At 45.9% G+C, this 52,199-nt stretch overlaps 1 protein-coding gene and 1 long non-coding RNA gene across 3 annotated transcripts; one reads left to right on the top strand and one right to left on the bottom strand.

The window, feature by feature from the left end:
- The first annotated feature begins 5,382 nt into the window (after window positions 1–5,382).
- LOC118881690 lies at window positions 5,383–9,127 on the top strand. Its single transcript, XR_005016574.1, has 3 exons — window positions 5,383–5,582; window positions 8,503–8,569; window positions 9,023–9,127. It is a non-coding gene; the product is annotated as an uncharacterized LOC118881690 (long non-coding RNA).
- A 13,031-nt stretch (window positions 9,128–22,158) lies between these two features.
- On the bottom strand, window positions 22,159–44,530 carry FKBP1A (FKBP prolyl isomerase 1A). Of its 2 annotated transcripts, XM_036826358.1 has the most exons (5): window positions 44,334–44,530; window positions 44,207–44,254; window positions 28,898–29,010; window positions 25,188–25,352; window positions 22,159–23,265 (listed from the first exon to the last, which is right to left on the bottom strand). In XM_036826358.1, the coding sequence occupies exons 1-4, from the start codon at window positions 44,368–44,370 to the stop codon at window positions 25,224–25,226; spliced, it is 327 nt and encodes a 108-aa protein (XP_036682253.1). In that variant the 5' UTR covers window positions 44,371–44,530; the 3' UTR covers window positions 22,159–23,265; window positions 25,188–25,223. The 2 variants fall into 2 exon arrangements, with proteins under 2 accessions (XP_036682253.1, XP_036682254.1); XM_036826359.1 differs by lacking the exons at window positions 44,207–44,254; window positions 44,334–44,530 and adding an exon at window positions 38,549–38,654.
- Window positions 44,531–52,199: the final 7,669 nt, after the last annotated feature.

Here is a 52,199-nt window from a genome sequence, read left to right on the forward strand (position 1 = left end):
GAAAGCTGGTTGCTACAGCCAAGCTTCTTGGCCAGAGGCACAGCAGGAGCATCTAAATATACACAGGCAACTTGGGGTAGGGAAAGTGTCAGCATCTGGGCCTGAGGAGGGGAGTCAGCTGGGGTTTCAACAGAAACCGGCTGTGGGTTACTTAAGCAGGAAGGGAACTTATTAAAGGTTACTGGGGAGCCCATAACCTCTGAGAGACTCAGAGAGCCCAGCCTGGAGGCCTTATGGCCAGATCACCCCTCTGCCCCCCACCATGAGGCACTGACATGGCAGCCTGTCCCGCTGACACCCAGACCTTGGCCAGTCCCTGCAGAACCTCTGTCCCTGGTGACTCCAGACACTGGATGTAGGCACTGCCAAAGTGGGTCTGTGTGCCCCTGCCTCCTTGGCCATGGATTCCCTCAAAGCTCTGTGCTGGGGGGGTGTGACTGGGGGAGTCTGGGTCCTGTGCTCAGCCCTTATACAAAGCGTGCTGGTAATTTGAGGCTGCTCTGTTGGAAGTGTCATTAGGTGGGGCATTCACCAGACATGGGAAGGTGGCTTGAAAACAGGGCATCCAGTAAGAATGCAGATGTCCACTGAGACCAGGAACGGGTGGTCAAAGACCCACCAGTTGCTGAGGGCTGCCATGCACCAGGCACTGTGCCAAGTGGTTCACATCTGTTAGCTTCAATCTTTAGCTACAGAAATAATGCCCAGTTTACAGATGAGAAAGCTCAGGTCCAGGATCATAAGATGCGTGAGTGACAGGTCACGCTATCGAGCCTGGGTCCATCAGACACCTGAGCCAGGGCTGGGGACCACCAGGACATATGTCATTGCTTTCTGCTTCCTGTGACTGGGACCAGCCCCCCACCCCTCCAGACTGCACACCTGCCTTTCACCCGCCTCCTGCATGCCTCCTAGCTCAGCAGGCTGACCCCTCAGCATCCCTGTGAGGGAGGCAGGGTGAGCACTATTATCCCATTTTATAGATGGGGTACCTAAGTTGGGAGGAGGGATTTGTCTAGCTCAGGAAGCATTCATTGTAGGTCTGGGGTCTCCCCACACTGGCCTTCTCTCACTAACTCTCTGCCCCATTTCCTGGGGAGGCCCAGCTGCTCTTCTGAAGGCAGCTTGGAGAGCCAGCTGGGAACACTCCTCCCCACTACCTTTGCCTGGCGGAGAGCCAGCTTCTGGGGGAGGCTGTGGGGTGGGCATGCAGGGGCCCTGGTGCAACTTGTGCAGGAGAAGGAAGGCAAAGAGAGCCCTAGAATGTACGTTCAAAGCCCTGCTTCTCCAGTTGTTTGAGTTGCTCTGCCGAAGAACTGCCCTCCTCCAGGGCTGGAGAAATGTCCCCAGTGCCTTCAGCCCACCCAGAGATATCTCTTCCAGCCCCTTCTGCGACTTACTTGATACAGTAGGGCTTTGCTAGCTGGGTACAAAGCCACATGGGAATTGTGGCCCATCTTCCTGGACAGTCAATTTTTATAGAAGATTTTATGATGCCTTCATTAGATATTGAAACATCTTCCCAGTCTTCACAATTTTCACACTCACCGTCTACCACCTGCACCACCCAAGACAGCTGCTGGGGCTGCAGCCTCGACAGCTATGTTTCTAGTAGCAAGAAGGAGGAGGCAGAAGGACCTCCAGCTGAGTCAGCTCCTGTAGGAAGCCCACCAAGAAGTCCAGGTGGACTTCAACTTACTTAGGTGGCAAGAATCTAATCACATGGCCACGCAGTGGCATGCGAGGCTGGGCACATTGCCAGATAATCTTGGGGCTCTGTTACAAAGGATAAGGGAAGCGTGGGTACTGGGTAGGCAACAAGCAATCTCAGTCACTCATGTCAAGATGTGCTAAGATCCAACAAAGGGCCAACTCAGCGTCACCTGGTCCCTGCTGGGCCGAGACACCACAGGTATCCAGCCCAGGCTTTTGGCATCACACATGCTGAGCCAGACCTCTATCAGGCCGTGCACCCCAGGAGGCCATACTCCTCTGCCTCAAACACCCCAGGGCCAGGGGCCCAGCAGCTAAAGACCCTTACAGCCCAGAGCCCACTATAATTATTCAGACCAGTCTAGCCCAAACTGTTCACCCTGCCCTGTCTTGTCTTTCCCATGGAAACCCCAATAAAGGCTGTGGCCTAAGCATTCTCCCCTCCCCCTCCTGACCATCCTGGGTTTTTCCACATGTGGCATGTGTGCCTCCTATCTCTAGGACCTGTGTGTAGAAGGACCTTTGTTTTCCTGAGCCTCTCCTCTGTCTCCTCTGTGACCGCAGCTGATGGACCATCTCATAAAAGAATACGAAACAGGTCTCCAGAGACACAACGTCCTCCACGCCATTTCTCAGCTCCATCTTGGCTTTCCTTTCCAGAGATCTGTACTAGTCAAGGTAGGCGAGGTCGCACTGCAATAATAACAAATAACCCAAGTCTTAGCGGCTCCCAACACGAAGTTATCTCCCAGGCACCTGCACGTCTGTGGAGGGCTGGCCGGGCTCTCCAGCCCCCCCGCCCCCCCCCAGGGCCCGGGCGATGCAGCAGCCACCACCTCGAAGCCCGTCCGAAGCCACAGCGGAGGAAGAGGGTCTCCACCCGGCAACTGAATGCTCCAGCCTGACGTGACACAAGTCACTTCTACTCACACCTCATCGGCCAGGGCTGGACAAATGACCCCACTCGATCACAAGGGGACAGGAAGTGCCATCTACTCACGTGCCTGGAGGGCGCAGCCTGGGAAATAATATGGAGAATGACACCGAGGACCACCGCAGGCCTCTGTCTGGGGTGTCTGCCAGGCAGCTGTGGTCACCTGCGCAGGGGCTGAGGGAGCAGCTATGTCCCGCGGGTGGGGTGGTGCTGCGCTGAGCCCAGCGGGGACCTACCTGGCGTGAGGGGGCTGAAGAGAAGAAAGACATCTGACAACCCAGACAGGCCTTCCAACCCAGCCAGGAGCCGGGTTCCTCTTCTGCAAAATTGGAACAGTATTTCCCAACCGGCAGATTTTAGTGAAGATTAATTAAAATACATGAGTAACATGGGGAAATGTGCCTTTATACTCCCAGCAGCCTTCCATGGAAGGAAATACTTTTCAGTGGAAGACCCTCTGCCCTCTGAGCCCTTTGATGAACTCTTGTGGGAAAATCTGAGAGCAGGAGCTTGTGGGAGGCGGGTTGGAAGGGGCTTATTTTAAAGACTGTGCTTAAAAAGCACAAAATATTCCTAAGATTTCTTTGGGGGTGACCTTGTTTATTTGGGATGGTTTGGGGGGAGTTGATGGAGATTATGGGGGCATCCAAGCCCCCCTATCGAAACTGGGAACAGATCAATTGTTCTGTATAACAGGAAGAGAAGATTTGGGGGTTCCTGTGGCAGTCCACAAGATGAGGGAGCAAAAAGAGGGGAGCAGGAGAGGGAAGGCAGCGTGATGACAGAGGGTGGTGTGTACATAACCGCCAGGGAAGTCCTCTGGGTGCATGAAGGCAAGCAGGAGGCTACTCTCAGAATAGGGTGAGGCTTTGAAGGTGAGATGTGATGTGAGCCCCAGTTCCTTCCCACTCCTCAGGCTTTGAGCAAACTCCCTCTGACGACAGGAGGCTCACTCCTGCACAGCGGCCACTCAACATGCTGCTCTGTGTTGTCCATGTCACATCAAAGCCAACCGGTGGACACGGAGGCCTGCTCCGCTTCCTGGGCAGAGGATGGAGAGAAAGCATATCAAAAACCGGATCCTGGTCCTGCCCAGCACAGAGAGACACGCCAATAAGGCTTGGATGTACACTTCCAGAAGCCTCAAATGGCCAGCCCCAGTGTGGTGGCACAACTCCTCCTCTGAGCGGAGAAATGGGGGACAGGGTGGCAGAAAGACAAGAAAGAAACTTCCCGAGATCTGGAGTTATCCCGTTAATCTAGGTGTGCAGGCCATGTGGCAGACAGGACAAACTGAGTCCTGGAGGGCTCAGCTTTCCCACAGTAACCCAGCCAGCCCGTGGTACAGCCAGGGTTCTACAGCCATTGGAAGATGGAAACTGGAGCACAGAGAGGGGAAGGCCTTGCCCAAGGTCACACAGCAATTCCATAGCAGAGCCAGGATGCAAGGACTCCAGGTCCTATCTCTTCTGGCTGCCAGCCTGGGAAAGCTGCCCAGCCCTTTCACCCACTTTTGGCCTGTGCTGGGGGAGAGGTGGAGCGGGTGGGATGAGGAGAGGCAGCGTGATCTAAGAACTCTACACAGGCCCAGACACTAGGACTGAACGGGTCCCCCTTGCACCCTGGCGAGCCGACCCCAGAGAGACAGAACCTGCGAGGACAGCCGTGCTCAGGTTGGGAAGCCAGGCATGGGGCTCGGCCTTCTGCACATGTGATCTCATTGAACCCTCATACGACCCTGTGAGTTGAGCACCTCCGCTGTTTTCGATTTTTCCAGAGAGGAAACTAGGGTGAGTAGGACCGAAGCCTCGGGGCTCGCAGTCCAGTGCTCCAACCCACGGTGCTCAAGGCGGGAGGGGCCTGGGGGAGCGCCACACGGGGCGGGGCGCGGGGGCGGGCCCCTCAGCCCGGATGCGCCCCCAGCCGGCTGGAGCTGCTCCGCCGGCTTCCCAGAGCAGGGCTGAGCAGGAAGGTGGGAACAATGGGCCGCGGCTGCAGCGGGGCTGCTGGTTTCCGGAGCAGGGGTGGGGCCGGCTGGGGCCTGGCGGCCACAAAGACTGGAAACGAGGTCCCTGCGCAGGAGACTAATGAGATGAACGACTAACATCTTTTGAGCACTCACTGTATGCCAGGACCTGCCTTCAACGCTTTAGAGGAATCTGCACCCTATCCTATTTAGCCCCATTTTACAGATGAAGAAATTGAGGCACAGAGAGTTTAAATAAAATGTCCAAGGTAAGTAAGAGGTGAAAGCGAGATTTGAACCTAGTCAGTATGGCTCCAAATCCCATGCTCTTAACCACCATAAACTCTATACACCCTACCCCACCCAACCCCCACATTTTCTCGTAAATTTCCTTTATTCACTTAAAGCATTAACAGCTTTATATGTCAGAAATATAGTCCTCAGTTATCCTTGTTTAAAGTCCTAACATGCTGGGGAGATGTTGTCCATGCACCCAGCCCCCACCCCGTACCATTTGAGGCGCCCGGATTTCCACCACTGGTGCCCTATCATTGAGTTAGGTCTGGTTCCTCTAACTTAAATTGGTGGCACCCGGGGGTGGGCTCGTGGGTGCTTAAGAACCTCCTAATCTCCGTCAGAAGCACCTCCACCACCTAAAAAGACGCACCATCTAGATAAAATGACGTGTTTATTACGCAAATGAAACTTTAAGACCGGCCTCCTTCCCACCCCAATCACACTGCTGCACCCAAGCTCCTCCCACAGAGAATTTCCGGAGACTGCAGGCTGGTGGGTTCGTTCTTGCCCGGTTCCCAGCTTTGAACACAAGGTGAGGAAACACTGCAGGTTTCTTAGGATACGGTTGGGTGAAGACTGGCCCTTCCCAGAGCCGCGGGAGACACGGGAAGACCCAGCCTGGCCAGCGGTGGTGGCTCCAGAATCTCCAGAAGGCCCGGGTAGCTGGAGCAGGTAGGGGCGCTGGCCTGGGGCTTGCATTTTATACAAGATTAAGGTGTCAAATTGGCACCGCCAACGACTGGGAAGGCACGTGGGAATCTAGGGCACCTCTTACTCAACTCCCAACTGAGACAGACTGGGAACCCCCGGTGCAGCAGAGATGAGGCGGGGGATTGTTAAAGCCACTCCACTACATCTGCTGGGAGAAAGCCCTTTTCCCAAAGAGGCTGATGGGGCTTCTCCTCCAAGAATGATGAACCAGCTGGAGGCCACCCTCCCGAAGCCTTCTTGCCCTCACAAGGTCAGCTGGGAGCACTGGATGGGGAACCAGGATACCTGAGATCTGTGTTCTGGTTTTATCCCTGCCGGGGGCTGCTGTATGGCCTTGGACCAGTCATTCTCCCTCTCTGGGCCTGTAGCTTCCCATCCCTACCACACCAGGGACCTCCAAGGACTCTTCCCACTCTGACAGGTGGTCTGCCAACAGCACTTTCCCTTTCTGGGGCCACCTGAGCTGCCCAGGTGGATGATCTGGTACAAGTCACCTCTCTGAACCTTCCTTTCATCACCAATTATTATCTTCCAAAGATGGCTGTAATTTGGGGGTCACCCAGCATCCACTTTCCCTTCTTATGGCATCAACCCCCAATTTTCTTCAGGGGAAGCCTTCCTCCTCCCACCTCAGCCTCGTGCAGTGGGTGGAGTTGAGTCTACCCCTGACTACAAGGGAACAAGAGTGACCAGGCCAGGCCGTCGCCCGAGTTCCATTCCCTGAGGCTCCGGTGAACTGTCCAGCGGGTAGTCATGCAGCCCTGTTCCAGTCACCAGCAGTCGGGCTTAGGACTTGTCCCAAATGCTGAGAAGAATGGAAGCATCAAACCTGGGAGGGCTGGCGGCTGGAGTTGCCTCTGCTGGGAATGGAGCCTTTGCAGAGCAGGCAGAGCTGGGGACCGGGGCGTCAGGGCTTGGCTCTGTAGCCTGGTCCCTCCAACCCAGCTGTGCCTGAAGCCTACTGCCTACCCTTAGGTTTTCCTTGTCCAAGAGCCAATAAAATACCTTTCTCACTTAAGCCAGTTTGAAGTGGGTTTTCTGGTGCTCACAACCTAAAGAATCATGACCATTTTGGGGTTTACTTGGTTCTATGACACCATCAATTGTTAGATTTTTTTTTTAAAGAAAAATATATCTACAGTATCTAATAACTTCTTGGTGAAGAAAAGAAGCATATTAGGTGTGCCCTTTAAAAATGGACAGTAGTATGTGTTTATTTCTAAAATTGCACATCACAGTCTCTTTGGTGACTTGATCAAAGTTCTTCACATTCTTTGGATGAATTCAGCAATTTTTATTTTGCCTGGCTGATGATAGCCTTCTGAACACTCAGTAACCTTTTATTTCCAGGTGGCATCACTTTAGAAGTCACTTTAAGTGATAATTAGGGATCCAATCTGGTAAAATTCCATCAGGCTTGGATCTCAGCCACCCGAGCAACTGGAAGCAGACAGTGAGGACACCAAACTCCCCCTCTGCCTGCTGGCTGGCATGTTCCTTGGACATCAGTTGTGGGACACATCCTCATTCCAGAACCAGTGAAATGTGTGTGTGGGACCCATGTGTCAGAACTACTGTAGTTACGATCATAACTATGAGACATTTGCTGTGGGACAGGCACTGAGCTGAGCAGAACGAGGTGGGACCTTGGACAAGTGACATCACTCTGTTCCTCAGCTGCCACATCTGTAAATGAGAATAATAGTTTCACAGGGTCGTTGGGAAGATTTAATGAGAAAAATCAATGTAAAACTCTTAGAGCAGTTTTGGCATATCAGAATTGCCCAATAAATATCAGGTATTATTATTTTGTTTCATTCTCACAACTGCTCTTTGAGATCAATATGATCTACTTTAAGGTTTAGGACACTGAGGACAGGGACAAGAAGTGTCAAATCCAAGGTCACTCATCTGAGAAGGAGGTGGTGGATCTGGGAGTCAAAGCCAGGCCTGTCCAGTACCCAGCCTTATGTTTGTAACTCATACCATCTGGACTTTCAGCCAGGAGCGGGGCTCCTAACCCCAGAGGTTTGGGGTCGGGTGGGCCAGGGAGGGCTTGTGGGTCCAGTTCTTAGCCGGGGCAGGGAAAGATCATACTCGGTCACCAGCCAAGCTCACTGCCCAGACCACTGTCTTAGCCCGATTCGTGAATCCTGGGCCTTTGAAAACTCCAGAGAGGAAACACAAAGGCCCAGGGACTTGTCCAAGGCCATATGGCCAGGGAGTGACGTGGGTTCAGGCTGGAACCCCTGTTCTCTGACTCCTCACATGGTCCTCATGCTTCACTGCTCCCCATAGACCCTTCTGGCACCACAGCCTCCAAGAAGAAGCCCTCCCTGACCACCCCAGTCCATGTCCCTGTGCATTTCTCTGGCAGGGTCCCAATACTTGCTGGCATTTCAGACATGGCTGGAGTCAGGCCAAGCTTGGATTTGAATCCTCTTCCTGCCACTTATTAACTGTGTAATCCTGGGTTCTTTCCCCCCTTCTGAACCTTGGTTTCCTCACCTGTAAAATAGGCTACAAAAGCCCATCTCATGGGGTCAATGTGAAGTTTCGGGTGAGGTCAGGGCTGAGCACAGCCTGACTAGGAATTAGCCTTCATGATCAGCTGTTTTCTCACTACCCCCTCCTGTATGCAACATAGTTATTGTCATTAATAATCACAAAATAAAATAACAAGAATAATGTACAGAAAAAAAATTCATTGTGAAAATGTTCTTTTATTAGACTTCACATTTATATAACTGTGGCAGTGAAAAATAATGAATTAAATCAACAAATACAGTATTATAGTACAAAAAAAGGAAAACAGTAATGAATTAATACTTTTAAGTCATATTAATGTCTTTTTCTTTTTTACAAAAAACAACACATTAAGAAATGCTTCCAAAAAAGTGAATCCGAGAAGTTTGGAGTGTGATCTGCACATGGAGCGATGGCGTGAGGTCAGTCGGGCTCCGTTTCTGTCCCTCATGGTCAGAGTGCTGTCACTGCTTATTCACTTGCTGTTCAGGTGCAGGGGTGTGCAGAACACCGGAGGGTGCACCAGCTGTGTCTGGAGTTGAGTTTAACCGTTACAAATTGTTACCAAACTTGAAACGAATGCCTGTAGTTGAATCTGGGTGTGTTGGGAGCCAAGTGTATGATGAAGTTCTCTGCATTAGCTTCCATGGAGAACACAGTGTTTATTACAGGAAAAGTAGTTTTAAAATGTGCTAATAGCCTATTATTAAAACTTAACAGTAACTACAGTGACTATTTAGAACCTAGACTAACAAAAGATTTTTACCAGGAGGAGAAATTTAATCACTGACTTCGGTTAGAATTGCCAGTGCAGAGTGATAATAAAAAGCAGGCGACTTTCAGTGGTTTCATTACTGCTTCTAAACTCTCTACAGATAACACCCCGCTCATTGCCTGCGCTGCGCAGCCTCCCTTTGCCCACCCTTGGCCCTCCACTGTGCTCATTCCCTGGTAAGTGTCATTTTGATGATCAACGCAAGCTTTAACCATTGGGCATCCCCAGAGAGGGGTGAATGAGGGAAGGAGGGAGGGAGCCCAGAACAGGGAGCCATCGCCTCTTGAGTCCCAGGCCTAACTCGTTATAACAAGCTGTGTGTCTTTAAGAAGTCACACCCTCTCTGTGCTTCCAACAGGATGGGTTATCCCTCCCCTGCTTTACTCAGCCTGGGTGATGGAGAGGTCGGGCCTAGGGGCAGAAGCAAGTGACAAATGCATGCCTGCTGCAACCCTGGACACCTCTCTAGGAGTCGAACCCACGCTGGTGCAGCCTTGCTCGCTGTTACCCGTCCTGCTCCAGCTGCCTAGCTATCCGTAGGCCTTTAATGCGCTCTAATGCCCCCCTCACGTGAAGGGGCTGATCTCCAGTGCTCTGGATGCCCCCACCTGCCAGTGAGCCCTGCCACTGGAGTTGCCTCATGGTTGCCACTGTGGCCACCACTTTCCCAGCCTGTACAGAAATGTCCTCCCAGTGTCCAGCTGTTGCAGAGGCCCCACAGGCCCGGACTGGGGCCCCAAATGACCTCCTCTTTCAATCCTGTCACTCGGCCATCTCCTTTCTTGTAGGCTGTGCTGCAGGGGAAGTTGGTTCAGAGGCAGCCTCATTCCCTGCTCCGAATCTCTGCTCCCTTTCCACTTTTAAACTGATGGCCATGGGGACACCAGGCTGCCTGGAAGAGAACACACACTCAAATGCACACCCTAATATCAAAAGGATTTAGCCAAGGGTACAGATCTCATGGAAGCAAGGTGGCCACAGGGGCAAGAGCAGATGCAGCAGGTGGTGGCTGGGCTTCTCCCTTTCCCTGTAGGACCTGGCAGTTGTTGCTACTTTCTCTGAGTGGGTAGGATCCTTCCAGAGCAGAGAAAAAGGCTGAGTGCTTGCTATGCCAGAAGGTCTTTCACATTCACATTCCCTCGAATTCCAGGAGAACCAATATAGTAATATAGGCAGTTCCTCAAAAGGATGGTTACCAAGGTTTGTTACTAAAGTTTGTTTATCCTTTCACCAATGGAAGGACAGTTTGGTTGCTTCCAGTTTTTGGAGATTATGAATAAAGCTGCTATAAACATACACGTGCAGTTTTTTTGTTTAGACATGTTTTCAGTTCAGTTGGGTAATACCTAGGAGCACAATTGCTGGATCGTATGGTAAGAATATGTTAGTTTTGTAAGAAACTGCTAATCGTCTTCCAAAGTGGCTGTACTATTTTGCATTTGCATCAGCAATGAATAAGCGTTCTTTTTGGTCTATATCCTTGTCAGCATTTGGTATTGTCAGTTTTGTGGATTTTAGCCATTCCAAAAGGTATGGAGTGATATCTCATTTTAATTTGCAATCCCGTAATGACATATGATGTTGAGCATTTTTTCACATGCTTATTTTCCACCCGTACATTTTCTTTGGTGAGGTGTCTGTTCAGATCTTTTGCCCAGTTTTGAATTGGGTTGTTTGTTTTCTTACTATTGAGTTTAAAATGTTCTTTGTATATTTTGGATACCAGTCCTTTATCAGATATGTGTTTTGCAAATATCTTCTCCCAATCTGTGACTTCCCTCTTCAATCTCTTAACATTCTAACACAGAGCAGAAGTTTTTACTTTTAATAAAGTCCAGTGTAATCAATTTTTCTTCTATGGATTGTGCTTTTGGTGCTGAATTTAAAATTCATCATCAAACCCAAGGTCACTTGGATTTGCTCTAATTTATCTTCTATAAGTTTTATAGTGTTGCATTTTACATTTAGGTCTAAGATCCATTTTGAATTTACTTCTGTAGTAAATTTAAAGGCTATGTCTAGCTTCACTTTTTTTGCCTATGGATGTCAAATTATTCTAGCACCATTTGTTAAAAAGACAATCCTTTCCCTTATTGAATTGCCTTTGCTCCTTTGTCAACGATCAGTTGACTATATTTGTGTGGGTCTATTTCGGGGCTATTTATCCATTGATCAATCTGTCTATTCCTTCACCAATACCACACTGTCTTGATTACTGTGGCTTTATAATAAGGCTTCAAAGTCAGGTGGTATCAATCCTCTAACTTTTCTTTAGTATTGTGCTGGCCGTTCTGGGTCTTCTGCCTTTTCATATATACTTAGAATCAGTTTGTCAATGTCAACAAAAAAATTTACTGGGGTTTTCATTCAGATTGTGTTGAATCTATAGATTGAACTGGGGAGAACTTACATCTTAAAAATATTGAATCTTTTTATCCATGTACAGGGAATATCTCTCCATTTATTTCTTTCTTTCATCAGAGTTTTATAACTTTCCTCATGTAGACCCTGTACATATTTTGTTAGATTTATGCCTAAGTATTTAATCACTTTTGGTGCTAATGTAAATGGTATTGTGTTTCTAGGTTCAAATTCCAACTGTTCATTGCTGGCATATAGGAAAGCAATCAATTTTTACATATTAATTTTATATTCTGTGACCTTGCTATAATCATTTATTAGTTCTAGTTTTTTTTGGTCAAGTCTTTATGATTTTATAAATAGATAATCATGTCATCTGTGCACAGACAGTTTTATTTCTTTCTTGCCAATCTGTATACCTTTCTTTTACTTACTGCATTAGCTAGGACGTCCAATATGATGCTGAATAGGAGTGGTGAGAGAGGACATCTTTGCATTTCCTAATCTTAGGAGGAAAGCACCCAATTTCTCACCACTAAGTATGATGCTAACTGTAGTATTATTGTAAATGCCCTTTATCAATAAGTTTGAGAACGTTCCCTATTATTCCTAGGTCACTGAGTTTTTATCATTAATGGGTGTTAAATTCTGTCAAGTGCTTTTTCTGCATCTATTGATATGATCGTATGATTTTTCTCCTTCAGCCTATCGATGTGAGGGATTATAATAACTGATTTTTGAATGGTGAACCAGATTTCCATACCTAGAATAAATCTCACTTGGTCATGCTGTATAATTTCCTATACATTGTTGGATTCAATTTGCTGATTTTTTTGAGGATCTTTGCATCTATGTTTATGAGAGATATGGGTCTGTAATATTCCTTTCTTATAAATGTCTTAATCTGCTTTTAGTATTGGGGTAACACTGGCCTCACAGAATGAGTTAGGAAGTATTCCCTCTGCTTCTATAAGTATTTTCTGGAAGAGATTATAGAGAACTGATATCGTTTATTCCTTAAATGTCTGGTAGAATTAGCCAGTGAAACCATCTGTGCCTTGTGCTTTTTGTTTTGCGAGGTTATTAATTATTGATTCAATTTCTTTAATAGATATAGGTCTATTCAGATTATCTGTTTCACTTTTTATGAGTTTTGGTAGTTTTTGTTTTTTAAGGAATTGGTCCATTTCACCTGTTATCAAATTTGTAGGCATTAAGCTATTCATAATATTCCTCTCCTATCCTTTCAATGTCCACACGATCAATAAAAGTGACCCCTCCTTCATTTCTGATATTTGTAATTTGTGTTTTCTTTCTTTTTTTCTTGATTTTTTTTCAAAGAACCAGTTTTGGTTTCATTGATCTCTGTTGATTTCCTGTTTTCAATTTCATTGATTTCTAGTCTAATTTTTTATTATCTCTTTTCTTCTGCCTATATTACTCTTCTTTCATTTATTGAGGTAGAAGCTCAGATAATTGCTTAATCAATAATTAAGCAAAAAGATTAATCAATAGTCTTTTCTAAAGTATGTATTTAATGTTATAAATTTCCCCCTAAGCTCTGCTTTTACTGCATCCCCCAAATTTGATAAGTTGTATTTTCACTTTCGTTTAGCTCAAAATATTTTAAAATTTCTCAAGACTTCTTTGAGCCATGTGCGATTTAGAAGTGTGTTGTTTAATCTCTAAATAGTTTGAGATTTTCTAGTTGTCTTTCTGTTATTGATTTCTAACTAATTCAATTGTGGTCTATAAGCAAACTTTGTATGATTTCTATTCTTTCAAAACTTTAAGGGGTGTTTATGGCCCAGAATGTAGTCTGTCTTGGTGAATGTTCCCTGTGAACTTCACAAGAAGGTGAACTCCGCTGCTGTTAAGTATTTTGTAAACGTCAGTAAGATCTAGTTGATCATTGGTGCTATTCAGTTCAACTATATCCTTACTGATTTTCTGCCTGCTGGATCTGTCAATTACTGATTGAGAGGTGTTGATATCTCCAACTCTAACAGTGGACTCATCTGTTTCTCTTTACAGTCCTATCAGTTTTTGCCTTGCATATTCTTTTTTGCTCTGTTGTTAAGTGCATACAAATTAAGGATTTTTATTGCTTCTTATAGAATGACTCCATCATTATGTAATGCCCCTCTCTATCCCTGATAATTTTCCTTGCTCTGGTCTGCTTTGTCTGAAATTAATATAGCTACTCCAGATTTCCTTTGATGTTGGCATGGTATAGCCTTCTCCATCCCTTTACTTTTTAATCCATGTGTGTCTTTATAAAGTGGGTTTCCTGTAGAAAACATATAATTGGGTCTTGTTTTTTCATCCACGCTGACAATGGATTTGAATTGATCTTTTAGTTAGTGTATTTAAACCATTCACATTTAAAGTAATTATTGCTATTACAGTTTTGTAACTGTTTTGTATTCATCCTGCTTTTTCTTTGTTTTATTTTTATTTTAAAAATTCCCCCCTTTTCCTGACTTTCTCTGGGTTCTAATTTTATGATTCCATTTTCTCTCTTCTCTCAATTACTTCTTTAAAAAAGTTGTTAACGGTTTCCGTAGAGTGTGCAATATATGTTGCAACAAATCTAAGTCCACTTTCTTTTACGTTTTTAATTATTGAGGTACAACTGACATATAACATTATATTACCTGAAAGGTGTATAACATAATGATTTGATATTTATTTATAAGTCCACTTTCAAATAACACTATACCACTTCATGGGTATATAGTACAGGTGCCTTATAACAGTGTATTCCCAATTCCTCCCTCTCATCCCTTATAACATTGCTGCCAATCATTTCACTTTCCATATGCTATAATCACCCAGTTCATTCTTGCTATTATTACATTGCTCAAATAATTATCTCTAAGATTAGGTAGGTATACAAGCAACAAAGATTTTATTTTACCTTCATTTCTTCCTTCTCTGATACTGTTCCTTCCTTATGTAGATCTGAGTTTCCAACCTATATCATTTTCCTTCTCTCTGAAGAACTTCTTTTAACATTTCTTGCAAGGCAGGTCTACTTGGCACAAATTCCTTCACTTTTTTGTTTGTCTGAGAAAGAGTTTGTTTTTCCATTTTTGAATGATAATTTTGCTGGATACAACATTCTAGATTGGTGGTTATTTTCTTTCAGCACTTGGATATCTCACTCCACTCTCTTCTTGCTTGCATGGTTTCTGATGAGAAAGTCCAGTGTAATTTTCATCCTTGTTCCTCTGCAAGTAAGATGTCCCCCCAGCCCTATGGCTTCTTTCAAGATTTTCTCTTGTCTTCGGTTTCCTGCAGTTTGAATATGATATGCTTAGGTGTAGATTTTTTGGTATTTATCCTGCTTGGTATTTTTTGAGCTTCCTGGATTTGTAGTCTGGTGTCTATCATTAATTTTGGAAAATTGTAAGTCACTACTACTTCAGATATGTCTTCTGCTTCTTTCTCTCTTCTCCTTCTCGTTTTCTCATTATGTGTATGTTATACCTTTTGTAAATGTCCCACAATTCATAGATATTCTGTTCTAGATTTTTTTCCACTTTGCATTTTTTCCAGCTTTATTGAGATATAGTTGATGTATAACATTGTATAAGTTTAAGGTATACAATGTGATGATTTGATACACTTATGTATTGCAAAATGATTACCACAGTAGCATTAGTTAATACCGCCATCACTTCACATAACTACCATTTCTTTTTTTGTGGTGAAAACATTCTTAGTAACTTTCAAGTACATAATACAGTATTGTTAACTATAGTCACCATGCAGTACTTTGGATCTCAAAATTTATTCATCTTACAACTGGAAGTTTGTACCCTTTGACCAGTATCTCCCAGTTTCCTCCATCTCCAGCCCCTGGAATCCACCATTCTACTCTCTGTCTCTATGAATTTGGCTTTTAATGCATACGATTTTAGGACTGTTATGTCTTCTCAGTTTGGGGTTGACTCAGCTTCTTAAATCTGAAGGTTTATTATGTTCTTTTGCCAAATTTGGGGATTTTCCAGTTATTATTTGTTTGTATATTTAATGCACTGCACTCTTTCTCCTCTCCTCTGGGACTCCCATGACATAAGTATTGGCGGATTGGGTATAGTCCCACAGGCTCCTAAAGTTCTGTTTGTTTTTCTCATCTATTGTTTCTTTGTTCAGGTTATATAATTTGTATTGGTACATCTTCAAGTTCACTGCTTCTTTCCACTGTCATCTCCATTCTGCCACTGTGTCCATCCAACGAGTTTTTTATTTTTGTATTTTTTAGTTCTAAAATTTCCATTTGGTTTTCCTTTATATCTTGTATTTCTGTGTTTCAAGAGTGTTAATAGTTGCTTGTTGATCCTCTTCCTTTTCCTTTCTCCCCCTCCCCTCTTCCTTTTTTCTTATGATGGCTGCTTTAAAATCCTTGTCAGATGGTCCCGACATCTGTGTCATCTTGATATTGGCATCTGTTGATTGCCTTTTCTCATTCCAGTTCAGACTGGTAATATTTGATTTTATCCTGGACTTTTTGGGTATTATGTTACAAGACTCTGTTCCCTTTTAAAACCTTCCATTTTAGCATGCATTCAACCTGTTTCAGTTCAGAATGCACATCATGGCTCACTTTTGTGGTCTGTGTGTTTGAATGTCAATTTAGTTCCAAATTCAGGGCTATTTTGGTCTGCCTCGCTTGTGTGCTACCCAGAGGCCAATCTGAAACCATGCAGTATTCCACTTCACAGTTCAGTTCTCAAAGATTTCGGTATGTTAATTCTGGTGGGTTTCACGCATAGGACACTTGAGTGTGTGCCCAGGACTTCATACACAAACTGAAAGAATCTCTTTCTGGAGCTCCCCCTTCTCTGTAACCCTCCCCACACACTCTGGCTGTGAGGGGGTGGGTGCTGCCCCTTTGTTACCTTTGCTTAGTGCAGAGCAAGGAGAATGATAGGGCTCCACCTTGCACTGTCCATAGCATGCTGTGGAGTGTGTGTGGGGGGGAGGGGTGTCCCCCTGCCCCCCTCTCCCCTCCCCGCCCCCCCCCACCGATCACATTAGTGCAGGGTAGAGCTGAGACCACCATGCTGTGAAGAGGCCTGGGCGTGTCTACTGGAGGACAAGAGGCCACATGAGAAGACAGATATCTAAAAGTGATAGGTCGAGACACAGCAATGTAATGTAAAATTCTTAGAGTAGCTTAATGTTATTTTTTACTAAATTGCCTTTTTCTTTAGAATTATTTATATATTTAGGGTATGAGATTTTTGTTATATTTGCAAAATTTTTTTCTCCATTATGGCTCTCTTGCTTATGGTATTCTTTATGATACAGAAGTTTTGTTCTTTATTTCATTTTTAGGTGATCACGTCTATCAATAATTTCCCTTATGTCTCTGAGATTCTGTTTCTTGATTAAGCAGGCTCTTTCCAAAGATTTACTTTAATCTTATATTCTTCAACAACAACAACAGTATAAGCAATTGGTGCAACATGGTGGTAACTGTAGAAGAGAGAGCGAGGAGTTTGAACTAGTTGTCTCTATGGATTGGCTGGAGTAAGGGCCAGGCAGGAAAGGAGGGCTCTTTCCCTCACAGTCCAGCCTGAAAGTCACACTGATAAAGTGTGTCCTGAACCGGACCGCTTCCTTATGACCCTTGCTCCTACCAGTCAGGTCAAGGCCTCCTTCATCTCCGGCCGAAGCAACCCCAACAGCCAGCTCCTTGGTGTGTGCTTCCCTCCTTACCCCCGTTTCAATTATCCATGGCTGTGAAATAAACCACTTCGAAACCCGTGTCTTAAATCTCACAGTTCTGTGGTTTCCCTGAGCTGAGTGAGGTGGTTGTTTGTTTATGTGCTGTTGCTGGGGCCTTGGTTGTTCATTTATGTGCTGTTGCTGGGGCCTTGGTTGTTCGTTTATGTGCTGTTGCTGGGGCCTTGGTTGTTCATTTATGTGCTGTTGCTGGGGCCTTGGCTGGTGTGGTTCCCTCAACCTGGCTGGCAGTTGGTGCTGGAAGTTGGCTGGGTCGCCAGCTAGGACTGTGGGCTGCAGGCCTCAATTCTCCTCCATTTGGCCTTTCCGTGTAGCTTCCAAGAGGAAGGAAGTCGAAGCTGGCAGTCCTATTAAGGTCTGGGGTTGGAAGTCCCAGAACATCCCTTCCACTGCCTGCTAATGGTGAAAGCAGTCATGAGGCCAGCCCAGAATCAAGGGGAGTATAGGAATCACTGGGGGCCGTCTGTGGAGACCAGCTACCATGATCTCCTTCAATTTTCCAGTTTCCAGAGACATCTTCTAAAAACAGACATCACTCCCCTGCTGAAATCCACCAGTGCCACCACCATGCTCACTATATAAACCTGTAATGTAACACCCTGCCTTACCTGGCCCTTGCTCAACTCTGCCCCCCACACCTCTGCTCTCCTCAAAAGGTCTTACTGTTTTCCTGGCACCCCTAATTCACCACCTCTCAGAGCCTTTGTACTTGCTGTTCCATTATCCTAGAACAGTTTTCCTCCCAGCCTTCAGTTGGCTACTTCACCGCTCTCCTCACTGCTGTCACACTCTGGATACCTGACATTATTTATTTGTTCATGTTTTGGAACTCCACTAGAATGGAAGGTCCTTGCAGGTGGCACCTTTCTCTTTCCTATCCTGTATTCACTTCTAACACCTAGAACAGCACTGATCACAGGGATGGCGTACCATAAATATACTCTGTGGTTAACTGAATTTATTTCCCTAAATCTTGGGCATCTATTGCTTTGAGAAATATACAAATTAATTCTAAACTAGGAAAAACTACAGTGGCATTTGGCAGACAGATCCAACAATATATCAGACCTACATACTCACTAGCAAATATTTCCACCTTCCTAATAAAAGCTGACAGCTGTTTTCCCGTGTACTCTATAGGGCAGCTGCTGCAAAGCCTGGCTCCTGATGGTCCGTAATCAGTCTGCCCGATGCATGTAGGGAACTCGGGGAACTCATAAGACCCACTCTGGGCAGAAGCCAGGGGAGTGCTGCCCTTGGCATTTTAATTTTAATGCATTTTTGGTGTCAGCTGTCTCTTATTAATTCACTGAATTTAATTAGAGAGCTGAACAAGAATCTCTAAACTCTGCTTTCTCGGTGGTTCCTAAGAACACGGTTCAGTCCAAGGCTGTCAACCAAAGTGAACCCACATTTATCCAGGAAGCAGGTGCATGCTGAGGGCAGAATTCTTACAGACACACATCCCACACGTGTCAAAGACAAATCTAAGTCCAAGATAAAGTTAATAAAGCCTGTTTATTCAGAAACTTGCAGCATGGGAACTCTTTTGCTGTCACCTTTGCTTCAGCAGCGGTTCAAAGGTGTCAGGGAGTATATTTTATTGAATAAAAAGGAAATACTGACGCAGTATCTCATTGGAAAACGTTCCCGTAAGGCAGGATTTGTGGAGCGAGGGACAGACTAACTGGTCAAGTACATTTGGCCATCCTCGGTTAGCTGCAAGGGGCCAGGCAGTTTGGGGACATTTCAAAAGAGGAAGGGGCAGAGGGTGTGTGGCCAGCCCTTTCCTGGAACAAATAGGGGTCAGTAGAATGCTTTTTTGTAGTCAAAACTGTCATCCAGGTTATTGGGGGGCGGGGGAGGTGTGTGGCCACAGGATAATTACAGTTTTAGAGTTGGAAGTTATCTTAAAGTTCACCTGGTCACTCTGACCTACCATGCATGCCCCAGCCCCCACCCCGAATCCATTCAACAAATGGAAACACTCAGAAACAGGGTAGTTCAGTGTCTAAGCTGTAGCAAAGGTCAGAAGCAGAATTAGAGTTCTCCTGAATCTTAGGACTGTGAATATAACCGTCATGCTTCTCAAAAATAAAACAAAAACGAAGAAAAGGAAAATGAAGTCAGTAGATTCTGGATACTGTTCTGGGGCTCAGGGGCTCTGGGCTTTAGGGGAGCCAGCACTGGGGAAGGGGTGATGTGTCTCTGGTCCAGATCAGTCAATTCTCCACAGATTTAATTCTGACCAAGGAACATGAGGGAAAAGTGGGTGGGTGGGTGGGTGGGTGTCTCGAAAAAGAAAGTGCTTGTTTTTTAAGGAGACCATGGAAGGGACAACCCATTTTCTGCCATGCAACGTAGGTGGGATTTGTTTTCGGTGTGTGGGAAAAGGCTTATACAACTTGGCAACATGAACTGAAAGTCATAAAAATCTCTTTTGACCCTACAGTCCTCCTTCTAGTGTTTTATCCTATAGAATCAAGATATTTAGGAAAGAAAAAAACTACATGTTTAAAGATGTATATTGACTTTTTGTTTTAATAAAAGCAAAAGATTGGAAATAACCTAAGTAACCAACAATAGGGTGTCAGGAAACATTGTGAAAGACTTTGAAAGAGCTTCCCTCCCTCCCCAGTTACTGGGTGTTCCATTTACCCATCCACCCTCCACCCCCTTCTGGGTTGTCTCCACCTTTCACTCTCTTTAAGCTACTTTACAATGATGTACATTGAGGGAAACTGATAATGCAGATGATTCTTGTGCAGAGAAATGCAGATTTCATCCAGTGGAATTTAACTGATTGTCTGTGGATACTGGCCAATTTTGCCAGTTTTGTATCTATTAAGCAAATTCATTTCAGCATTCCTACTGGACTTATTATTAAAACGTCTTACTGGTTCTCTCATTAATTAATGAGTTAACTAAAATCTTTAACATGTCCATTTTGTATTTGAGTCATGATTTTACTTCCTAAAAAAATTTGTCCTTTAACAAGGTGGTTAAGGGAAATTCCCTGGCGGTCCAGTGGTTAGGACTTGGCGCTTTCACTGCCGGGGCCCAGGTTCAAACCCTGGTCGGGGAACTAAGATCCTGCAAGCCGTGGACAAAAAAAAAAAAAAAAAAAAAAAAAAAAGCAGTTAAATTTAGTATATTCATTTGATTTTATTTACAGCCCTCTTAAGATAGTTATAAAGACCTTACAGCAACATGAACAAATATTCTTAATCAAAAACATTCAGTGGAGAAAAAACCAGAATGCAAAATTTATACTAGGCTGTGATTAAAACTAAAAATGGCAGATGCCTAGGGCAAGAACTAGAGGGGAAGGAGAAAAAAACTGAAGTCTGATTTGTTAGAGCTGTAGAATCCTGGAGATTTTTTAAAAATCCTGATTTGTTATTATTCTGTTCTCTGTTATACATTAAAAGAAACAAAGACCCTGTATGAGTTTCCTCTTGCTCAAATTGCCACTGTAACAAATCGCCACAAACTTAGTGGCTTAAAATAACACAGATTTATCATCTTACAGTTCTGGAGGTCAGAAGTCCAAAATGGGTCTCACAGGGCTAAAATCCAAGTGTTGGCAGGGTTGGTTCTTTCAGGCCCTAGGGGAGGATTCTCCTCCTCACCTTTTCCAGCTCCTAGAGACTGCCAGCATTCCTTGGCTTGTGGCCCCTTCCTCCATCTTCAAAGGCAGCAGCATGGCATCTTCAGATGTCTTTCCATCCTCACATCTCTGACTCATTTAAGGACCCTTGTGATTACACTAGACCCACCAACATAATCCATGACAGTCTCCCCACATCAAGGTCCTTAATGTAATCACATCTGCAAAATCCCTTTTGCCATGTAAGGTACTCACAGGCTCTGGGAATCAGGATGTGTGCATCCTTTGGGGCCCATGGTTCTGCCTGTCACAGATACCTGACCCTGATCCAGGTGATTTCTTTGAACTTTTAAGTTCAATGAGAACTAAAAGCTTCCCTATGTGTCTGAGTGCAGGAAGACATAGTGTTTAAGATCATACTGAAATTAAATTCTGTAACAGGCAACACTATGGTAGAAAAAATTGTTACCTCTGGCGGTGGGGTGGGGACTGACTGGGAAAGGGCATAAGGGAACTTTCTGAGATGATATTCTGTGTTTTGATAGGGTTTTAGGGTACAAAAGTATAAACAAATATTAAATTCTAATGATATTTAGGGGAAACTGTAGCGATGCCTGCTGTTTATTCTGAAATGTAGCATAAAGGGACAGACTGACAAGAGGGATGAATAAATATGTGATAAATAGGTGTAGAGTAACATTTATGGCAGAATCTAGGTGGTGGGTATATGGATACTCACGGGAAAAATCTTTTATTTGTTGTTTGGCAATTTTTATAAAAGAATTTTGGGGAAAATAAGACATAACCCTGAAATGATACCCTGGTGACTTAAATTAATAAAAGGATGGATTTGGAAAATCATTAAGCAAGTCTTTGAACCATCTCTCTATTTAAAATCAAAGGCCCTCAACCAGGGAAATTGTGGAAGGTGTCTAGAAAGGTGTGGGATACCACAATTTTTGGTGTCCATGACCAGAGGAGGGGAATATTACTAGCATATACAGGGTAGGGCCAGGGAAGCTACTGCAACCAAACTGTCCATGTGACAAAAAGCCTCCACACCAAGTGTCACCAAGGAACACCTATTTAAAACCCAAATCTTCCCTTCGTAACATTTCATCAATCTGCTGGTAGCACACCTCCAAATGGGTGGTGGCTCAGTTCTGCTGCTGGCTGCATCCCCGACTTCTTGGCAACCCCAGAGAACCCAGCGTAGAACTCTACCCAGACCACACGTTTAATGGACATCTGATGATGGGCAAGGGGGTGGGGCTCCCTGACGACCCCAGCCTGACCGCCACAAAGTTCCCTCCATGGGTGAAGATGCAGATCTACTGCCCCCCCCCATCCCATCTCCCAAGAGGGCAACGGGGAAGGATGTTCCTGCTGCAGTTCTTCTGCTAAGACACAGCCTCCAGCACTGCACCCCCACTGCCACACCCTAACCCCATCCCCTTGCACCAAAGGGCAGGGGGAGGCACCTGAAAGTAACCACCACCACACAGAGCTGAGAAAAGCCAGCATAAAGCACTTTTATTGCAATAATAAAACTTGAAACTCATATGTAGTGCAGGGGGTGGGGTAGGCGTGGGCGAGTAGGCAGCAATTTCTCTCACCAAATCACTACACAGGACAGCAGAGGGTGAGAGGGAGGAAGGAGAAGCCAGGAAACTCTGAGATCAGCAGAGGGAGCTGAGCATCAAAAAACAGGAGATGCTGAAGCTGTGATGACCAGCATCATTTTCTTAAGACAACACTCAAGGATTTGTCATGATGGCTGGGCTTTCATGGGTGTTAAGTGTCTACAAACAGCACCTTCAATTTAACTTTCGATTGAAGTTCTTAAAATTTAGGAAGTGGAGCCTGGACAGCTATGAGATTACAAAAGTCCTAAATATCCATTAAAAAACCACAGGATGGAAAAAAAGAAAAAAAAAAAAAAAAAAAAAGCCAGGCCATGAAGAAGGCTTCAGAGGTCCCTGCTGGCCCGGTGACAGACACCTGTAGTGTCCAACATCTCAGTGAAAATGATCTGCTTTCAAAAGGCAGAGGGTTAAGGGGAGGGTGGGGGTGGGACAGTGGAGGCAAAGGCTCTCCCCTTCCCACTTTAGTTTTGGGTAGGGCTTTTAATTCAACCCGAGGACATCTCTCAACTTGGAGAATAATTCGGCCCTCAAAAGCGCCTCAAATCTGCTATGGCTTTGCAGCGCAGCAGCAAGAATGTTTAATATATAATAGATAAAACTTTCATCCAAAAAAAAAATAAAATAAAATAAAGATTCTTGCACTCCCCCCAACACCAATTCCTATTCTAAAGTTAACCCATTATTTGTGCTGTTAATACTTGACTAGTACTTAACTGGAAACCTAGATCCAAAGGACTGAAACTCAATCTTCACCCCAAAACAAAAACAAACTAAAATGGGTAACTTGAGGTTTATGGCATATAGTTCAGGTCAACACACATACGAGGAGAAAGGGGAAGAGCAAAGCCGGTGACAGAACACATTCAGTCAGGGAAGATGTTTATACAAAGAGTGTAGTGGAACATCAGGAAAAGCTCCATACGGACTCGCTGTGCGCATCCGGAGGCGCCAGATCCGTCCATGGCACATCTGTTGGAGACAGAAAGTTGGTGAGTTCCAGCAACTCAATGCTTTTTGGGTGCAGTAGGGACAGCCACAGGCTGCTGCCACACCAAGTCCCTTCCCTAACAGCTGTGAGGTCTGACTTGGCCCTCGCCCCTTCTGCTCCAGCTGGGGAGGGCCCACTGGGCTCGGGCTGGATTCCCAGGTGAGCAGCCTCCTTCCTGCTCATCTTGGTTGTGTTTTTTTTAAACCTAAGGTCACATTTCTGTTGCTGAGGATAGCAGGAGAGGCAAAGCCCACCAATGCAGCTGACAATACAGTTTCCCATTATCGATGAGTCTCCAACCTGGCTGCATATAGGAATCACCTGGGGGCTTTAAAAAACCTCAGCACTTGGACCCCACTCCCAGTGGGGGCGGTTAACTGGTCTGGGGGGTGGCCTGGGCATCAAGAGAGTCTTTAAAGCTTCCCAGGGGCTTAAATGTGCACAGCCCGAAGCTGGTTTTCCTCATGTTGAACAGACTGAGAAAATGTCTGCAGTCTTCATTCACTCTCTCGAACCTGTAACTTTCTGGGTTTGCCCTTGGGCTTTCCCTCAAGACCCTTTCATGAAGCTCTGAGCTGTGCTTTGGCAGTGTGTGGGGAGGCTTAGGCCAGGGTGACTCATAGCCATTCAGCCCTCTCTCCCCTCTTTCTCCCCTTCCTCTGTCCTTCAGATTTCCAGAAAGCCTGTTCCCAAATCAGGGTAACTCCAAGACTTCCTCAAGTACATTATGTTCAAAGGACTCAGCTTTCCAGGGTGGGGACTAGGTGTAGACTTCTGGGCAGAGAGAGGCTCTGTAAAGTGTCAGAATTCCCTCCCGGCAGGAATGACAAGTGGGGTAGCCAGAGTCCTCAAACCTGACCAGGCCTGGATGATCCAGGTGTTCAGGGATCAAACCACTGGGAGGAAATAGCTAATAATAAAAAAGGCTCCTCTATTTAAAAAAGTCCATAGTAGGACAAAGGTACTCCATAACAGGCTGGCTGCCACTTGCTACCATTTTCAAACAAAAGCATTCTCACCCAGCCCCTGGCTGTGGCCCTCTGGTTCCAGGGGCGGGAGGGGAGCAAATGCAGAGGTCTGGGGCCATGTGGAAAGAAGATGACAAACATTCATGTGTTTTATGATTCTAATACCCACATGAAAAGTTAGGTGCCATTAGGATATTGAGTTTGGTTGCCTAGAAATGAGGGTAGAAGAAGGAAAAAAAGGTCCAGGAAGGGGATGCAGAAAAGGGTTCTGTCCGAATTTGCCACTGTCTGGATGTGACCTTGAGTAAGGCCTCTCTCTCTCTGGGCCTCAGTCTCCTCACTTGTTGCACAGAAAGGCTGACTTAGGTCCCTAAGAGCCTCTCCTAGACTGAGAGCATCCTTTACACTTCATAAGCATCCTTAGGCCTCACCTTTCAACCCACTGATAACAAGCTGGCCTGCTGTCTGTCCTCCTGTGTCCTGGGCTTGCTCCCCGAGGCAGGTGGCCCAGGTGGTAATGCCTCTCTCATATCCTCTAACAGGCAGTAACCACAGACTGTATGGATGAGGGAGCTGCAGAAACTAGGCAGGGCAAGCAAAGTCAGTCATCCCAATCTTACCTCTAAAGAACTAAAATGCTAGCACTAAAAATTTGGCCTGTATTTCCAGTTCCCAACTCAGTTTTAGTTTACAGGTTACATATAAAAATACTTAATTTAAACAGCTACCATCAGCTGCCCCATCCCCACGAGTTCTTTCAAGAGCACATGCCGTCCCTTTCCAAGGTGTACACTTAAAACTGAAAGGATAGCCAATAGAGGGAGACTGTAAAGGGAAAAAAACCCATGGCATTTTTGGTTCTCTCTGATGCTCATCAAACACCATGCATGACTTGGAAGGAGCAAAGGAAGGTCCTTCAGCACTAAGTTCCTTACCCAAGAATGGGGAGCTCAGGGAGGAGGCCATTCCTGTCATTCCAGTTTTAGAAGCTCCACATCAAAGACGAGAGTGGCATTTGGCGGGATGATGCCTGGGTGCCCAGTGGCGCCATAGGCATAGTCTGGGGAGATAGTCAGCTTGGCTCTCTGACCCACGCTCATCTGTGAAAAGAGCAAGGAAGAATGAATGAGCTGATGCAACCCCCAAATGTCTCCTTAAGAAGCAGAGCTGTGGTTACCTGCCAGGACGGTGTGACTAGGACATTCCAGTGACTGCACGGCTGCCTGGGCAGTGGGCACGCCCTCTATGGGATGTGGAGGTAGGCGATCAGGCTGGATGAGCCCTATATCTGTCTCCAAGGGAGCCGACAGCAGATCAAAATCCCTCTCGACTCCCAGAACCATCAGGCTCTCAAGCTTTCTGTCCAGGTCTCACTGATCTGACTCTGGGCAGCCATCACTCTAGAAGTGTCACCACCTGATCCTTCAGTGGCCTGTCACTAGAGGCATCTATACTCTTCAAAAAGGAGTGCTTTGATCAAAACTTTGCTTTAAAAGAAAACACACAGAAAGTAATATTTGAGGCAGTCTACTTTTCTATACTTTCTAGATTTATACTTGTACTCAGAAATACAGAAAAACTAAAAAAGACAGTACGATTTTCTGGGGTACAAACTACACTGTACAAAGCAGCATGCTAACTAACAACTGTGTGAAAAAGAGGAAAGTTTATATTTATGCCTGCCTGTATAAACAGAATACATCTTTGGAAGGACACAAATAATACCACCATTTCTCTAAGGGGAAAACAGAGGGTGGAGGGAAATGTTTCACTTATTAAAATGTATTTGTAGTTTTTCATTTTCTAATCAAATACACAAGTTTAAATATTTATTTTCTGAATAGTGAGGTTCTCTGCTCTATTCCCACCCTTTACCTATCTTTTTTAAGTCTCCATGTGTGCGTTCCTGGCTCTCTGACCCAGAACAAGAGATGGTGACTGAAGAGAAAGCTGCAGGCTTACTTCCTACAGCTCCCTTCAGAAACTGGGACATGTTGGACCAAGGTAGTAAGGACAGTTGAAAGCATATGGCTTAATCTAATAAAATTCAAAACAATCATATCCTTTTACCCAGCAATTCCACTTCCAGAATCTGTTAGCAACCCAAATGCCCACTGCAAGGGGAGTGGTTTCACAGCACACGTGCACCACGGGTTAGCCAACAGAAAGAATATAGCGGCCTTAATTATACTAACACGGAAAGATGTCCAATACACATCGTTAGATGAAAAAAGCAAGCTGCCAAAACAGTACATGTGGCAGGATTGCAGACCTGTAAACACAGAAAACCAGAACACAATATCAAAAGAATAGGAAAAGGGGCACAAGACAACCACCCTTCTTCCTGTGCTTTTAACTTACTTGCTAAATAAATATTCTACAGAGGAGTTTAAAAGAAGATGCTCTATGTAGGTCTCAGACCACCCAGACTTCTCACAAGTAAGAGAGCTGTGACTGACCCAAAGAACCCTGGGTGCAGGGGGAGACTGGGCATCTCCCCAACACCCCACCATGCCTCACCAAGCCTGGGATGTGAAATAGACTGGTAACACTATCTTGGTGGCAGCTATGGCTCCTGGAACACACAACACAATGATTGTTCCAGTGCTGGAACAGCCACAGAAGATGAGTTGTGGGGTGGACAATGGTTGGCCCGGGAGATGGGGGATGGGCCACAAACCCAAGAGCCTGCCAGACTTCTGGGGTGGGAACAGGACGGGACAGAAAGGTATAGTTGAAGAGGTTTCCAAAGGGAAGTAAGCCACAAAGATCCTCTCCTTTTTGTACTGCCAACCCTCAGTCATGCTGGAACAAAAATCTAGACACCTGGGAATGGGATAGCTTCAAGTTTCTGAAAGTTAAGCAGTTTATTTGGAGATAAATCAGTGATATTTTATAGAGGAAGTAGAGCAAAGTGTTTCCTGGAAAAGAGAAAGACAAATCCTTCTCTCCACACTGGTTAAATCTCCAATTCTCTTCGGTGAGAGGAAATAGACTAATTTATCCATCGTGGCAGGGCCTATTATAAAGCTCGCTGGGTCTTAGGCCACCGTAAACATCCCTTTACCTGGTTAGTGCCAAGAAGAAAATTCCTGGGCTTAGTGGAAGGATAAAATCCAACTGAAATTTGGCAACCCTGGGTCCTCTACTATCTACTGGGAATTTTGAAGACTTGGCAGAACAAAAGCTGTTTACACAAATTTGGAGGGGAGAGGTGAAGAAACACACTTAAGACAAGCAAAATGGCTTTCTCCACGAGTCTGACCTCTCAGAAGTGGTCCGACACAACATGGTCAATAATAAGACAAACACAAATTAAAATGATACCGAGATAACATTTTTCACTCATTATATTGTCCTGAAGCCAAAACGTTTCAACAACACACCGTGCTGGAAGGCCTGGGAGAAGCAGGCACCTTCACAGCCCGCTGGTGGCAACTCAGTGTAATCCCCACAGATGGCAACCTGGCAGTATGTCAAAATCCAGTGCACACAGCCACTGAACCACTCACTCCACTTTTAAGAATCTGCCTATGGCAACACCTGCACAAATGTAAAATAAAGTCCATTCAGGATTAGTCACTGCAGTATTGTTTACAATATCGAAATACTGGAAATGACCCAAATGGCCATCAATAGGGTACTGGTCAAATAAATTATAGTACACCCAAGGGAATACAGGGAATACAGGCATACCTCATTTTACTGTGCTTCACAGATACTGTGTTTTTTACAAATTGAAGGTTTCTGGCAACCCTGTGTTGAGTAAATCTACTGGTGCCATTTTTTCCATAGCATTTGCTCACTTCATGTCTGCCACATTTTGGTAATTCACTCAGTATTTCCAACCTTTTCATTATTATTATTTGGATGGCGATCTGTGATCTTTGATGTTACTACTGCAAAAAGATTATGACTTGTTGAAGGCTCAGATGATGGTTAGCATTTTTTAGCAATAAAATATTTTTAAATTAAGGTATGTACAGTTGACCCCTGAACAACACGGGTTTGAACTGCGTGGGTCCACTTACACATGAATTTTTTTCAGTACTAAATACTACGTGATCCGTGGTTGGCTGAATCCCTGGATGAGGAACTGCAGACACAGAGGGCCGACTGTAAAGTTATACGTGGATTTTCAACTGTTCAGGGGGCGGGGGAGGGATGCCCCTACCCCCACGTTGTTCAAGGGTAAACTGTCCATTGTTTTTTTAGACATGATGCTACTGCACACTTAACAGACTACATTATAGTGTAAACATAACTTTAATATGCCCTCGGAAATCAAAAAGTCACGTGACTCGTTTTATTGCAAGATTTGCTTTATTGTGGTGGTCTGGAACCGAACCTGCAATATCTCTGAGGTCTGCCTACACTATGTAGCTCTATGAGGAGGAGAGCTTCCTCCTCTTTTATGTCCTGGTATATGAAGTATCAGAGATGGATTACGTGAAAAAGCAAAGCACAGAACAATGTGTGTGTGTGTCTAAAAGAAAAAAAAGGGAGGCACTTAAAGAAATTCTACAAGAAACATTAATAAAAGGAGTTATTTGGGTGAGAGAGCCAGGAGTGAAATTTTTCCTACCTAAAAACGTAATTTAAAAAGTAGACACTAGGAAACACAACGAAACAACGGAGAGCATACCTGGGCAACCCCTTCTTCCCAGCCTCGGATCACCTCCTGCTTACCCAGCACAAACTTAAAGGGCTTGTTTCTGTCCCGGGAGGAATCGAATTTCTTTCCATCTTCAAGCATCCCTGTGGAGAAGGGCAGTTGTAACATGAGCAACGAGGAGTAATGACAGGAGGCAAGTCAGAGTCAGCAGCAGAGTGCCGGTCCCACGGGCCAGCACTGGAGGGCCTGGCAGGGTGTCCTAGGAGGATTTCCTGTGTCCACGGGCCAGCACTGGAGGGCCTGGCAGGGTGTCCTAGGAGGATTTCCTGTGTCCTCAGTGGGCCTCTGAGGAGCTGGGGTAGTCCCCTACTCCAGGCTTGTGAACGCTCTTCCCCAGCTCCAAGCAGTAAGCTGATACAGAGGCAGGCAGTAGCCTACCTTGTTGTGGAGAATGGGGAAGTGGACACACTCCTAGCAGGAATTCCCAGTACCCTGTGGGTTTCCTCCCAGACAGAGTAACTGTGGGCCCTTTAGGCACACGCAACAGCTCAAAGTCACTCCATGTACAAGAAGCCATATTCCTTCCTCAATTCATTTGTCATCTTTTACAGAAATGTGGGTAGTGTCAGAACTTAACTGAACTGTAGGATACCAGTTGGTGTCAGAGAATCAGAGAATCAGAGAAGTGGCATTGGAAGACACCAAAAACCTTTCACCAGTGAACTGCTAACGACTCTGAACTGTGGACAGTGTTTCCACTACGAGTCAGAGACTGGGCTAGGCACTTTCCACATATGAACTTAGTCAGTCCTTCCCACAGCACTGTCCCCATTTCACAGAACTGAGGCAGAGAGAAGTCAACTTGTAAAGCTAGGTTATAAATCCAAAGACCATGTTCATTCTACTATTCCAGTTTCCCAGAAACGTGACAACCCATAATGGCAACCTCGACTAAAAGGGGGCATTCCAGAGATGGAGATGCCAGTGGGTGAGTGCCACGACAAAAGACGAATAGACACCTGCAACTCCTTGCTCAAAAAAGACCATCACATTGGTTTCTCCGGAAGCCAGTATCAGCCAATTGTGATAGCTGTCACTGAGGTCCTGAAAACTCACACCAGGATCCTAGACTGGAAGGGGCCAGCCAGTTGCTGACATGTAACTAACACAAAGCTGATTTCATTGGAGGCGGAGATTGGGCAGCCACCATGGTTCTAAATTAAGCAACACTCAGAAGACCCAGCAAAACACAGAAGTCTGTTGTGTTTGTATGTTTTCAGAGGTGGAGGGAAATCCCAGCCTAAAAAACAATGTCAACACTGGCAGGTGGAATGGGGAAGCAGAGATCAATTGACAACTTTATCACAGCTACCAGACTTTCTGTATTTTGACAAAATAGGAAACGGGGGGGAGGAGAGGGGAAGGAACTGCTGTCCTAACAGAATAGGAGGGGAGACAGATGTCCTGGGCGCAGAGTGGGTGCTGACACTGCCTGAAGCCTGGAGCTGAGGACTGAGAGTGAGATAGGAGGATGGAGATCTACCCCTGACAAGTCAGTGCAGAGCCAGGAACTGGCACCCCAGAACTAACAAGTTGGGGTGTACATGTAGCTCCTCCTTTACCAGAACACAATCACTACCTGATAAAAGGAATGATAAACGGCAGGACTTGAATAGTTTTTTATAAATGAGAAACTGGGAGAAGACTAGGTCTCCGCTTTCCATAATACTACGGACGTTCCCTTTAACCCATTTCAAGTTCTTCATACACTGACCCCACCCCAACTGAACTCAGCATTAAGGGTGAGAGGAGACTGAAGACCAGAACTAGCCTCTTCCTGGTCTATGCTCTTTAGAGCAGACCCTGAGTAGAGCCCCAGGGCTTCCTGAGCAGCCACGGTAGACAGGTAACTAGGTGAGGAAGCCACATGGGAAAGAGCCAAGGATGGGAGGGTGGTCCCTGGCCTCTAAGTCCTGACTATCTGCAAAGGCTGACTGGACAAAACTCAAAGAGAAAACCTGCCCAGAGGGGCACCTGAAACACAGGCTATAGCACATTCCAGACCCTTGGAAAACCCAGACCCAGCACTCCCACCCCCCATTCTAACAACATCAAATTTCCAGGAGCAGCAACAGCCTGGCCCAGGAGACGAACTGGAATCAATCCAAGCCTTCCTCCTATGCCAGAGTTGGTGTGAGGTGGCCGTATGCGCCAGTTTGGGCACTTGGACCAACTGTGAAGTCTACTGGAATCTTGCAGGAAAGACCTGCCTCACTGGTAAAAAAAAGAAACACATCCAGGAAGAAAGCTCCTGCCCTCCCTTCCTGTTGCATGCTGTCATGTGAGGATGTGATGTCTGGAGCCATGGCAGCCACCTTGTAGCCACAAAGTCAGCCAGGAACCCCAGAATGGTAGTCCCATTGCTCTGAACCAGCCCCAAACCACCTCCTTTAAGACCTGCATTCTAGGTGATTAAAAATCTGCTTTGCCTTAAGTCAGATTTCCAGTTACTTGCAACTGAAAGTAACCTAATTGGAAAGAGGTAAATATTTTATTTGACATTTATTTAGTACACCCCACTGTAGTGCTGCCATAAGAGAAGTAACAAAGAAATGGAACTCAACAACCCACATCAGTAAGAGCTATCACTGTGACAACAGACCAGTGTGTTATGTCAGGACCCAGTACACACATAAATGTGTATAAATGAAGCAAAATTTACATGTAACAGTTACTATGTGGGATGCACTTCTCATTTCTAAAAAGACTGCTGATTGTGACTCTCTAGATTTATTTCATGATACATTAATGGGCTGCAATTCACAGTTTAAAAAAATACAGTATACCTACAAAAGAATTATATTATTTCCTACCAAATTTGAACATGCGCCCAATCAGAGCAAGATCGTATTTTGATTGCAATAAAAACCACTGGGTACTGAGACAGACTCCCTACACTTTCCTTTTATCCCTGATCAAATGCATTGCCAAGCAACTTCTAGATGTTACATGCATCCATCCTGCTTTGCCTGAAGGTGAGATGTTTCAACTGTCTGACTGGTACCAGGCTGGGGGCACAAGGTGAGACTCAGCCTCTACCTGCTGCTGAGCCAAACTGGAGAAGTGGATGCTCTTCAGTGCAGAGACTGTGGGTCTGGGAAAATGTCCCCCTTAAGCTTTTCTGGGACACTGAGGGGCAAAAAGAAACCATAAAAGCCAAGATACAGGATTTCTAAGTAAAGGGGCTTTAAGCAGGAGCTTTGCCAAGGATCCTTATTCTCCTACCCTATTTCAGATGAGCTGCTGTCCCTGGGAAGAGGACATGAGCCTCACTCCAGAACTTGAGAGCATGGTCATTCTCTGTCAATCTCACCTACTTCCTTGGAGAAGAAATCTTCACAGGGAAGGTTAGGTGGTGGTGTTGGTAAAGGTGGGGTTCCCTACATGTGAGGAGGGAATTTCCTATAATCTAAGTCCAAAGGGTAAACGATATCCAAAGATCTGAGCAGGATGTCACACAACTGGCACAGGCTAAAGGGGCCAGGAGGTGCTAGAAAAAAGGCTTCTCCAATGCGGAGGAAGAGACCACCTTCTATATGGCTATAATTTGCAGGGTGAGGAAGGAGGTGATGCAAGAGAGGAAGCAATGTCCATTAAGAAGCAGGAATGAATGTGCATACAATGCTTTCTGGAGTGGGAATTAGGTTTGTCGGTATTGAATGCAGAACATAAGAGAAGCTGTGACATCAAAACCAGTAGTTTTGGCCAAGATGGAGGAAAAGGGATCAGATTTACCCTCCTAACTAAACAACCAAAAATTAAAACAAAAACAAAAAGACAACTAACAAAAGAAAAGAAACGAAATGAAATGAAAAGAAGAGAGAGAAACAACCCAGACAATAGTTAAACACTTAAGACACTGGACATTGCAATGAAAAACTGTGATCCCTGAGAGATGGGAAACTAACAAGGCGAGCCCTGTCTGCCCCAGCTTATATCCTTGGGAGTTTCCAGGGAGAAGAAAGTGGGACGGAGCTCAAGTCCACAGGGCAAGTACCAGGGAGGAGAGAGCTGTAGAGGAAGACCCCCGGAGGTATACAAAGGGTCCCCCTTAGGTATTCAGTACAGTACTAATCAATGCATGTGTTTGAGGAAGCTTCTCAAGGTCTGGAAAAGCATCCAAAAGGTTTAGAAGAAACAGTGCTCAGAGCTTACACAGGGCTGGGATCAGTGCCTGTTCCCATCAGCCAGACTGAAGAAAGTCATGGTTCATGAGGCACTGGGTAGGAAACCCAGGAAGATCTTGCCTCAGCAGTGAGGAATAATCAGCCCCAAACTGAGCACTGCTCTGGGACCCTCCGAACACATTGTAAAAGCAAGACCCCAGGGACTTCCCTGACAGGCCAGGGATTAAGACTCCATGCTTCCACTGAAGGGGGCGTGAGTTTGATCCCTGATGGGGAACTAAGATCCTGCATGCCGCGTGGCGCGGCCAAAAAATGAAGGAGGAAAGGAAGAATTAAAAAAAAAAAAAAAAAAAAAAAAAGCAAGACCTCAAAGGATCAAACTATTTCCAAGTAACTTAAGTGCTTCCCAGTACAAAGCTCAAGAAGATTTTTAGGAATAAAAATATCCAGCACTCCAAAACATAAAATTCACAACGTCTAGCATCCAAAGATTACCAAGCATGCAAAGAGGCAGGAAAACACAACCCACAATGCAACTAATCAATCAATTGACAACAACTCAGAACTGATACAGAGGTTAGAATTAGCAGAGAAGGACAATAAGATTTAAGTCAAACTTCCAGGGATGAAAACTACAACGCCTGAGATGAAAAATACAGTGGGCTTTTAGAACAACTGGATATCCGTAGGCAAAAAGTAAAAACCTGGATCTATACTTCACATCATAATCAAATATCAACTAAAAATCAACTCTAAATGAACACTATAAAACTTCTAGATGAAAACATAGGGAAATAATCTTTGTTACTGCGGGTTAGGCAAAGATTTCTTAGATATGAGGTTAAAAAGCACAATCCATAAAGGATAAAATGAACTTCATCAAAAATGAAAACTTCTGCACTTTAAAAAATACTTTTAAGAGAATGAAGAGTCAAGCCACAGACTGGGAGAAAATCTTTACGAAGCATATATCTCATAAAGGACTTGTGTCCAGAATATATAAAGAGCCCTCAAAACTCAACAAGAAAACAACTTAATTAAAAAAAGGCAAAAGATTTGAATAGATTTCACTGAAAAAGATAAAAAAATGGCAAGTAAGCACATGAGGATGTTCAACCTTATCATCATTACAAAAACGCAAGTTAAAACCACTAGGAGGTAATGACTACTACCGATTAGAATGAGTACAACTAAAAAGACTCATCGTATTATGTACTGGTGAGGATGTGGAGGAACTGGAATTCTCACACATGGCTGGTGGGAACTTAAAACAGAACAACCACTTTGGAAGACAGTTTGGCCGTTTAAGTTAAACATACACCTCCCATTTGACCCAGCCATTCTACTCCTGGATATTTAGAGAAATGACACTTATGGCTATACAAAAAGACTTATATACACTAACATTCACAGCAGACTTACCTGTAATAGCCAATAACTGGAACAACCCAAACATCTGCCAACTGGTGAACAGATAACCAAATATATCCATACAATAGAAAATTATTTGGTAATAAAAATGAATGAATTATTGACACATGGAACAACACAGGCTCAACATAATTATGCTGAGTGGCAGAAGCCAGACAAAACAGCACATACTATATGATTCCACTTATATAAAACTTCAGAAAAATGCAAACTGACCTATGCTGACAGAAAAGCGTATCAGGGGTTGTTGGAGATGGGAAGAAGGGGGAGATTTCAAAGAGGAACAAGGAAACATACCAAAACTTATGAAGCTGTACACGCTAAGTAGCAGCAGTTTACTGCATGTCAATTATGCCTCTGTAAAACTGATATTTTATAAAAACGGAGAGAAAGGGAAAAAAGTGAGATTTACTAAAATCCTACATATGTTTACCTCCTACACCCAACCTGGCAGTGGATGGCAGGTGCTTCCTCTGTCTGGCAAGGAGCAGGTAAAGCAGGCAGCAAGTCAAGCCTCAGCAGTTGCTCCCATTTTAACCCTGGACATCTCCATGCCAGGACCTGGAGCCCTTGAACAGTGAAACCACCTGCCAAGTTAGCACTGTAATTTCCTAGAGAAAGCACGCTCTGCTGAGAGAAGGCAACTGAGGTTACAGTTCAGACATGACAGCCACTCTTAGCAAAAACCTGGATCACCAGCTTGACCTTCTATCTGCAGAACTGACTGATTCTACTTCTGATGCCACACAAATCTATACCTCACGACCCAGAAATTGCCTAGGATAGCCAAGTATTCTCGATTTCAAGAATTAATTCTCGTCTCTCCTGACTGAACGCAGCTCAAGGTCACAGACCTGGACTAAGAGTTCTATGTCCCTGTGGCACTCAGCTCAACCCCTGGCACTCACAACACCGGCACTCATGAGCACTTTTCGATTTGCTTCATTTGCATGATTTTGAAGAACTAGCAGGACAAGCGTGAGGCTTCCATTTCTGGACCTCTTCCCTACATGGGAAGAAGAATCTGAGGGGTAGTCCCAGAATGGCAGTTTTTACTTTTGGCACTTTTAAATTACTCATCAGTAAGAAAAATGTGAAAATTTGGGGGGTCTCCAGTTAAAAGCACAAGGCCATGAAAGGAGTGAAAGCTATGGATGCCTGAGGGACTGTTAAAGCAGCTTCTGGCTGGAAGGCAGTTGACATCACCTTCGCCTGGGTCTCCTCCCAAACTGTTTTAGCTGTTCTTTGGGGGAAGAACCAGGCTGAAATCCCTGGAGAGGGAGCAGGAGGGCTTTAAAAATAGAGAGAGAGCGCACATGAGTGTGGGGAAGTCTCCAGGTCCTCTCGCCGGCAGCACTCCTCCCACAGCTTGGCTCTTTCGGCTCTTTCTGCTGCTCGTCTGTTAGGGAGGGTTCTTTCTTGCTCCAAATGAACCAGCAGAGGCAGACTCGGCCAGCAGCTGCTGTGCAAAGGTCCCTCGGACTGTGTCTCTGATGCTCGGCCCATGTCATAGAAGCAGTGGTTAAGACCCAAGGCCAGGGAATTCCCTGCCTGTCCAGTGGTTAGGACTCCATGCTCTCATTGCTCTCCTATTAATGCCTAATGTTTGCTTATTAATCCTATTTTTTCTGTTTTCCAGAAAACACAGAGGCAGGAGCTGTCAGGTGTAATGGTTAAAGGCATGAATCCTGGAGGCTGGCTGCAGATTATTACAGTAAGTCCCTGCTGGTCTCCCTGTTTCTGTCCTTGCTCTCCTACAGTTTGAATTTGACATGGCAGCCAGAGTGACATTCTTTTAAAATACAGGTCAGACCCTATTACCCTTGTGTTCAAAACCTTCCCCTAGTTCTTCATTTCACTCAGAATAGAAGCTGAAGTCCTTAAAATGGCCTACAAGGCCCTGTAAGAGCTTGCCACCCCACAGCACCACCTCTCTGACTTCATCTCTGATTCCTCTCACACTTCTCCACTCAAGAACACTGTTTTCTTATGTTCTGTACACACACACCAGGAATACTCCCACCATAGGGCCTCTGACCTTGCTGTTCCCTCTGCCTAAAATGCTCTTACCCAGTCACACGGATTACTCCTTTACCTCCTTCAGGTCTTTGTTCAAATGTCACTTTCATTGTTCTATCTAAAGTTTCAACCTTCTCCTGTTCCCTCAGCACTATTGGCTAATATCCAATGTTTGCTTATTAATCCTATTTATCACCTGTCTTTCCCATTACAGTTTAAGATCTATGAAGGCAGGGACTCTGTCTTCGTCACGCCTATATTCCTGGTACCCAGAACAGTGCCTTGCATATAACAGATGGTCAATGACACTTGTAGAAAAATCAAAGGCACCTTTGCCCCCACCAGGCCTTGCACACATTTGGCAAGCCCCTGACTGAGCCACACACATCCAAGACCATGTGGCACTTCTAGCCCCAAGTGTGGGCTGCTCAAGGCACTTCCCTTATAATGTTAAGCACAAGGGAAGGCACTCCCTACAAGGTAGGCACCTCCAGGGCAAGGTTGAGGCTTCCCCCCCTGCCCAGCTCCTAACACATTCGTTGAATGACTGAGGGAAAGGTTTGGTGTGCTGACCTGTGTGTGTGGGTGAGAGAGGAAGGAGTGGTTACAACTTTATCAATCCACAGGGATTGGGCAAAGTCCAAAATGTTGTAAATATTCTCTTTCTTATTCTAACCCAAAGGCAACAGAAGTATGATACCAATCATAACAGGAATGTGGGCTTTCCACACTCCAGCCGGAGTCTAGTGCCAGGTCCTAACTGACCACTCAAAATGGTCACTGAGTACCTACTCCATGCCAGGTGCCAGTGGGGAGAGAACCTGGAGAACACCACTTGTGTGGGTCTGGCCTCCTGGAGCCTGCAGTCTCCTGGGGAAAGGGTAGATGGAACTACACACAGCCTGACTGTGAGAAAAGCAAAGGACGGGTGCCTTGTTGGAGACAGAGGCGTGAGTGTGTGTGCATGTGCGAAGAACCACTTTAGTCAAGGGTCAGGGGAGACCCACTGAGGGGGTGTCATTTAAGCTGCAAGAAGAGCCTGCCACGTGGTGGGAAGTGGGGGCAGTGTGGCTGCACCTAAGCACAGGGGCAGAGACCTTCCTGGGGGGAAAGCCTGGTGTGTTTGGGGAACCGAATGCAGGCCAGGGTGGCCTGAGCTCCTGGGAAGGGAAAAGTAAAGGCAGTGAGAGCAGAGACAGCAGCATCCAGGAGCTGATTATTCCCCCTTTTCTCTCCCTTTCCTCCTCCTGCTCTTTATACTGCTAGAATTTATCGGGCCAAAGTTAAAGGCTCCTGAGGGAAGAAATGCAAGGACTCAGTTGAGTTCCTCAGTAGGTAAAAAAATAGGGAAAACAGAAATATGAATCAACAAGTACTGCCATGAGCACCAAAGGGAGAACTGGATAATACATGCCTAAGTTATCCGAAACACCCCTGGCCTTTTCCATGGGAAATAGCAGGTGACAATCCTATTTTTAGAGAAAACTCCAAGGCAGACAAATGAGTTTATAGATACAATGAACTCAATCAGTATTTTACAAAAATCAGTTTTTAACCACCAAACATGTTCAAGTTAAAATTTTTATGGTATAAATTATACCCAATAAAGTTGTTAATGAAAAAAAAAAAAAAGTCTATGAGACCCACTGAAAGGAACCAGACCTCTTTGGAGAGGTGACTGATGCCAGTATCAGAGGAAGTAAAACAAGGAAATGATTAAAAATAGTGGGAGTATGTCAAAAAGGTACTGGAGCCTGCCTGAAGGGGCTCCTACTGGCTAATTTTGGGACAATGTGAGTAGCAAAAAGAATAATGAATATCTATGATTTTAAGGCTCCAAGTAAAATATATGAGTTCCTAGTATACTAAAAACAAATAAATAAATAGATAGAGGCGGGGAAAAGTCCCTTGTCACCATGGGGGATGACTATAAAGCCAATTCCTGACCTTGGTGATTGGTGATTAAAGAATTAAGTTTTACCCTGTGTAACAGTAGAATGGTAGTTAATAAATGTAGAAGATACGAAAAAAAATTTTAAATTACCACTTTGTAAATGCCAATGAAATAGTTTCTTCTGGTAAGAATCATCAATTGATGTAAAAACCAGTAGGTGAAAGGCTGATGAGGAGCAGAGCACGTGGAGGATGTCCAAGCACTTCACAGACGGCCCGCTAATTGCAAAGGGTAAAATGCACCTTCACAAAAAAGATCAAATTTAGCATTACAAATAGTAATGTTCCCCACGGTGCGCTGAGTACAAAGTGCACGACATTCTGTAAGAAGTCTTCACGTTAAAGTGTTTTAACCAGAAACTATTTAGACATTTCAACTCCTAGTTTACTGGAAATCAAGGCAGTGGAAGGAGTTAGACAACAACCAAGAGAAAACAATGAGACAGACATGGGGTATTCTATAAGGTAATAAGCCTTCTCTCTTTGGAAAAGCAGTCTTCTAGATTGTTACTACAGACATAATATCCAACTGAACCTCAACAGAATTCTGGTTTTCACTTCGAAGACAACTGGGGTAGTTTCAATATGAATTTGGCTTTAGATACTACTGAATCATTTAAAATTTTCTCAGATGTGACCAGTAGCAGGATAGGGAGAATACTATCATTCTTACAGCACGCTCAAGAACTTAGAGAAGTATCATGATGTCTGCAAATTACATGGCTCAGCAAAAAACCCGACATAGATATCTACCTACATATACCTGTAAGTAGACAGAAATGGCAAATATGACTAAACGTCAACCATCGTGGAATCTAGGTAGTGAGCACATGGTATTTATTATTCTTTTTTGATTTTTCTCTATGTCTGACAACTTCACAAATAAGAGCTGCACATAGATGCAACAATACTATGAGGTCTTTGGTTCATTTAAAGCAAGTGAGCCTTCTTCTGCTCTCACCTGTGGAAGAAGAGAACTCGGCATCCGTGTAATTCTGTTTTTTGGTAATCACAGTCCCAGAGGAAAGAAAATAATGCTTCCATAGCAAGGTCTATTTTCAAAATGTTAAAGTCCAGTTATGTTAAGGAAACTTGAGGAGAAAAAGGACTGACACCTTAACTTGCTCACACAGCCAAGCTGGTATAGCCCAACCCTGCCCCTCTCATACCCACCAAGAAACAACAACAAACACTAAAAACCTCCCTTGGTCCCCAAATTGAAGACAACAACTGCAGCTTTCTTAGACAATATATTCTGTAGGCAATGTGTAGGCCTGTTTTGAGATGAATCCTCACTCAGATTCATCTCTTTTTTATAATTACCTATTTCCCCACCTGTGAAATGGAAGGGTGATAAGGTCTCAGCCTATCCAACTCTGCCAATGCTAAACTGCAGGGACAATGTACCACTTAGTGCCTAAGACGCAGGGACCTTTAATGAGATTATGTGCAATAACAGCGTCACTGTTGCTGCTGCCCATCCCAGAATGCACCTGCCCCCAGCAACTCCTCACAGCAGGCACTGTTACTCCCATTTTACAGATGGCACATGGAAGCTGAGAAAAGTGGATCAATTTGCCCAAGCTAAGATCCGAACCCAGCAAAGGACCCACATCTTCTTCGGGGATCACTGTCCACCTGGTACCACCTCTGCACACCTGCCCTTGGCACACTCTATACACCCAGTGTACAACCAGGGCCCTGTTTCTGCACTTGCCACCAATAGTCCACATAGTAGCCAGACTGCAGCGTGTCCTGTTAAAGTCCAAATCAGCTCATGACCCTCTAATGGTTCATCTCAGAGAGAAAACCCATGTTCTGATAATAACCTACAAGGCCCCACATCACCTCATCTCCTACCACTTTCCCCCTCACACAATCCACGCCAGCCAGGCTGGTCTCCTCACTGTCCCTCTCATACACCAAGCATGCTCCAGCCTCAGGGCCTCTGCAGTAGCTCCTCCCTCTGCCTGGAACACTCTTCCCTAGACAGCCACACTGCTCACTCCCCAACTTCCTTTGGGCAAATATTAAAATGTCACTTTGTCAGAGGCCTCTTCCAACCACCCTCACTAAAAGCAGCAAAGCCCCTTCCCAGGTCCTCTGCTTTAATCTCTCTCCACTGAGCTTCTCACCACCTGACGGGTCACACCTTCGTGCTATTACTCTCATCTCCACCAGATCAGGTCTTTGTTTAGTTCACTGGCCGTGTCCCTGCGCCTGGCTGCTTGCTGTTGCTCAATCTGCTGTAGGAAGGAAAAGGGTCCTGTTGTGGCCCTGCCCAAACAGTTACAGCCTGTCTGCCTGAAGCCGCCACACATCGCGGAATCCATCTGAGCAGTCTCTGCTGGGGGCGAGCCTTCCTCCAGACATCAGATCATCAGCCAAGAAACACCCAGCAGGGGAGTGGGTGGAATAAAGCAGAGAGGAGAGGGGAGACAGAGGCTAAAGAAAAGCAAGGGGCTGGGGGCGGGGAGGGGGACTGCAGGAAAGGGACCACACCTGCCCTGGGAGCTGCATCGTCCCTCCAAGTGGACCTCCTGAGGAGATGAAGCCAAGAGATCCTTGGTTTTTCTCAGTCAGAAGCCAGGCTACAGACAACTTAAACCCGATCCCAAGGACAAGATGTCAACTATAATAAAAGAATTCTTCAATCCACTTGAGGCTGCTCTGACAATGGCAGGCATGTGGCCTGCTGATGTGAGTAAAAGGGACATAAGCCTAGCTGTGTGTCAGGACAAGCTCAACTATAAAGATGCTGAAGCTACCGGAGGCAAGGAGAGAGCCATGAGGATCCACTTGATTCTCAAGGCACATATTTGGCAGATTACCATTCCACCTCCTTCCTCCCACCTCAATGCCCGCCTGTCATGCTACTAGGAGGTGCTTGGCTGGTGACAGTACAGTTTTCATTTTCCCTTCTGGCACTACGATGAGGCGGCACAGGCCTCTTTTGGGGCGGTGCTCATGCTGTGCTCTGCTAGAGGCCACAGAAGGCACCAGAGGGAGCCCAGAGAGTAGCATCCAGGATACAACTGGCAGCCACCAGTAGCATTTAAAACATCCATGTGGTCAAAGTCAGCCTGTGATAATCATATCTCTGGTGATTGAGAGAAGATTTTGGCTTCCTTACTTCCAATGCTGATTCTTAGAAGCTGCCCCCAAATCAGCTGTAGCAGATCCCTGGCCAGAGCGGACTGGATCTAGAGTATTCACCCGACCTGAACCTGGGTCAATGAGATTCTCCCTCCTAGGAACTGTAACCACTGGAGCCACACAGCCAAGCAATCTGAGCTAGCTCTGCGAAAGAAGACAGAAACGGGGCACGGGGGTGGGAGGAGGGCGGGTGGGCAGGCAGGAACGTCCACCATCTACGACTTGGGAGAAGCAGGAAAACAGAAAGCTGTAACAGGAGACTACTGAAGCAGGCAGGTAGAGAAAGACACAGATGAAAAGTAGGAGCATCATGAGAATTTCTCCGTTCTCGAGGTCCAGTGGGCCTCTTGCCTTTGAGGACCCCCAGATTTTTATGATACTCCCCACCATGTTCCCTCGAGATGGATTCTGTTCCCAGTGGCTTAAAAGCCATAACTGCTCTAGATGAAATCTCAAAGCGCCTACCCATTCCTCTCACGCCCCCACAGGTCTCAAATGGGTTCTTTCTGGGAGGCTGGTGGCAAAGACCCACAGGAACAAAGCCGCCTGCCCAAGAACAGCCTATTCTGTGAGTATGAGAGGCAGAGCTGGCTTCTCACCAGGGCGTCTCTGTAGGGCTTATCAAAAATGAAATAAAAAAGAAAGCTTTTGTCCTAATGCATGCCAGGGTCCTGCTGCTGTTCTGGGAACGTGTGGGTGGGTGCCGCCCTCGAGGAAAACACAGACTTGGAGAAGAGGCACTGGGAGCCCTGATGGTGCTCTGGGTCCCACGACCATCTGTTCTCTTAGGAAAAGGCTCCAGACATGCTGTGTGGGGACACTTCACCAAGAGGCACAGTGAAATGTTGTTCTGCCTACATGTGGGTGTCCAGTCCTACCATCAGCACCAGAAGATGGGAGATCCAAGGACAAGAGGCACAGACTTGGGAGTGGGACAGGTGTAGCCAATTATCCTAATGTGGCTACCTCCAAACCGGGAGGAGAAGGGGTCAGAAGTCACCTCATCATCTCTCTGAGTCCCAGTCTCTGCCCCAGTTGGCTGTGGGAACTGAATGAACTGCCCACTCACCCAGCACTGTAAAAGGCAATTGTTACCCTTCTCATCCTGCAGATCAAAAACAACCAAACTGGCAGGTTCTCCTCCAGCAGACCTCCTAGGTGCTGACTGTGGTCTACAAAGACAGCCATTTAAAACATCAAAACCACTTTCCAGTTTCGTTTGCAGGCATGAGACAGTTCCCCATGAAGACAGGTTTCAATACCTCCTCCTCTGGTAGCCTTTTTAAAACTTCTAGTCCCTAACTCCCTCCACCCCCGGCCCCCTTTTCTACACATGGAGAAGGGCCAGAGGAATAAAAAAGCCAGAGAAATAAAAGGGCACAGGAGGGGGGAATGTTAGTTGCTTTTTTTCCTTCCCAAAGAAAGTCATTTCCCTCAACAGGGGGCTGCCCCCCATGATCTGGAAGAGAAGGGTAGAGCTAATCCTTGAGCCGCGGGGTCAGAACTGCCTACAGAAGACTACCCAGGAGGAGGAGGAGGAAAAGGGAGAGAAGGAGAAGAAACAGAGGAAGGAGGAGGAGGAACAGAGGAAAGGGTGGGAAAGCGGAGAAAGGGGAAGGAGGAAAGGGAGGGAAGGTGGTTCATGTGAACAACTGGGGCTACACCAATCACCAGCAGCCCCTACAGCTAAGAAGTCTCCGCCTGCTCAGCCTCCTCCCTCCCTTCCCCCCACCAAGTACAACCCAGGAGGACCTTGTAAGGGCATGGAGTAAAAGATGGTCTCAAGGCAGATGACTGTCATGTTAGAATTGTGGCTGAGAGTCTAATATTTCCTTTGGCTTACAGTCCTGTCTGTTTCCCTAACTGGGCCTCAGTTTCCTTATTTTTAGAATGGGGATAGGTCTCTACTCTTAGAAGGGCTGGGGGGCTAAATTACATGTTCTGTCAGCCTGGGCCATCACTGCCACTGAGGCTTGGATTTGTAAAGTGGCTCAAAAGTAAGAAGAGGAAAGAGACCGTGCAGCTCTGGCTCCTCCAAGGCCGGGCTGGGCCAGAGCAATGACTTAGAAAGTGGGACGTCTCCCCACCCGCAGCGCAGGGCCGAGTTCCCCGGGGAAGAGGCTGAATTCCCACGGCCTGGGAATTACCTCGCCCTTCTTATCTCCATCGAAGGGCGGGGAGGAAGCGGGGATAGGGTGTCAACCGGGACACAGAAATGATATAAATCCTCTCTGATGGTCCTTGGCCAGTGCTCTGCCCATTCCTGAGCGTGTGACTTGGAAAAGTGACTTCGCCTCCCCAAGCCTCAGTTTCCCCATCCGCGCTGTGGGCAGAACGGCAGCATTTGAGGCACGGAACCGCTTTCGAAGTGCGGGATAACGTCGGGCCCGAGGTCAGCGCTCGCACACGCCGGCTCAGACCGTCCGGGGTTCCGCAGGCCCGACGCTGTCCCCTCGGGGGCGCTGCCACAGCCCAGGCCTCGGCCTCGGGCCACGCGGGCCCGCCGCCGCCACGCCCCGGGCCTTTGCCCCCAGGCCGCGCTGGCCGCCCCCGAACCGCCCCCCAGCCCCACCCCGCGGGCCCGCCGACTCACCCGTGTAGTGCACCACGCAGGTCTGGCCGCGCTTCGGGAAGGTGCGCCCTGAGGAGACAGACGGGCGCGGTGAGCGGATGCGCGCGGCAGCCGGGGCACTCCGAGGCCGCTGGGCGCACCTACTCACCGTCTCCGGGGGAGATGGTCTCCACCTGCACTCCCATGGCGGCGGCGGCGGCGGCGGACGCGGGGCGGGCGGGCGGGCGGCGCGACGGCCGGCGCGACAGGCGGCGTGGACAGAGAGCGGATCTGGCGGCGGTTCCGCGGCTGTGCCTCGTCCCTCCGCGGAACGGCTGCGCACGCGCGCGCCCCCGCAGCCCCGCCCTGCGTGCGCGCCCCACACGGCGCGCACGTCCCCGGAGCCCGGGCCGCGGGGCAGGGGGGCCGGAAGCCCGGAAGCCCCGAGGCCTCCGGATGCTGTCGTTCCGAGGGGCTGGGCTTCTTCCCTCACCTTTCCTTTCTCCGTTCTTCCAGCCGGGCAGGCATCTCTAACCCAGTTTCCGCATCCGAGAAATGGGAGTCAGAATTGGGGATCGGCCAGTTACTGACCGGGGGACTGATAAGTCCACACTTACCCTGTGAAAAGGATGGTTGTGAGAGGTCCGAGCAAATGTGCGTTCACGTTAGCGTTCAATCAGTGGGTCACGATTCTGAGCTCTATTTTTCTGCTTTGGAGGAGGCGTCAGCATTTACACTGCCCTGCATGAAGTCTGTCCTCTCTTGTCCGAATTCATTCATACATTGAACCATTCACAGCTTGCATACATATATTCTTATTGAGCACCTACTCTGTGCCATGCACTGTGTTAGGTGCTGGGGAAACGTGGGTAAAGGAAACTCCGTACCTGACCTTACAGAACTTACGGTCTCGCGAGGAAGAGACAATCAACCACGCAGGTAAATGTAAAGTTTCAAATCTGTAAGTACTGTGAGAGCGGTTCATGTCATTGTGCTCTGAGGGACATATAATAGAGATGCCTAACTTAACGTGGACTGTGGTGACATGCTTCCCTGGGGTAGCCAGGTTTAGTCAAGGTCGGAACGTGTTGACCAGCTGTGTGTGTGTTGGGGTAGGTGAGGCAGAAGGAACAGGTAGAGGCATTGCAGCCAGAAGGAGCATTGTGACACAGTCTGGGACCTGAGGGAGGCAGATGTGGACCAATCCTCTGGATTTCCCTGCATGTGCTCCTGAGGTGTTTTAAACATGACCCCAAAGTTCTTTAACACTCTTCTCAGCATCTATGTCCCCTTTCCCTAGAATCTCAGGGAGGCTTGTGACTGCTTTGGCAATTTTCGCATTATTTAGGATATGGGCTGTAACGGAAATATGTATGTGGCTGATGTAACAGTGGCTGAAATGAGGCAGAAGTTGGTGTCTCTCTCTTATAACAGTCTAGAGGCAATTAGGACAGCTTGGCTTCACAGGCTGTCCAGGAACCCATGCTCTTTCTACTTGTGCTTCTCCATTCTTAAGATCCTACTCTCATACGCATGGTCCAAGACGGCTCTCCAACATATTTGCATTCCAACCAGTGGAAAGGGGGAAAGGTGGAATATGACGGCATATCCCCCTCTCTTTAAGTGCATGACCTAGAAGTTACATACATCTCTTCCTCTTACACCTCATTGGCTACAACCTATTGTATGGCCAAATGTAGCTGCATGGAAGGCTGAGAAATATAATCTTCATTTTGGGTGGCCATTTGCCCAACGGAAAATCAGGCATTCCGTGCCTATTGAAGAAGAGAAAAATGAATATTAAGAGACAAAGTTTAAAAGGGAGATCCCAGCAGCTGCCATGACACTATGCCACACATACCCTCTTCACTGTACAACTACGTAGAGAAAGTAGACTGCAGAGAGTTCTTGGGTCCAATATAAGACTTTGTTTACCTTTTCCTGTGGGGATTCACCAAGAACCTCATGTTTGCACCACCTCTTGTTCACTGCTTTGAGGAAAGGAAAGAAAACATGTGGTGCCCGTTTTAGCCACCAGTGTTGATGTACTGGGTAGGCCTGAGGTAAATTGAACCCCAGAACTGATGCATGCTGTGCAACACAATGGACACTTATTAAACATTTGTAAGATTTTTATAGTAACTGGAAGAGTTCGTTTCCAAATTGGTTTTGATTTTATGTTCATAATCTATAGCCTTAGTTATTAATTTTTCCACAAAAATGTGGTTTATTTTCTTACATGACTTAATTTGTTATTGTCAATTAACAACAAATTTGTTAATTTGTTAGTTGTTATGTTAAGCCTATTTATTAGTTAATAAAAATGTTAAGTGTTCAAATCTTTTAAAATCACCTATTTAGCAACCAGAAGAACTTAGAAATAGTGAGTGACCCTAAGAGGTGGGACTGGGAGAAAGAACAGGAGATTTCACTTTTCATTTAATATCATTCTTAACTGATTCACTTTATTTTTACTCTGTGTGTGTATTATTTTTATGGTTTATAAAGGAGACAGGGAGTAATTTGAATCTCAAAGTGTAAGCTTCCCTGATGACAGGGTAAGTGATTCCTTCCTTGCAGTTCCAAAATCTGAAAAATGGGGCTTAGATTTCTTTGGGTTTATCCTGTTTGTGTTTCATTCAGCTCCTTAACCGTGTGTTTATATCTTTCAACAAATATGAAAAGTTTTCAGCCATTATTTCTTTAAAAATTTTCTCTGTACCACTCTATTTCTCCTGTTCTTCTCAGATTCTGATGACACAATCATTAGCTCTTTTGGAATTGTCCTACAGGTCCCTGAAATTCTGTTCATTTTCCAATCTTTTTTCTCTCTGATGTTCAGATTGGATAATTTTTATTTTTCTGTCTTCACTGACTTGTTTCTCTGCCATCTCTATTCTGCTACACACCCATCCAAGGAGTTTTAAAATCTTTGGTTATTTTTATTTTTCAGTTCTAAGATTTCCATTTTGTTCTTTATATGTTCTATTTATTTGTTTAAACTTTCTATCTTTCTATTTGTTTCTAGATGGTTTGCCTGTACTTGCTGAAGCATTTTTATAGTAGCTGCTTTAAAGACTTTGTCAGATAATTCCAACAGCTGTGTTGTCTCAGCATTGGCATCTGTTGATTGTCTTCCCATATAAGTTGAGATTTCCATGTTTCTTCATATGTCAAGTGATTTGAAATATACCCTGGACATTTTGAATATCATGTGATAATACTTGAGTCTTTTAAAAATCCTATAAAGAATGTTGATATTTCTGTTTTAGCAGGCAATTGACCAGATTGGGCTTAGGCTGTGAGTTTCAACCAGCCTTCTGTGGCTTTAATGTTATTTTTATTTCCAAAGCCTTTCCAATGTCATTTGGATCTGTCCTGGGTATGCACCACTCAGTGGTCTATCTGGGACTTGGGCAGTAGTTTATCCTGTAATAAATTCTCAAAGTCCGTGTGAGCTGTTTAGTACTTAACTCACACATGCAAAACAGGGGGCGGAGCCCAGAAGTTCATAAACAACGCTATTAGGTAGCTTTCCTGAACTCTTCCCTGTGATCGCCTCAATAATGTTTGGTTCACTGGGGCTTCCTTTTTGGTCCTCTAACCAGAAATCTGGGACGTTATTTACCCTGTTATGTCAGTCAATTCCCATGACTGCACCTGTATTCAGGACCAAGCAGTGAGTGAAGAGAGAGAAAGGAAAAGCAACAGGAGTTTGCCCTATGCTCTTGGGGCCATCGCTCCTCTGACTGGAGAGGAAGGTTCCCATCTTTCGGAGTTTTAGGCTACTGCAGGTACAGGCCATCATTGCTGTTGCTTTAGCTGCCACCCTCATCATAGGATTTCTTGGGGGCTGTAGTGAACGTGAACAGAAAAAAGAAAGAAAAAGCTGGGAGACTGCCCTTACTCTGAGCATTGGGAGACTTTTTCTTGCGCCTCAAATCAGAATTAGAGGGCTTCTCCTAGAGCTTCTCTGTCTGCCCTGGTGTATACTTCCAGTTTTTTGTTTGTTTGTTTGTTTTTGGCTGTGCAGTGAGGCTTGTGGGATCTTAGTTCTCTGACCAGGGATCAAACCTGGGCCCTCGGCAGTGAAAGTGTAGAGTCCTAACCACTGGACCTTCAGGACATTCCTATACTTCTAGTTTTCAAGCTGCACTGAGTCCAGGCTGGGAAATACTGGAGGAAAAAAATGGTTAACTCACAGCTGGATTGGTAGTAGTACTTCAAATTCTGGTCTGGTTCCTCAATTTATCTGCTACTACTTATTCTTCAGAGTTCTTAAATAGCTACTCTCTGCATTTTGTCAGGGTTTTATAGTTGCATTCATTGGAAGAAATAAAGTGCAGTGTGCTTACTCTGTCTTACGTGAACCAGACCCAGTCCTGTTTGATTCTAGAAAGATCTTTTTCCAGAGACAGAGAGGGAGAGTGATAAAGCAAGTGTAAAATGTTAACAGTTGGGGAATCTGAATGACTATAATGTGAAGTCTTCATACCAATTTTGCAACTTTTTTGTAAGTTTGAAATTATTTTCAAAAAAAATTTTAAACTCTGGATAAATGTGGCTGGTATGGAAAGTCCTCATTAAAACATGGTAATAAAAAATAACAACAACAGGGCTTCCCTGGTGGCGCAGTGGTTAAGAGTCCGCCTGCCAATGCAAGGGACATGGGTTCGAGCCCTGGTCTGGGAGGATCCCACATGCCGCGGAGCAACTGGGCCCGTGAGCCACAACTACTGAGCCTGCGCGTCTGTAGCCTGTGCTCCGCAACGGGAGAGGCCGCAACAGTGAGAGGCCCGCGCACCGCGATGAAGAGTGGCCCCCGCTCGCCGCAACTGGAGAAAGCCCTCGCACAGAAACGAAGACCCAACACAGCCAAAATAAATAAATAAAAAAAAAAAAAAAAAAAAAAAAAATAACAACAACAACAACAGAACCATTTCTTTTTATTTAAAACAATCAGTCTGGGGGTAAATATTGAGACAACTCCTCAAAGCTATTTCTTGCCTCCCTATCCCCCTTCCCAAGATGGTGTCTGGGAAGGTAAAGGCTTAAGATCCTCTTGGAACTAGAGGCAGGGGATGCTGCCGTGGGTGTTCATGTGTAGCACCCATGGAGAGGTGGCCAGTCTGATGCTCCTCTGGGCACCTGTGGCTAAAGATGTTTCTGGTTGTCTCTTGACCCGAATGCAGTGCGTTTTAAAAACCCCCAATGACTATTTTGCTCATAAATTTCCAATTTGAGCAGGGCTTGATGGGGAAAGCTAGTCTGTGTTCCATGCATTGTCATCTGGGGCAGCTTGAAGGCTGGGGCTGAAATCATCAAAAGGTTCACTCACTCATATATCTGGTAGTTGACGTAGACTGTTGCTGGGATCTCAGATTGGTCTATTGGCCAGGGTCTTAGTCAGCTTGAGCTACTGTAACAAAATACCATAGACCGGGCGGTTTATAAAACAGACATTTATTTCTCATAGTTCTGGAGGCTGGGAGATCTAAGATCAAGGTGCTAGCCAATTCTGTTCTTGGTGAGGGCCCTCTTCCTGGCTTGCAGACAGCTGCCTTCCTGCTGTATCCTCACATGGTGGAGAGAGGAAGCTCTGGTGTCTTCTCCTTTTTTAACAAGGCATTAATCCTTTCATGGGGGCTCCACCCTCATAACCTCATCTAAACCTAATTACCTCCCAGAGGACCCCCTCCAAACACCATCACATCAGGGGTTAGGGCTTCAACATATGAATTTCAAAGAGGACACGGATACTCAATCCATGACGGCCAGAATACCTATGTGTGGACTTTCTATATGGCTGTTTGGCTTCCTCACAGCACGGTGGCTGGGTTCCTATAGGGAGTGTCCCAAGAGAACCAGGTGGAAGCTATATCACATTTTATGACCTAATCTTGGAACTCACATCACATTACTTACTCCATAGTTAACCCCCTTCCTCAGATTAAAGGAAAGGGAAATTAGACCCCACTTCTCAATGGGAGGAGTGTCAAAGACACATCATTAAGAAGAACATGTCGGATGGCGGATCTTGTTATGGCCCTTTTGAGATGTACAATCTGCCACAAAGATCTCAATGATTATTAAAATACTGAAATACCTCCAAAACAGTTACTACATAGCAGCAGGGCCCCAGCCCGACCAGATGTGTGGGAAACTTCAGGAAACATTGTATGCCTCACCTAAGATGTAGGGCTTTACTTCCTGGTGTGACTTTTCTCCAGTGCTTTTGATTTTCCCCTTATCCTAACTAACACTGCCCCCTCCCCACGATTTGTGAGGAAGCCAGGACACACAGACATCTACCCACCTGCCTCCCACCCTTAGTGACCCCCACCCTTCTCCCATAGTGGAATCTTTCTTCCCCTCTAGCAAAGCAACAGGTAGCTGACCTGATTACAAGAAATGCAGTGATAGGTGCTTTGCATATAGTGGTTTATACAATCCCCATCCCAATATCTCTGTTATTAACCCCCTTTTACCAAAAGGAAAGCTGAGGCTTAGTGACATTGGTTAAGTTGCCTATAGGTAGCCTGAAAAGTGGCCTCCCAAAGAAATCAGGTCGTAATGCCTGGAAACTGTAAATGTTACCTTACATGAAAACAGAACGTTTGCAGGTTAGGCTAATGTTCTTGAGATGGGGAGATTATCCTGGATTATCAGGGTGGGCCCTAAATGTAATCGCATATATGTGAGAAGCAAGCAGAGGGAAACTTCACACACACACACGAAGGGGATGGGATCATGGAGCTGAGAGATTTGAAGATGTTGGCTTTGAAAACTGGAGTGATGCAGTCACAAGCCAAGGAATAACAGCCACCAGAAGCTGGAAGAGCCAAAGAACAGTTTCTCCCCTAGAGCCTCCAGAAGAAGCATGGCCCTGTCGACACCTTGGTTTTACCCCAGTGATACTGATTTTGGACTTTTGGCCTCCAGAATTGAGAGAATAAATTCCTGTTGTTTCAAGCCACCAAGTCTGTGGCCATTGGCTACCACGGCCTCAGGAAACTAATATATCACATAAGGCCAGAAATGTGCCCACGTCTGTCTGGCCCCAACAGCTCCTCTGCTTCCCGTGCACCGTGGAGCCACAGTGGAGAAAACAAATGCCCCCTACCATGGTGGCACTAATGGAGGTGGAGTGGGTGTGGAGAACCCACCTGGGGCCATTATTTGGCTTGGGGAGCATGGTGTGCTTCTAAAAAATTATTGTTATGAAGATCGACTTTGCTACATGTGGTAGTCTGAAAAATGCTCGGGCTTCTGAATCACTGGGGATCCTAATGTGGGTCCACAGGATGGTGGGCAGGGACAACCCAGGATGAGGGGTGCTCCACACATGCTCCTCAGAGGGGACAGTCATGCTGACCTGAAAGTAATATGGTCAGACAGGCTAATAGATTCCAAGTGTTAGGTTAGAGTGGATTTAGCAGATGGGAACACATCCAGCCCTGATGGATGGCAGTTGTTTATTGTTTACATAAACAGCAGAAGCAAGATCAGCCATGCTGTCAGCTCCCTGCCTCCCTTGTCCACAGGATGACTTTGAAATGAAAGGGGCCAGACGACGTGGGCTTTACAGCCTGAGCTGTACCCTGCGGGGAGGAGGGCGCGCGGAAGCCCCACCTCATCAGAACCAGGGTTGCCGAGACAGCAGAGCGGGCCTCGTGGCAGCTCCTCACAAGACTGCCTGACTTGCCACATTCCGGCAGATCTCGCGGGTTCCACCAAGGCTTAGGTCAGCTGTGGTTAAGCCTTTCCTCTGTGGTCCAGGTGGATACGTGCAATGTTGTCGGGGCACCAGCACAGAGCATTTCCCTACCAATATGAGCCCTTCACAGGGAACAAGGAACCCTATGAAAGTTTCCAGGGTGAAGTGGGAGGAGCTGTGGGCAGGGGGGTGGGAGTTCTGGGTTCTAGATCCAGCACTGCCAGTGACTTGTTGTGTGACTTGGGTAAGTCCATCCCCCTCTGTGGGCTTCTGTAAAGAGAAGGGGTCTGTCTAGATGACCGCCAAGGGCCAGGAAGG

This window comes from Balaenoptera musculus, chromosome 15 (genome assembly GCF_009873245.2).
Source record: "Balaenoptera musculus isolate JJ_BM4_2016_0621 chromosome 15, mBalMus1.pri.v3, whole genome shotgun sequence".
NCBI lineage: Eukaryota > Metazoa > Chordata > Mammalia > Artiodactyla > Balaenopteridae > Balaenoptera > Balaenoptera musculus.

What these genes read in the sequence shown, in the direction of transcription:
- FKBP1A (XM_036826358.1), bottom strand. Translation starts at nt 44,370, where the DNA reads ATGGGAGTGCAGGTGGAGACCATCTCCCCCGGAGACG. An exon ending in GACCATCTCCCCCGGAGACG is followed by an intron (nt 44,255 to 44,333) that starts GTGAGTAGGTGC and finishes CTGTCTCCTCAG; the next exon opens with GGCGCACCTTCCCGAAGCGC. An exon ending in GGGAAGAAGGGGTTGCCCAG is followed by an intron (nt 25,353 to 28,897) that starts GTATGCTCTCCG and finishes CTCTTTTCACAG; the next exon opens with ATGAGCGTGGGTCAGAGAGC.